The sequence below is a fragment of the Calypte anna genome, chromosome W (assembly GCF_003957555.1).
Source record: "Calypte anna isolate BGI_N300 chromosome W, bCalAnn1_v1.p, whole genome shotgun sequence".
Classification (NCBI taxonomy): Eukaryota; Metazoa; Chordata; class Aves; order Apodiformes; family Trochilidae; genus Calypte; species Calypte anna.
The window spans coordinates 4,300,573-4,372,661 of NC_044276.1; the positions used below are offsets into that span (position 1 = coordinate 4,300,573).

A 72,089-nucleotide genomic window follows, 5' to 3' on the forward strand; every position below is an offset into this window, starting at 1 on the left:
ATTAAACCCTTAGACTGCAGCTGAACAATGAATTAGGCGTTTATGTGGTCTATGGACTTCAGTGTCAGGTATATTAGTGGTCCATGGAGAATGGGTGCTTATAGCCATATTTGCACTCTCTGGAGGCCTCACCAACTGGAAGCAGCCTGATTTACATGGGGAAGTATACAATGAAAGCCACATTAAGAGCTCCAGAAAGGCCTATTATGTTAATTTACATATACATCCATATCACTGCGTTCACTATTCTGTGAAAAATACCAAAACTAGAGAATAATTACATCTCTTCTGTCCTCTTCTGTCACTTCTATTAATGTTAAAAACAGGTAAAAGCTAAATTGTAGCTAAGTGAGTCCAGAAACAATACAGCAAAACCAGAGCAAAATTCCATCACATGCCCATTCTCTAAGCCTTGACACAAAGAACTCTTGTCTAACCCAGGTGTTCAAATGTAGTGGTTTCACATCAGCATTTGCAAAGATGGCAGTACTCCACTGGCCTTACTGTGACTCACTTGACCATCCCCATAGTTCAGTAGACTTTTTCTTTCTCTTAGCATTTCTTTCAGTTTCTTCATCATCTACCATCTATTGCCATAAATGAAAACAAGGTGCCCATTTCCAAATACAAACAAGTGAACTTAGAGCTTTCCCTCTGACAAAAGCAGAACTAGGTAAAGAAGAACTAAAAAGTTCAATTAAGAAAAGCATGGGATATCCACACAATGTGGTGCTTGGAAAATTCAAGAGGCAGTAGGATTTAGAATACCTGAATAAGCCTCTTCTGGGATGAACCTCCTATTATCAAGTAATGTTAAATAATCATAGAATCATAGAATCATAGAACTGGCTGGGTTGGAAGGGACCTCAGAGATCATTGAGTCCAACCCTTTTACCACCGTTGTGGTTGCTAGACTATGGCACTGAGTGCCACATCCAGTCTCTTTTTAAATAGCTCCAGGGACGGAGAATCCACTACTTCCCTGGGCAGCCCATTCCAATGCCGGATCACTCTCTCCGTAAAGAAATTCTTTCTAATATCTAACCTAAGTTTCCCCTGGCACAACTTAAGACCATGCCCTCTTGTCTTGTTGAAAGTTGTCTGGCAAAAGAGACCAACGTCCACCCGGTTACAACCTCCTTTCAGGTAGTTGTAGACAGCGATGAGGTCTCCCCTGAGCCTCCTCTTCTCCAGGCTGAACAGCCCCAGCTCTCTCAGCCTCTCCTCATAGGGTCTGTGCTCGAGTCCCTTCACCAGCCTGGTTGCCCTCCTTTGGACCTGCTCCAGGACCGCGATATCCTTCCTGAACTGGGGGGCCCAGAGCTGGACACAGTACTCGAGGTGTGGCCTCACCAGGGCTGAGTACAGGGGCAGAATCACTTCCTTGGACCTGCTGGCGACGCTGTTCCGGATACAGGCCAGGATGCCATTGGCTTTCTTGGCCACCTGGGCACACTGCTGGCTCATGTTCAGCTTCCTGTCAATCCAGACTCCCAGGTCCCTTTCTGCCTGGCTGCTCTCCAGCCATTCTGTCCCCAGCCTGTAGCGCTGCATGGGGTTTTTGTGGCCAAAGTGCAGGACCCGGCACTTGGCCGTGTTAAACCTCATCCCACTGGAATCAGCCCAACTCTCCAGTCTGTCCAGGTCCCTCTGCAGAGCCCTCCTGCCTTCCAGTTGATCGACACTTCCCCCCAGCTTAGTGTCGTCTGCGAATTTGCTGATGATGGACTCAATCCCCTCATCTAGATCATCAATGAAGATATTGAACAGAACCAGGCCCAACTCTGATCCCTGGGGGACACCACTAGTGACCGGCTGCCAACTGGATGCAGCCCCGTTCAGCACCACTCTCTGGGCCCGGCCCTCCAGCCAGTTCTCAACCCAGCAGAGGGTGCTCCTGTCCAAGCCACGGGCTGATAGTTTTTTCAGGAGGATGCTGTGGGAGACGGTGTCAAAGGCCTTGCTGAAGTCCAGGTAGACCACATCCACCGCCTTCCCCTCATCCACCAGTCGGGTCACCTGATCATAAAAGGAGATCAGGTTGGTCAGACAGGACCTGCCCTTCCTAAACCCGTGCTGGCTGGGTCTGATCCCTTGCCCATCCTGCAGGTGCTGTGTGATTGCACTGAGGATGATCTGTTCCATGACCCTGCCAGGCACTGAGGTCAGGCTGACGGGCCTGTAGTTTCCTGGGTCCTCTTTCCGGCCCTTTTTGTGGATTGGCGTGACATTCGCCAACTTCCAATCATCTGGGATGTCCCCAGTGAGCCAGGACTGTTGGTAGATGATAGAGAGAGGCTTGGCAAGCTCTTCTGCTAGCTCCTTTATTACCCTTGGGTGGATCCCATCTGGTCCCATAGACTTGTGGGGATCCAAGCATCTCAGTAGGTCACTGACTGTGTCCTTCAGGATTACAGGGGGGCTGTTTAGATTCATGTCACTTTCCATGAGCTCCAGAAGCCATCCGTCTTCAGGGTAACCTGTCTTTCAGCTGAAAACTGAGGTAAAGAAGGTGTTAAATACCTCAGCCTTTTCTTCATCTTTGACAACTATATTCCCACCCGTGTCCAGTAAAGGATGGATGTTTTCCTTGCCCCTTCTTTTGCTGCTGATGTATCTGTAGAAGGACTTTTTGTTATCCTTCAGAGAGGTGGCGAGATTCCGTTCACATTGTGCCTTTGTCTCTCTGATTTTCTTTCAACATGACTTAACAATATTCCTTAATTCCTCCTGAGTAGTTAGCCCTTTTTTCCATAATTGGTAGGCCCTCCTCTTAACCCTAATTTATTTCAGAGTCTCCCAATTCAGCCAGGCCGGTCGTCTTCCCCGCCGGCTCGCCTTTCGGCACACTGGGACAGCCTGCTCCTGTGCTTTCAAAACTTGTTCCTTGAAGTACGACCATCCCTCCTGTACCCCTCTGTTTTCAAGGTCTGTTTCCCAGGGTATACTCTGAACAAGTCTTCTGAATAGGCCAAAATCTGCCCTCCGGAAGTCCAGCGTAGAGGTCTTATTGACGACCCTCCTTGTATCCCTGAATATTGAAAACTTTATTATTTCATGGTCGCTAAGTCCCAGGCGTCCACCGACCACCACATCTCCCACCAGCTCCTCTCTGCTTGTGAAAAGAAGGTCAAGCGAGGCTCCATCCCTGGTGGGCTCATTTACTAGCTGGAGCAGGAAATTATCCTCTATACACTCCAGGAATCTCCTAGACTGCTTCCTCTATGTGGTGTGGAGTTCCCAGCAGATGTCTGGTAGATTAAAGTCGCCCACAAGAACAAGGGATGACGATTTGGAGACATCCGCCAGCTGCCTGTAGAATAATTCATCATCCTCATCATCTTGATTGGGTGGTCTGTAACAGACTCCCATCACGATATCAGCCTTGTTGACCTTCCCTTTCATTCTGATCCACAGGCACTCCACCTTATTATTACAGACTTCAATTTCTACACTGTCAAGAGACTCCCTAACATATAGGGCTACCCCTCCGCCTCTCCTACCCTGCCTGTCCCTTCTGAAGAGCCTATAGCCATCCATGGTAGCACTCCAGTCATGGGAGTCATCCCACCACGTTTCCGTGATAGCGACTACATCATAGCTTTCCTGATGCACGATGGCTTCCAGCTCCTATTGTTTGTTGCCCATGCTGCGTGCATTGGTGTACATGCACTTTAGCTGGGCTGCTGGTTTGTCTCGTACCTCGGGTAGACCACCCTTAGGCTCCTTTCTGGAGAGCCCAGTTTCAACCTCATCCCCCTTCAAACCTAGTTTAAAGCCCTCCTTATCAGCCTCTCCAACTTATACGCTAGAGTCCTTTTCCCCTTGTTAGTTAGGTGAAGCCCATCTGTTTTGAGTACACTAGGTAGTACAGAAGTTGTCCCGTGGTCGAAAAACCCAAAGTTCCGCCGGTGGCACCAATCCCTTAGCCACCTATTGATCAGATTAGTTTTCCTAGTTCTCTCCTCATTCAGGTCTTCTATTGCTGGAACTGAGGCGAACACCACCTGTGCTCCTGACCCATCAACTAAACGACCCAGTGCCTTGAAGTCCTTTTTAATCACCTTTGTACTTTGTCCAGCAATGTCATCACTGCCAGCCTGGACTACCAACACTGGATAATAATCTGAGGGCTGAATTAGTTGGGGGAGTCTCCTACTAATATCCCTCACCCGGGCACCGGGAAGGCAGCAGACCTCTCTGTGGGATGGGTCCGGTCGACATATAGGGCCCTCAGTTCCTCTCAGAAGGGAGTCACCAACTACAACTACCCTTCTTCTTTTCTTCGTAGCTGTAGTTGTAACCCGTCTGGTAGAGAGGGGGCGAGCAGGAGACCTTCCCGAGAGATCTTCCTCTTGTCTGGCCTCCGCCTCATTTTCTGAGTCCAGGGCCGCATATGTGTTCTTTAAGGGCACCTGGGGGGATGGTGGGGGTTGGGAGGGGATTCTTTTACCTTTCTGATGGGGTACCTGTTTCCATTCCCCCCTATCCACCTGGTCTGCAACTACTGTTTGATCGGAGGATGGGCAGGGTTTCACTGACACCTTTTGGATTTCTTTTGTAGTCGAAAGGGTGTGACTCCACCAGTCAATTTCCCTTTCACTGTCTCTAATACTCTGCTTTTTTGCAGAGCGGGAGAGCACAGGTGGAAGAAGCAGAACAGTGCTAAAAGGCATACTAATTTTCCTAGCCATTGACAATTTATGAAAGAAGAAAGTGTTTATCTGCCATTTTCAGCTGACAAGAAAACTCAGACTTAAAAAGTATTGGCAACCTGTAGCTGCCAATAATACTGCTTATCTTCTTTTCAGTTACTTAAGACCGCATATAAGACACACCCACATCCATGATATATATGTTATGCAGCATAAAGATTGCAGAAGTCATGTTCAACTACTACCACATTTTAATGAAGCTGAATATTTTTAAAAGCCTTTCAATCAGTGTAGTCAACACTGATAAGCACTACTGAAGGTGGATTCTTTAAGGTGCGTGCATGTCTGTACACAGACATACATACACATTTGGTAGCTTGCATCTCTCAGGGCTTGGCACAAGCAAAATGATCATTTAAGGCCAGATTGTGCCCCTGTAACCTAATCTGACCTCAAAGATAAATAGTAATTGAACTATAAACAGCTATGGTTTCATATAGAAAAAAGTAAGAGAAACACAGAAATGATTTGCAGTTAACTGAAAAATTTTTAGCTAGTGAAATGTAAATTTATGCAACATCAACACAAGGTGCCCAACAGTCATAGTTTTAATGGCTAATGAAATAGCAAATACTCCCCGAAGTAAAATTTGATTTTTGAAAGCCCCAATTATATTACATATTTGTTTTAAAAGAATTTAACAAGTTCATCACTCTTGAGTATTTATGATCAAATGTAATTTATGCCATGGCAAAATATTAAGGCATATTTAAAAAATCAAGTGAACTAATTTCAAATCAGCATGCAAAGGGGAATATTAAAACATTACTGAAATACAAAATAAAGAACATTGTGCAAAACTAATGAAGTAATTAGATCTCCACACTTTTAGGAAATTTTTAATACAGCATAAAAACATCACCAGTCACTGTATCATTAGGTGCGTTCAATGCTCTATCAAACAGCTTGATTTAAAATTGTGCATACTACATAAAACAAAAACGCCTCAGAAAAACATAGTGAAAGAAGTTGTAAAATTTAAAGACGAAAAAAGAGTAAATGTAGTAATTTGGTGTTAAAACCAACATTTTAAATCTCTCCCACACCATTTTAACTTATTTTTGTGTAACTACAATAGATTAATCAGGCTGAGCTCCATGGAACTGTGAAGTGTTTTCACTATCTGTAAACTCAGTGCTGGTAGAATCCTGTAGAGTTGTGATTTATTTAGTTTGTACAAAAATAAATATATATATTGTCCAAAAATCCATGCAGCACATCCCTAGAAATATTCAGGACAGTCTGATACAGAAGCACTACAGTCTTCCAAAATGATTAAATGATTCTGCTGGTTTGTGTCAAGAGAGTTAAGTGCTGCACTAAGGTGCCAAATGATAGTCTCTGCAAAAAAAAACTGTCCAGGAGGATAATAAAGTTCTCCTATAGCAAGTCCATTTTGGGTCTGTAATGTAGCAGTAGAGGCGCTTTCTGCAAGACAGAATGATTAGACAAATTATGGGGCAAAACCAAAATGAATTCATATATATTATAAATAAAATTTACCTGCTTCATCAATTAGAGAGACTATCAGAGTAGCTATATCTAAATACATACTTCACCAAGATACTCCAACTACAGCACCCTCCCCAAAAGAATCCTACTTTTGCCTCAGTAACTGATCATCCTAAGAGTAGCTAACTAAGCTACCTAGAATGGAACCTGTTCCCATCAGGAGTCAATCACAGACCCTTGGGGAAGGACATAAGAACAGGGTAAGTAAATAGCAATAGTCTCCAGAATGCTTCCCAATCACAAACAATTCAGGAGTTTCCTAAGCTAGATGTAGAGCCTTGTATTAATAGTCCTCACCCAATAATTCTTCTGTGAATTTACCCTTTGCTTTTTTAAAGCTATGTAAACTTTTAACATTTACAAAATCCTGCAATACAGAGTTCTATAGATCAAGTTTACACAACATAAAGAATGGTCATAAAAGCCTCTTCTGCGTGAGTTTGTGTGTGAATTGTCTCTTTAGGTACTTATGTGAACAGAAGGAGCAATAGTTACCTGAAAAGAACAGGCTTAAGAGAAGAAAAATACATGCTGAGAATCACAGAATGATTGAAGTTGGAAAGGACCTCTGGAGGTCATCTGGTCCAACCCCTCTGCTGAATCAGTCACCTAGAGCCAATTGCACAGGACTGTATCCAGATGGCTTCTGAATATCTCCAAGGAGGGAGACTCTGCAAAATCCCTAGACCCAAAACCCCTTCCATTGCTTAGTCACCCTCACAGTGAAAAAGTGTTTCCTGATTCTCAGATGGAACCTCTGTGTTTCAGCTTGTGCCCATTGCCTCTTGTCCTGTCACTGGACACCACTGAAAAGAGCCTGGCTCCATCTTGTTTTCACCCTCCCTTCAGGAACTTATATACATTGATGAAATTACTCCCCCACTTCCAGAACCTTCTCTTCTCTAGGCTACATAGTAACCACCTCTCTCAGTTTTTCCTCATAGGAGAGATGCTCCAGTCCCTCTATCATCTTCATGGCCTTTTGTTGGACTCACTCCATTATGTCTGTCTCTCTTGTACTAAGGAGCCCAGAACTAGACACAGGACCCCACGTGTGGCCTCAACAGTGGTGAGTAGAGGGGAAGGATCACATCCCTTGACCTACTAGCAATACCTTGCCTCAGCAGCCCAGGATACTGTTAGCCTTCTTTGCTGCAAGGGCATGTTGCTGGCTCATGTTCAACTTGGTGTCCACCGGGACCCAGATCCTTTTCTGCCAAGTTGCTTTCCAGCTGGGTGGCACCAATCATACATTGGTGCAAGGGGCTGTTCCTCACCAGGGGCAGGACTTAACCTTTCCCCTTGCTAGAATCACAGTCTCCTGTCCTTTCCCAGCAACATCAGGCACCCTGAAGTTCTTCAAGGGGTTCCTAGGAGTCCCCTGATGATCTTGGAAGTTGGTCCTGTTCCCAGAAAATCTAGATGATTTAAAAGCAGAGCCCAGAAACCACTGTGCAAACTGCTGCATCTGTTGGATGCTTCTGTTAGGTGCACTCAGACATTAGGAAGAATTTTTTTACTGAGGGACACTGGAGCAGGTTGCCCAGAAATTGTGATGGAATTGAAGAAATTGAGAAATTGTGGATGCCCTCTCCCTAGAAGTGTTCAAGGCCAGGTTGGATGGGGCCTTGAGCAACCTGGTCTAGTGGAAGGTGTTCCTGCCCATGGCAGAGGGGATGGAACTAGATGATCCAACCCAAACCAGTCTATGAGTATATGATTTCATTTGGGTTTTTCTTGGACCATTACTGTGCTATCTTTATGTCTAACCTCAAAACCTGATTTCTGTTTGATGGCAGTCAACTTATATCACTATTTGATTTATTGTCTTGAATAACTTTCTTGGCACCAATGTCACCTCACTGTTTACCTCTCTTCCAGGTCATTTGTAAACATGTCATAACTGACCATAATATCCTACCTTCTATTTCCCAATCTGAAATTAATTATTTTGTCATGAACAGATAAAAATTGCCTACCTATTCTCATTCATCCCTTATATTTATGCATTGGAAGGTATTCCATCTTTCTATAATAGTATTATCCTAGGAGCTTGTGTTGTGTTGCATGTCCATTATGAACACTAACCCCTCTTCAAGATTATTACTTCCAAGCCACACACATCCTGATTCTCTGGATGTGACTTGTATCCTAGATGTACAACTTGACATTTTATTATTCTTACAGACATTTTATTTGGATGGACATAAATCACCAGTGATAATTTATGCTCAATATGAATCTCCCATCATTTACTAATCAGCTGTAAGTTTTGGTGTGTGGAGTTTTGGTTTTGCTTTCTTTAAAGAAATTGTTATAAATGACTGAGACTCAATATTCTGTTAATGGTTTAATTAATTAATAAAATTGAAATTTTAAAAACTAACATCAGTAGCCTAGAGACCCACTCAACTCAGCCTTGTTTATTCATACTAAATATAGCTATAAGTCTCTTGAACTGAAATGGGAAACAAAGATAATTCATCCCCCTCCTTTAATGAGTATAGAATTGTAAAATCAGCCGGGTTGGAAAGGACCTCTCTGAGTTCATTAAGTCCAACCCTTGATCCTCTACCACCATGGTTACCAGGCCATGGCCCTGAATGCCACACACAGTCTCTTCTTAAAAACCTCCAGGGATGGAGAATCCACCACCTCCCTGGGCATCCCATTCCAATGCCTGATCACCCTCTCTGTAAAGAATTTTTTCCTAATATCTAACCTAAACCTCCCCTGGCAGAGCTTACGACCATGCTCTCTTGTCTTACTGAGCGCTGCCTGGGAGAAGAGACCGACTCCCTCTTGGCTCCAACCTCCTTTCAGGCAGTTGTAGAGAGTGATGAGGTCTCCCCTGAGCCTACTCTTCTCCAGACTAAACAACCCCAGCTCCCTCAGTCATTGATATTCAGCCTCTCTTCCAAACTACAGAATACAAACATACTAAATATTTGTCTTCTGCCTTGTAACTAGTTTCACCTTCTACAAAGAGTAATATTCGTTCTATCTGGCTGACATGGCTGAGAAAAAATGTCCCTCTCAATGGCTTCAGTCTCCTTTGTCACTGAAATTTTAAATTACTATCAAATTGACATCCACTGTCAACTTCCTCTTTTCCTTAGTGGCACATTTTACGTTTTGCCACATTTTTCTCTTTTGAATTAAGAAAAATATCTATTTTTAAAGGTAGTTTATTAGACATTTAGTAGTTTATTAGACATTATTAGACATTTTAAAGTGGGTATGTTAACTATTTAAAGTTAGTGCAGTACAGGCCTGCATGATGTATGCTTTATGAACTTTGTTCTTCAGTCAGCTTATTTACATAGAACATGAAAATTTTGATGAAAAAAAGTTGTGTCATACCTTAAATCTCCATCTAGTAACAACTACAAACTTGAGTGTGTGGTCCTTGCCAAGAATCTCTTCATTGCATAATATATCCAGCTGATGTAAAAATAAGAAATAATTAAATAACTGAGGCGCAGAACATGACTTTGAAACAATACACTTCAGATAAAGCCAAATAAAAAGATCAAAGAAACAGAACTCAATTCTCATGTCAAGACATCTTTGTCCTTTGACATACTAACAAAAATTGTTTACACAGTACCCAGCAAGTAGCTTCCTACTTTGAAAATGCATTTTTAAAAGGCTATCTCCTGCTTATACATCAGTGTTTAGGACTCAGTGTTTTGCAGACACTTTATAGTTCTCTTAACTTTTGGATTCATAAGCAAATATGAGATTATAATTGAATCATAGAATTTTCAGTGTTGGAAGGGCCATTTTCTGTTCCTTTATATGAGGAACTAGTGTGTGCTTCAGTTTTGGCTTTTTTGTTTTTAATCTGGTTGGAAGGAAAGACACTGTTTAGAAAAAAAATCCATAAGACTTTCTTTTGCAAAATAATGCTTAAATATTAAAACATTACCTCATTAAAAGAAGAAAGGTTAAGTTTTTTAGCAATGAACTTCTTTAGATGCAAGACTGTTGCTTGTGCTGAACAGCGGATCCATTTTCGTTTTAATCCACGCAATTTGCTGCTATTGCATTCCAAGCAGATGCTTACCTTCAGGAAAAAGCAAATGCAGTCAGGGCGAGTTGACAGAATTTTCTGCATTCCCTATTATGCATTTCACATGCAGCATTTATCAATCTAACAAAAAGGTAAAAATGTAGAATATCAGTATACTTTAAAGCAAAATGCATACAGTGTCATTAAAAAAAGGTCGTCTAGTATTTTGTCGGCTTACTGTTAAGCGACATTCAACTCAAAAGGGATATGAACAAAAATTCAAGGCAGAACTTTAGGGATGCCTTGTTCCAGAACTTTATTCTAACTGCAGAGGATGCAACTAATTCTAAATAAGCCTAGGCCAAGACCAAAGCGAGATATCTAACATGAAAACCTCTCAGGACCCTGAGCTCATTCCACTCCCCTGGGGGTTTGGTTGCCTGAGCTCAGGGCCAATTTTAATTAAGCAGCTGTATGATCATGAAATTGTTGTTAAGAAAGAGATATTTGAGAAAAAACTTGAAGAATTTTCAGTGTGAGCTCACTCTGCTCCACTTAGCAGCATAATTCAAGATGAAGTTCCTTCCCTTGGTTGGTCCCCCTGCATGAGCTATATTGCAGCCATGCTTATGCCTGGCCTAGACCCCCACCCACAGATTAGACTTCCTGGCATGACCTTGGATCTGTCTCATCACTATGGACTTGGCTTGGTGATCACTGGACTGTATATGACTTCAGTTAAATCATCTCTGGACCTAAATTGGAAGTTGGAAATTGGAAATTTTGGAGACCTTGGAGGTCTCTTCCAACCTAAAACATTTTGTGATTCTGTGATTCTGTCAAATATATAGTCTTTAAATTCAACTTGCCAATTTAACTTTCTGGATTAACCTTGAACCTTCCTCATCACTAAAAATTTAGTTGGTGACCACTGGACTGTGACTGAATCTGGTCACTGCCACCAGAGCTGCTATGCTCTCCTTATTCAGGTATTGAGGGACTGCATCCCTTGTTGGTGAGGTCAGTGCCTTGCCTCCCCTGCTGTCACTCTTGGCTCCTGGCTTGCCTGTCCTATGGAGCAGAAGCTGCTCCCTGACAAAATGATTATTACTTTTTAATGACTGTTTTTAATTTAATCTATGAATCCAGTAACATAGTTTGATATTTAAGATGTTTTAAAGTATTATTTTGAATTTTAAAATTTACTGATGCAGATGATGTAACAAATTTTTGAAGTTCAAAAGATTATATGGGGAAAATAACCCTTTTGATCTCTGTGCTTCATTTCCCTCCTGTTTTCTCAATCATCTAAGCTCTTTAGAATAAGTTTTATTCTGTGCACTTAAACTATCTGGTACAAAGCACAATCCACTGCATTATAATTAAATGGAAAATTAATCCAGATTTAATTTAATTTGGACACAGCAGGGAAACATTAATGTAGTGACTTGTGCATTCCAATAGCAAGTTGCAGACTCAAACAGGTTTTGTGTTTAAAAACTGACATTAAATACCAAGTTAAAAAAGACTTCTCATTCTAATTATTGCAACATATTCAGTCCTGATGCACCAGAGTGTAATGGGAGTAGAATCTCAGATAAATGGCCCAAATTACTTGAAATCTAATTGAGATCAAAGCCAACACAGAGTTTAGCCAATACTGAGGAAACTCAGAAATAGTTATAACTATCAAACCTTAATGAAATTCTGAAAACCAAATTTCTCCACAGCTACCAAAATAAAGAAGATGCAGCTCAAGTTTACACAGAGTCATGGGAGTACACTATATTTTGTTTCTCTCAGAGGGCAAAAAAAGATTATCAAAGAAAAATAATAATTTACAGATAAATTAGAAATACAAAATAAAACTAAGAAATGCCCTATATCAGAAGTCCACCTGTTCATCACTTCGATGATAGTCATTATCTTCTTCCTGCTTTTCTTCAGAAGTGTCTTTGTTTGAATTTTCATCTGGTTTAGTTTCACCTATTAGAAGAAAGCAGAGCATGACAATAATTAAATTAGACATATTAAATGACAAGTAAACCTGAAACAAAGTCAAGACTGTAAGAGCAACTGTGATTTTCTTGTTTGAGGTTTTATTTTTTAAAGTAATTAGCATGATCAACTTCTCTTCTAACCAGTAAAAAAGTTGGAAAGCAGCTTCATTCTTGGTAGCAGAGATATGGACACTACTCCAAAGTTTTCAAAAATAAAATCAGTTCAAGACACCTTGCTACAAATTCTTCAAGGCTCATTCACTATTCTGTAAAACAGATATGCTCTCCTGACAGTTGCAAATTGAGAATTCTTTTGCCCTTGGATAAATATACACACACTAAGTATGACCACCACACCATTTCTATCACAAAATTACACTTAATACCAGAAGTTTCTGAATTAATGCAATTCAGGACTGGGATTAAAGGTAACCTTTTCTTATAATAGAGTTCCCACAGATACTACTGAAGATCTTCCCCAAGAACACATGATGGCCAGATAAAATAATGCATTCTATTAACAAGTGTGATGCAAAACAATATTGCACTTTGATGGTGAGTTCAAAGTGGTGAATTCTTGTAGTCAAATATATAAGCACAAGCAAGCCTTGTACCATATTATACAACAATTCTGAGTGCTAATAAATATTAGCTAGACACCTACCTCTGAGAGATCCTTTCAGCAACTTAATGGCAGTCTGCACCCCTACCCCAAGACAGAATAAATATAATACCATTTACCATTCCGATGTGAATCTAGATGTTGCTTTGCAGAGCATGTCTCCCCTTTGATGTCCCCTGGTACTTCCATACCCATTTTGTGATAGAATTCCCTCTGCTTTTTCATTTCCGCTGTTTAAAATTGTAAATATTAGTTACTTAATAATGTTCTATCACAATATTTATCAAGGTGTTCCAAAACCCTCCTCTGTTCTGTAAAAGAAGCTTGTCAGGCAAGTAGTATTATCACTTTTTGCTACTTCTATACTCTTGCTGCCATAATTGAGTTACTCCAGATCTTATTATTGAGAGGCAGAATGCTACCAAGTCATTTGCAAAGCTATTATTACACCATTCTGTTATTACATATAAAATAAAATTTAAATACTATACCACATTTTGTGGCTTTCCCCTTCAATGTTTCTGTCAAAATATTGGTTTTCAATTTTTATCTGTATTTCTGATCCTGAATACCCTAGAAACAATTTTAAAATAAGCTCTTTACCTAAACTTGCTTATAAATGCCTGATAATGTCCTCACTTGACAACTTAATTGGATTGAAATATTCTACTTAAATAAAAATAGCAACACACCACTGAAACATAATGCTGAATAATTATTATAAATCATAACTTTAGTTGAACAGATTAATTAGTAGATTATAAGGATACAAATAAAAAGGTACCTGCTAACAAAGTATTTATGTACATCTTAAAAGAAAAATTCACTAGAAGTTATGCTACATCAATATTCTACATCTGAGAACTCTGAAATTTAAAAAAAAAAGATGTGAATATGTACACGTCATGTGTGTACACATACACACATGTATGTACACAATATGTACACATGAATGCATGCAAATTGTAGAATAAATGCCAACATGAAAAAGTTGTAGGTTTACATAATTTAGGTTTACATAATGTTACTTTTCCCTGAAATAACACCATCTTTTTCTTTTTGAAGTTCTTCAGTTACACTACTAGTACAAGTCTAAAATTAAAAAAAAGCACTGAAGTATAGAGGAAACGTGGTTCTTTTCAACTATACATGAACATTTTCCTCACTTTCTCTTTTCATTAATGTGAAGGACCTATGTAAATCTAACATTCAGTAGAAATAGGTTGTACCAGAAAACTTACCTTCTTGGAGGCCTGGCACAAGTTTGTAAACAATATCTTGCATTGTTCTATCATGACTAGCAAGGAAAAAAAAGAAAAATTGAAGATTTAAATTAGCTATCTTGATTCAAAACTTTTCTCTTTAAGAGATTCAGTATTAAATCAATTCTACAAACCTCTAAAGTCTTGAAAGAAAAATATTTATCTTTTATAATCAAAATATCAAACATGAGGTAACAGTAACAAAGGAAAGCAGACAAGGTTCAGACTAAGACAAGAACTGACAAAATCTGACAGAAGTTTAACAGAAATGCTAGGAAGGATGGTCTTTATGATGCAAAGGAAGGCATCCTGTGAGAAATGCCATATACCTGCATGTGTATCAGTAACGTAACTCAAAATTCCTTGACAATTTTGACAAAAGCATTTATTTTTATTTTCTGTTTCTAAACGCTAGACTTTCTTATCCCTTTTAAATAATGTCTCATGTTTCTAGGCTGCTTACTTATCTATACTGGACTTGGAAAAAACCCACCAAAAACATGAGGAAAAAGCCTGTCAGGAAAAAAAAGGAGAAACAAAGAAGAGAACAAAGGAAGGAAAATTTGTGTCTGCTCTTATAATCCAGCATTTTACCTGAGAACAACACCATGTAGCTCAGAATTCAATCTAGCTAAAAAGGGTGGAACAAAAAAAAGACATTCTGATCCAACACATAAGGAAGAAAATGGTGGGGAAGCAGGACTGGTCAAGATTATAAACACTGATATCAACCAAAGTTTAACTACAATCTGCCATTTCCTGGATTACTCTAAAAAAGTTGTTTCCTAAACATTACCCTGACTTCCAAGCCATAAATAAAATCCAATACAAGCTAAAATGTCAGCCTCAGCTGCTACTAGGCAAGAGTTTATTATACCAAACAAGTAGGACATAGGCTATCTGCTTTGATCTTTAAGGGGCAGTATTTTGTAACCAGCTCAGGAAAATACTTCTCTAGGAGAAGGCATCTTCATCTTTCAAAGCAGTAGAGCAAAGAACCTAGACTGAAGAAGGGGCAAGTTTTTCAAAAGACATAATACTGTGCATTCAGTATCCACTAACAACTCTCAAATCCACTTCTAACTAATCGATTTGAGATTATGATCTCAAGCCTCTATTACCTTTGAAAACAGGATTCTGAACCAATACACAGATATATTCTTGTAGCTTTACAGAGTATAACCATGTTGTCTTAAGTGCTGTTTGTTTCTTCTTGCCTACTGGCATGGATTTGTCATTACTGTTTGATCATATTTCAAAGTATACTCTAGTACAGTTGCTACATCATTCTCAGAAGGTATAAGAAAAACCTTATTATTATTAAAACATTATTATTATAAAAATCTTATTTCTGACTCCTGAAGGGGACTCATTTTTTATCAATTCAGAAAGTTTTATAGCCACTTCTTCAAAAGCTGCACTAGAATAGAGACATGCGCATTTGAAGCAGTGCCACAAACAGAAAGAAACTTGCATGGATGTAGACAAGAGTCTACACAACATACAGCAGCTATTGTGAACACATTCTCTCAATACATTTCTATCAATGAAAGTTGCTATGGTACGAAACTCTAGAGCAGATCTGGCCAAGTCATGCGATATATACATTTGACTGATAACTTTGAAATTTTTAAAATTTCAGAGGAAACTGTTGTGGTTAAAGCCTAGACGACAACAAAGGACCACGCGGCTGCTCGCTCCCCCTCCCTCCTTTCAGGATTGCAAGGAGGAAATCCACCTAAAAACCTGTGGATCAAGACAAGGACTAGGAGGGTTTCACTCACAAATTATGGTCATGGGCAAAACAGACTCAACTTGGGAAAAAAAATTAATTTATCAATAATCAAATCAAAACAGGGAAAAAAGAAAACACAAACCAGAGCTTAAATACTTTACCCCACCCCTCCCTTCTTCCCAAGCCCAAATTACTTTGTTCTCAATATCTCTACCTCCTCCCCACCAGCAGCACAGGGGGACAGGCAGTAGTGTTTATGGTCCATTGGTCACAGGTTGTTTTTGACCAGTTGTCCCTCCTCAGGAAGGATTCCTCACAATCTTCTCCTACTCTAATGTGTGGTCCCTCCCACAGGAGAGACTCCTTCATGAACCCCTCTAATATGAGTCCCTCCCACAAGGTACAGTCCCTCAAGAGCAAGGTGCTCCAGCACAGGTGGTCCATGGATCCACGGACTACTTCAAGCACAGTCACCTCCCTTGGCATGGGGTCCTCCACTTACCCAACACTTACCCAACATACTGTAATGGATGGCTCTGATGTATAACAATCCGACACGTTGGACAGGTGTTGTTTTCCTCCAAATACTTCACCAAACAGCTTCTACAGACTAATGACAAGAACATTAATAATTAAAAAGAAATAAAACAAGACATAGTGAAGAAACTTGTGAGGTCACTGGGGGTATGAGTGGGTTTCTGACACCCTTAGGTGTCTGCAGAGGGATAAGCCTGCATGCAACAGGTCTTGTGAGAGTTGCAGGCAAGAGCTGGATGGTGCTGGTGGTCCCCATGGTCAGTTCAAAATCCATGAAGCCACATAAAACCAGTCCTTAGGGAGAACTAAAGACCAAGAGTGTGGCATCTGTTGGGAGTGGTGTCACTAGTTTTCATAGAGAGCAGTGTACTCTGTCAGCTGTTGGGCTGCTGCCTGATCCACTCGCCTGCAGGCTTAGGCTGCAGCTCTAATGATCACCCCAACTAACTGGTAGCTGTGCAAGCCCACCCATAAAATTGAGAATTCCAGAGAATTAAAATTAGAGGAATGACATTTTTTTCAAAAGAACTACCATTCCATAAATAAATAATTTTTTTTCACTGAGAAATATGAGATTGTGACTTGTCAAAAGAACATGGTGAAAAGAACATGCCACAGCTGCAAGACTGAGGCTGAAACACTACAGAAGCACTACAGCCTACCTATGCTAATGTCTCCACACAAACAAACCTCCCAAGGACTGAAATAGCTGTCCAGACCTCAGGTTGCATGGAGCTACAGCACCTGGAAGTTCCCCTAGCACTTGAAGGCAGTGACTGATGTCATAGCTGCAAGTGTGCCAAGCTAGAAGTCTTCAAACAAATAGCTGTTCCAATAGGAGCTCAATGGGCAGTACGGTATCCAGAAATGTGAACGGGAGATGAACATGTGCTATTGTGTACTGCCCCAGGCTGAGTGACAGCCGTACTTAAGGCTGTGCAATGGAAGGTAAGGCTGAATTTAACCTCAAGCTGATTGACACAAATAAATCACAAGATGAAGGAGACTGGACCTGCGTCTCCACTCAGGGCAGAAGGAAGAACCTTCCCCTAAAGTGTCCCTGCATAACAGAGATGATGCTCTGGAGTTGGAGAAAAAAAGAGCACATGAGTAACTGACAGGATCCAGGAAAAGCTGACCATGCAAAGTTGATCCACCCATCCACCTGCATTAGAACCAGTGCTACCAGGAAAAGCACACAAAGTATCGGTAAATGTGGGAAAACAGTCTGCGGAGGCTTAAGGATTCCATGTGCACATCAATACGATTGTATGAAATCGTTTATTAACAACTTGCACTCACTTATATAGAGAAGTCTTGTTTACACCATCTTATCATGCAGGTGGCTTTGTATTCCAATCACACATACCATTCTCACGGAAAGATTCTTCTCACATAATTATTTTCCTCTTCTGTTGCCAATTAAGTTATCTCTTTCCCATTAGCTCATTCTCAGAAAGCCTCTAACTAGGCCTCAAAACCATTAACCCAATGTGGCCTAAATTGAAGTAAGTCAGGATTGCTCACAACCTGTATATTTCTGAACTGTTTCCCCAACAGGTAAATGGAGACTCCTTACTGAGAGGCACCCATTTGCCCTAAATTTTTTCTAGAGAAGTTTGCTGCCTACCAGGAGCTCACATTTGCAATGCACTGAGAGGCTGCCGAGCCTGTTAAATCCTACATACTATCAACTCCTGCTATTCCACATAGTGTCCAATGACACTGCGATGAAGCAACTTAAAATCATCAAAAGAGACTATATGTAACTTGTAGCAATGATAAAATGATCTGAAGCACCAGTGGTGTTCTACTTTATTCTCTCAGTCAGAGTAAAGGGTTCAGGAAGGAGAAGCCTGGCTGTGTGGCTGGTTCCAAGGTTTTGGTTTCTATGATCATGGATCTGCCTTTGAGAAGCCAGGTCTGTCAGCACCTCATGGGATTCACCTGTGAGGCAAGAGGGTCTTCACCAACAAGCCAACCAGACTTAGGAGGGCTTTAAATTAGAATTAGCAGGGGAAGGGCTGAGCACTAGAAAAGAGACCGGGGCAGCCAGCATGGGTAACAAGCAGGAATTGTTACTGTTACTGTCACTGATATGTGGTGGTACAAATAGCACAACTGAAGTGCTGCAGTAGACGGCTATAAACTGTTTAGAAGAGACAGGCAAGGAAGGAGGGACAGAGGTGGTTGACCTCTCTATAAAAGAATGGATTGATTGCACAGACCTGTCTTTGAAAAACAGCACTGAGAGGTTGAGAGCTTATGTGTAAAATTCAGGGGCCAAGCCAACAAAGGAAACCTCATGGTTATTGTTTACTACAGACTGCCCAATCAAGAGGAGCCTGTGGAAGAAGCATTCTTAATTCAACCATGGGAAGCATCACAGTCACAGTCCCTTATCCTGCTAGGGGAATTCAATCACTCTGGCATCTGCTGGAAAAGCAGCACAGCAAGATGTAAGCAGTCAAGAAGACTCATGGTGTGTCAAGGAGAGCCCACGTGGGTAGACAGCCTGACTAGAAGGGCTACTGGACCTCTTGCTCACCAACACAGATGAACTAATTAGAGAGGTCAAGATTGGTGGCACCCTGGACTGCAGTGATCATGCAGGAACTACTGATTCCTAAGGGTAATAAATCAGGCAAGGAAGGCAAGACAACAGCATGGCTGCATAAGGACCTCCTGGTGAAATTAAAGTATAAGAAGGAAATCCATAGGCAGTCGAATCAGGGAAAGAATATTCTGGAAATAATATAGGGACACATAGGGATGGGGCAAAGACAGAATCATAGAATTGGCTGGGTTAGAAAGGACCTAAGAGATCATCGAGTCCAACCCTTGAACCACTACACTACTGCTGCAGTTACTAGATCATGGCACTGAGTGCCACATCCAGTCTCTTTTTAAATATCTCCAGAGATGGAGAATCCACTACTTTCTGGGGCAGCCCATTCCAATGCTTAATCACCCTCTCGGTAAAGAAATTCTTTCTAATGTCCAACCTAAACCTCCCCCGGCACAACTTAAGACCATGCCCTCTTGTCTTGCTGAGATTTGCCTGGGAAAAGAGGCCAACCCCCACCTGGCTACAACCTACTTTCAGGTAGTTGTAGAGAGTGATGAGGTCTCCTCTGAGCCTCCTCTTCTCCAGGCTGAACAGCCCCAGCTCCCTCAGCCTCTCCTCATAGGATCTGTGCTTGAGTCCCTTCACCAGCCTAGTTGCCCTCCTTTGGACCTCGATATCCTTCCTGAACTGAGGGGCCCAGAACTGGACACAGTACTAGAGGTGTGGCCTCACCAGCGCTGAGTACAGGGGCAAAATCACTTCCTTGGACCTGCTGGCCATGCTGTTACTGATACAGGCCAGGATGCCATTGACCTTCTTGGCCACCTGGGCACACTGTTGGCTCATGTTCAGCTTCCTGTCAATCCAAACTCCAAGGTCCCTCTCTGTCTGGCTGCTCTCCAACCACTCTGTCCCCAGCCTGTAGCGCTGCATGGGGTTGTTGTGGCCAAAGTGCAGGACCCGGCACTTGGCCTTGTTGAACCTCATCCAGTTGGAATCAGCCCAACTCTCCGGTCTGTCCAGGTCCCTATGCAGAGCCCTCCTGCCTTCCAGTTGATCGACACTTCCCCCCAGCTTAGTGTCATCTGCAAATTTTGCTGACTCAATCCCCTTATCTAAATCATCAATAAAGATATTGAACAGAACTGGGCCCAACACTCATCCCTGGGGGACACCACTAGTGACTGGCCACCAACTGGATGCAGAACCATTCAGCACCACTCTCTGCAGCCGGCCCTCCAGCCAGTTCCTAACCCAGCGTACAGTGCCCCTGTCCAAGCTGTGGGCTGACAGCTTTTTCAGGAGTATGCTGTGGGAGACGGTGTCAAAGGCCTTGCTGAAGTTCAGGTAGACCACATCCACAGCCTTCCCCTCATCCACCAGGCGGGTCACCCGATCATAAAAAGAGATCAGGTTGGTCAGACAGGACCTGCCCTTCCTAAACCCATGCTGGCTGGGTCTAATCCCTTGTCCAACATGCAGGTGCTGTGAGATTACACTGAGGATGATCTGTTCCATAACCCTGCCAGGCACTGTGATCAGGCTGACGGGCCTGTAGTTTCCTGGGTCCTCCTTCCGGCTGTTTTTGTGGATTGGCGTGACAGTCGCCAACTTCCAATCATCTGGGATGACCCCAGTGAGCCAGGACTGTTGGTAGATGATAGAGAGAGGCTTGGCGAGCTCTTCTGCCAGCTCCCTCATCACCTTTGGATGGATCCCATAGACTTGTGGGGATCCAAGCAGTTCAATAGATCACTGACTGTTTCCTTTTGGATTACAGGGGGGCTGTTTAGATTCTTATCACCTTCTATAAGCTCCAGAAGCCAGCTGTCCTCAGGATAACCTGTCTTACTGTTGAAAACTGAGGCAAAGAAGGTGTTAAATACCTCAGCCTTTTCTTCATCTTTGACAACTATATTCCCGCCAGTAAAGAATGGATGTTTTCCTTGCCCCTCCTTTTGCCATTGTTGTATCTGTAGAAGGATTTTTTGTTATCCTTCACAGAGGTGGCAAGATTCAGTTCAAGTTGTGCCTTTGTCTCTCTAATTTTCTTTCTACACAAACTGATTATATTCCTAAATTACTCCTGAAGGCTTGAGCTGCGCAGCCAGTTAGTGCGCAGTACTTACACAGTCAAACCCAAGCAATGCTGAGGCCGTGGGTTCGAGCCTCACCCTAAGGGTGATGAGCTCTAGTGGCGCAACCAAGTTAGTGCAGCGCTGAGACAAAAAGCTCCAGTGGTGCAATCAGGTTACCACAGTGCTCATAGAAGCAGTATAAAGCCAAGCATGCCAAAGTTGTGAGCTCCAGCATGACCTGAGCTTGTGAGTTTGAGCCTTACCTTTTATTGGCCCCCTAATCCTGCTCATGTGCAGTGGGGGCCCACCCTAATCAGGCACAGGTGGGCTTAACACAAGCTCATGCCCAGTACCTGGCAATTAGTGGCACCTGGTTGCCTCATTTCACTACAGGGACCTCCCCAGACTCCCAAGAATTTGGGAGATAATTGAGAGGGGTTCTGCCATAACATCCTATAGCTCCTTCAGTACTCTGGGGTGAATCCCATCAGGCTCCATGGACTTGTGAACATTCAGATGGTGCAGCTGGTCCCTTACAAAGTCAGTGTCCACAAATGGAAAGTCACTGTTCCCGCACTCATGGTCCTCTGACTCAGGGGGCCCAAGCAGCGCAGTTTATCAGTATTATTAAAGAATGAGGGGGGGAAAGACATAAGGGTTTGATGGATGGAATGTTTGGTGAATAAGGAATTAATTAGATGGCCATATCCAAAGAAAAGTCAACAGCACATTGTCTGTGGGAAACAGCTGTCCTGGTTTGGGCCAGGATAAAGGTGGTTTTCTGTTTCTGTACTTTTGCTTTTAGCTAAGTCCCTTGTAAGTAGTTGCATTTGCTGAAATTAACAGCAAGTTTCTCATGCAGTGTGTGTGCTTTTAGGACTGATAACACTTGATGTTTATAGTTACTGCTAGAGACTGGTATGCAGAGCCAAGGACACAGAGGCCCCACCTGAGCCCTCCTTTAGGGAGGAACGGACAAGATAGATGCCAGAATTGACCAAACAGAGTATTCCATCCCATATACGTCACACTCAGTATAAATTTGAGGCATCACGTGGGCCGAGCCAGATCTTTTCCTGCTTCCCTTCCTTCACCCGGCATCCTGGAAGGATCCTGTCCGTTCGTCTGCCTGTGGTCCTAATCCGTGCCAGCCCGACTGCTCTGCCACCTTTCCACCTCCGACGCCTGATTTATCTTCTTGACCACAGTTGCCATCAATTAATCCTCTGCTTCCCCTGTCAACACCATCAGTGCCTGCGATAGAGCAACAACCAAGGAAAGAACTGGGACTCGGAGAAAAGCAACTAAGGGAACTGCTGAAAAAACTGAAAGAACTGGAGACTAAGGATGAGTATACCCCTGAAAAAAAAAACAACCCTAGTTTTTGCTCCAGGGAATATCCCGAACAACCCAGGGGCACTAATCCATTTTTACCCCATGATCCGTTCCCTATTCCTGCTCCTACTTCCCTTAACCCTTTAACACCCACTGCTCCACCTCTTCCAGATCCAACATGGGGAGGGGAGGGTGGTGGTGGGGATAGTGGGGGGGGTGGGAGTGTGTATCCAGTAACTAGATGGAAGGGAATTATTCAAAATGCTATAGTTGAAGGAGAAATGGATCCCAGTATGGGTCCGATGGGTTTTCCAGTGATTGTGGGACCAGGAGGAGGAGGTCAATGGGTTGCATTAGACTGGAAAATGGTAAAAGAAGCCAAAGCTGCCATTGCACGGTACGGTTTGAAATCGGTTTGAGTCATTTACTCAATCTCTTTTGCAGCATCTTTTTACTGCTCAATAGTTGACGCCATATGACACAAAAATGCTCATTAATACTCTGTTAGCTCCTTCTCAACAATTGCAATTTCATCATAAATGGTAAGTGCTGTGTGAAAATGCAGCTGTGATTCCTAGACAGAACACCGATGCATTACACAGAGTGCAAGCAAAAATGTTACTCGGTGCTTGTCCTTTTGTACGTGCAGATTTCCAGGCACAGTTTCAAACTGAAGTGTTACAACTTTCACAAGAATTGGCGTATAAAGCTTTGCAAACTGTTCATGATCCTGCACAAGCAATCCCTTCTTTTACAAATATTAAACAGAGGGAGCAGAGCCATATTCAAAATTTGTAGATCACTTATATTCAGCGATAACATCACATCTGGATTTGTCGGAAGAGATGAAAACAGAATTTTTTTGGTATGTTAGCATATGACAATGCTAATGAAAAAACTAAACATCCATTAGGACTACTCCCAAAAGGTGCTACAGCAGCCCAATTGTTAGAAGCTTCTGAGCGAATGCTAGAAGCAGATAAAGCTGCTTAAGGACCATCATTGCAATATGGTTCTCAATATTGATGTATATTGTGGTGCATGGTGCACTGGTGTTTCATACAGAGATAAAAAACTTGGTTGGTAATTACACTTGCAGTTTAGGTTTGGGAGATTGTACCACTTCATTTTGTTTCAGGCTGACTCCACCAGATTTTAATAGCAATATTATTTCGTTTTTGAACCTTCTAGTGGTTGTTGTTAATTTTTCTTTTATATTGGTGAGGAGTGAGAAAAAAAAAACAAAACAAAAAAACCACAGTTATGAGAATGAGCATGCCTTTTTGGAGGCCGAGAGTTGCTGCGAGGAGTGAGAGCTGCTCCTGGTACAGAGAGCACCCCCACTCATGCCTCCGCAGCCACTTCTCGCCCCCCCGCACACACTGCTGCTGCTCAGAAAATGAGCCCTGCTGCAGACACCACAGCAGAGAAGAAAAAAAAAAGAAAAAAAAAAAAAAAGAAAAAAAAAAGGGGGTGGGGGGTGGGGAGAGTGTGCCTTTGCTGTTTAAAGGCTTGGAATTCTGTCTCTGAACAATTTTATTAGGCCTTTTTGGCCTCAATTTGGCAGCCATGGAAGAAACCAGGACGCCAACGTGCCATGACCCGGGAGGGGTCTGGAGACGCTTTTGGGGCCCCCCGACCAATTTTTGTCGGATAAGCCTCTGTCCTGGTTTGGACCAGGATAAAGGTGATTTTCTGTCTTGTACTTTTGCTTTTAGCTAAGTCTCTTGTAAGTAGTTGCACTTGCTGAAATTAACAGCAAGTTTCTCAGACAGTGTGTGCTTCTAGGATTGATAACACTTGATGTTTATAGTTACTGCTAGAGACTGGTATGCAGAGCCAAGGACACTGCTCAGCTCTGAGGAAAACATTTTACCGTCCAGGAGGATAAAGAGGTCCCACCTGAGGCCTCCTTTGGGGAGGAACAGACAAGATAGATGCCAGAATTGACCAAACAGAGTATTCCATCCCATATACGTCACACTCAGTATAAATTTGAGGCATCACGAGGGCCGAGCCAGATCTTTTCCGGATTTTCCAGATTTCCACACTCCTGGATTTCCTGATTTCCCTGTTTCCCTTCCTTCACCCGGCATCCTGGAAGGATCCCGTCCGTTCGTCTGCCTGTGGTCCTGATCCGTGCCAGCCCATATCTGTGTGTTCCTGCCTCCGGTTCCCGACTGCTGCCGACTCCAGGAGTCCAGCCTGGACTTTCCCAGGGCTGCCCTGCAGCCTCGGTGGTGACGTGAGAGTTATTAGGGGAAAGGAGGGAGGAATGTGGTTTCCATTTTCCTGTATATTTGTATATATTTAGTAATTTTTCCTATTTATCATTACTGTTCATTAAAGTTGTGTAGTTTAGTTTCCAACCCATAAGTCTCTCTCCCTTATTCTCTCCCCTTTCTTTATCAAGGAGAGAGAGATTAATAGAGAGCGTCTGTTATTCGGTTTAATTGCCGGGCCAGTGTTAAACCGCGACAGCCTCCTCTAACCCCTTGGCTCTATGCACCCGGGGACACCTGAGCTTCCTCATACTTTAAAAGGGTATTTAAGTCCTTCCACTGCAGTGTGAAATGTGCTTTTCGTATTGTGTTGTATTGATAACAAGCTTTTGTTAATGTTGTAATTCATGTGATTGTTCATATGTTGACTAGGAGATCCCTCGTCTATATCTTGATTGTGCTATTCTGTTGCACTGCTAAGCAGATGAACTTAATTTTTTGTATTTTAACACAGATGCTAAAAGATGTTGATAGTGTCAGACATGCAGTTTTACAAAGTCGTGCTGCCACTGACTTTTTATTGTTAGCTTTTAGGTTATGTTTGTGAAGACTTGGATGGAGTGTATTTGCATAAATTTATCTGATCATTCAGAGTCAATTCGCAGCCAAAACCGATTGATTAAGATAACATGAAAAAATTAACTGTTGCATATACTGGGTTAAATGAATGGTTAAATCATTTAAGGATATGGGGATAGCTTAGAGATTTAATTAGGCAAGGTTTATCAATTATAATTGTTATTATTGGTTTTGATTATTAGTATGTTATTATTGCTTTTGTATTATTAGTATGTTGTTTATGGCAATGTATCATTAGCATGTTATCTTGCATAATGAAGTAAGTCAGGATTGCTCAAAAACAAAAAGGGGCATATGTTGGGAAACTGTCTGGAAGAAAACAGATGTGAGCAATCCTGACTATTTAGCTTTAGCTAAGAGTAAGCTAAGGGCCTTGAGACCTAGTTACAAGGTTACTGAAAGATGAGCTATGGGAGAAAGATAAGGGAGCTGGCAACAGAAAAAGTAGAATAGCAGAGTAATGATGTAACCAGCAGAAGTTCTGTGAGAATAGAATTTGTGGCCAAGATAAAGCCACCTGCAAGATATCGTTATATAAACACAGGTTCTATATAAAGCGAGTGTGAATTGTTAATAGACGACTTCACTTTAACCATATTGGTGACTACGTGTTGTCCTTAAGCCTCCACAGATTTTTTTTCTACAGTTATTATTGGACCAGCCCTAGTAGTTCTGCCCACTAAGCCCAGATAGAATCATAGAATCATAGAATTGGCTGGGCTGGAAGGGACCTCAGAGATCATCGAGTCCAACCCTTTTACCACCGTTGCGGTTGCTAGACTATGGCACTGAGTGCCACATCCAGTCTCTTTTTAAATAACTCCAGGGACGGAGAATCCACTGCTTCCCTGTGCAGCCCATTCCAATGCCGGATCACTCTCTCCGTAAAGAAATTCTTTCTAATATCTAACCTAAATTTCCCCTGGCACAACTTAAGACCACGCCCTCTTGTCTTGTTGAAAGTCGTCTGGCAGAAGAGACCAATGTCCACCCGGTTACAACCTCCTTTCAGGTAGTTGTAGACAGCGATGAGGTCTCCCCTGAGCCTCTTCTTCTCCAGGCTGAACAGCCCCAGCTCTCTCAGCCTCTCCTCATAGGGTCTGTGCTCGAGTCCCTTCACCAGCCTGGTTGCCCTCCTTTGGATCTGCTCCAGGACCTCGATATCCTTCCTGAACTGGGGGGCCCAGAACTGGACACATTACTCGAGGTGTGGCCTCACCAGCGCTGAGTATAGGGGCAGAATCACTTCCTTGGACCTGCTGGCGACGCTGTTCCGGATACAGGCCAGGATGCCATTGGCTTTCTTGGCCACCTGGGCACACTGCTGGCTCATGTTCAGCTTCCTGTCAATCCAGACGCCCAGGTCCCTTTCTGCCTGGCTGCTCTCCAGCCACTCTGTCCCCAGCCTGTAGCGCTGCATGGGGTTGTTGTGGCCAAAGTGCAGGACCCAGCACTTGGCCGTGTTAAACCTCATCCCACTGGAATCAGCCCAACTCTCCAGTCTGTCCAGGTCCCTCTGCAGAGCCCTCCTGCCTTCCAGTTGATCGACACTTCCCCCCAGCTTAGTGTCGTCTGCGAATTTGCTGATGATGGACTCAATCCCCTCATCTAGATCATCAATGAAGATATTGAACAGAACCGGGCCCAACTCTGATCCCTGGGGGACACCACTAGTGACCGGCTGCCAACTGGATGCAGCCCCATTCAGCACCACTCTCTGGGCCCGGCCCTCCAGCCAGTTCTCAACCCAGCACAGGGTGCTCCTGTCCAAGCCACGGGCTGATAGTTTTTTCAGGAGGATGCTGTGGGAGACGGTGTCAAAGGCCTTGCTGAAGTCCAGGTAGACCACATCCACAGCCTTCCCCTCATCCACCAGTCGGGTCACCTGATCATAAAAGGAGATCAGGTTGGTCAGACAGGACCTGCCCTTCCTAAACCCGTGCTGGCTGGGTCTGATCCCTTGCCCATCCTGCAGGTGCTGTGTGATTGCACTAAGGATGATCTTTTCCATGACCCTGCCAGGCACTGAGGTCAGGCTGACGGGCCTGTAGTTTCCTGGGTCCTCTTTCCGTCCCTTTTTGTGGATTGGCGTGACATTCGCCAACTTCCAGTCATCTGGGATGTCCCCAGTGAGCCAGGACTGTTGGTAGATGATCGAGAGAGGCTTGGCAAGCTCTTCTGCCAGCTCCTTCATTACCCTTGGGTGGATCCCATCTGGTCCCATAGACTTGTGGGGATCCAAGAATCTCAGTAGGTCACTGACTGTGTCCTTCAGGATTACAGGGGGGGTGTTTAGATTCATGTCACTTTCTATGAGCTCCAGAAGACATCCATCTTCAGGGTAACCTGTCTTTCTGCTGAAAACTGAGGTAAAGAAGGTGTTAAATACCTCAGCCTTTTCTTCATCTTTGACAGCTATATTCCCACCCGTGTCCAGTAAAGGATGGATGTTTTCCTAGCCCCTTCTTTTGCTGCTGATGTATCTGTAGAAGGACTTTTTGTTATCCTTCAGAGAGGTGGCGAGATTCCGTTCACATTGTGCCTTTGTCTCTCTGATTTTCTTTCTACATGACTTAGCTATATTCCTTAATTCCTCCTGAGTAGTTAGCCCTTTTTTCCATAATTGGTAGGCCCTCCTCTTAACCCTAATTTCTTTCAGAGTTTCCCAATTCAGCCAGGCCGGTCGTCTTCCCCGCCGGCTCGCCTTTCAGCACACTGGGACAGCCTGCTCCTGTGCTTTCAAAACTTGTTCCTTGAAGTACGACCATCCCTCCTGTACCCCTCTGTTTTCAAGGTCTGTTTCCCAGGGTATACTCTGAACAAGTCTTCTGAATAGGCCAAAATCTGCCCTCCGGAAGTCCAGCGTAGAGGTCTTATTGACGACCCTCCTTGTATCCCTGAATATTGAAAACTTTATTATTTCATGGTCGCTAAGTCCCAGGCGTGCACCGACCACCACATCTCCCACCAGCTCCTCTCTGCTTGTGAAAAGAAGGTCAAGCGAGGCTCCATCCCTGGTGGGCTCATTTACTAGCTGGAGCAGGAAATTATCCTCTATACACTCCAGGAATCTCCTAGACTGCTTCCTCTATGTGGTGTGGAGTTCCCAGCAGATGTCTGGTAGATTAAAGTCGCCCACAAGAACAAGGGATGACGATTTGGAGACATCCGCCAGCTGCCTGTAGAATAATTCATCATCCTCATCATCTTGATTGGGTGGTCTGTAACAGACTCCCATCACGATATCAGCCTTGTTGACCTTCCCTTTCATTCTGATCCACAGGCACTCCACCTTATTATTACAGACTTCAATTTCTACACTGTCAAGAGACTCCCTAACATATAGGGCTACCTCTCCGCCTCTCCTACCCTGCCTGTCCCTTCTGAAGAGCCTATAGCCATCCATGGTAGCACTCCAGTCATGGGAGTCATCCCACCACGTTTCCGTGATAGCGACTACATCATAGCTTTCCTGATGCACGATGGCTTCCAGCTCCTCTTGTTTGTTGCCCATGCTGCGTGCATTGGTGTACATGCACTTTAGCTGGGCTGCTGGTTTGTCTCGTACCTTGGGTAGACCACCCTTAGGCTCCTTTCTGGAGAGCCCAGTTTCAACCTCATCCCCCTTCAAACCTAGTTTAAAGCCCTCCTTATCAGCCTCTCCAACTTATACGCTAGAGTCCTTTTCCCCTTGTTAGTTAGGTGAAGCCCATCTGTTTTGAGTACACTAGGGAGTACGGAAGTTGTCCCGTGGTCGAAAAACCCAAAGTTCCGCCGGTGGCACCAATCCCTTAGCCACCTATTGATCAGATTAGTTTTCCTAGTTCTCTCCTCATTCAGGTCTTCTATTGCTGGAACCGAGGCGAACACCACCTGTGCTCCTGACCCATCAACTAAACGACCCAGTGCCTTGAAGTCCTTTTTAATCACCTTTGTAATTCGTCCAGCAATGTCATCACTGCCAGCCTGGACTACCAACACTGGATAATAATCTGAGGGCTGAATTAGTTGGGGGAGTCTCCTACTAATATATCCCTCACCTGGGCACCGGGAAGGCAGCAGACCTCTCTGTGGGATGGGTCCGGTCGACATATAGGGCCCTCAGTTCCTCTCAGAAGGGAGTCACCAACTACAACTACCCTTCTTCTTTTCTTCGTAGCTGTAGTTGTAACCCGTCTGGTAGAGAGGGGGCGAGCAGGAGACCTTCCCGAGAGATCTTCCTCTTGTCTGGCCTCCGCCTCATTTTCTGAGTCCAGGGCCGCATATGTGTTCTTTAAGGGCACCTGGGGGGATGGTGGGGGTTGGGAGGGGATTCTTTTACCTTTCTGATGGGGTACCTGTTTCCATTCCCCCCTATCCACCTGGTCTGCAACTACTGTTTGATCGGAGGATGGGCAGGGTTTCACTGACACCTTTTGGATTTCTTTTGCAGTCGAAAGGGTGTGACTCCACCAGTCAATTTCCCTTTCACTGTCTCTGATACTTCTTAATCTCTCTACTTCCTCCTTAAGCTCTGCCACCATGCATAGGAGGTCATTCACTTGCTCGCATCTCACGCAGACACTGTCCTCAGATGCTAGTACTAGGCTCAAACACTCTGCGCAGCCAGAGGCTTGAACAGCTGCATCCATCTTAAGGGGTTCCGTCTGTGTGGACACACGTTTTGTTGTAACAGCGAAAGTTTTTCCTCCTTTGGATACCATGGCTCCTTCAAGAGGTGCCGCGTCACCTTCCTGTTTGCCTGCTCCTGTTCGCCGGTGCTCCGGGTCGCTGGCGCTCCCAGAAGCCACTTAAATCCCTCCTGCCGGTCTGGGTGCCGCCCCCTTGCCAGCTGATTGGCCTCGCCGGAGACCCTTCAGTAGAAAGGGTGTGCAGCATGCTGCCGGTAGTCGTAGAACTTGCATTACAGTGCTCCAGTGACACATCCTAGCAGATCTAGTTGCAAGGGTGAAACCATAATGTGTTTGAACCAAGAAAATAGAAGAACCAAACCCTTTTCCTAAAGCCACTAATTTCTCACTTTCTGTCAGTAGGTACTCCAGTTTTGAATAAGGAGAAATCAACCCCTCAAAAAGTAAGCAAAGATTATCTCAGTTTGTGACAAAGGTACAAATGAAGAAACAAAGTGGGAAAACTCACTTTACCTGTAGCTGTTCTTTAAAAATATGCTCCCCACCCATCCACCCATAATATGAGGCTATGTCTCCCCTCAGAATCAGCACCATAAGTCTAAGGATGAAACCAAAAGCAACAAAACATTCTGAAAACATAAATTTATAATAAGGGGCATTCCACAAGATACCCCGTAGATTTACTCTAAAAATCCTGAGAAATGGCATGGCCTGTGTGAACTGAGTACGCTTGCTTGCAGTGCATTTTTCAGGGTTGCAAATAAATAAATATATGTTAAAACAATGAAAAATTGACCTTCTAGCAAGACCAATTTTAATAGTTAGAAAAGTATTACAGAAAACAAAGCAAAAGCCTAGATTAGGGTTCTAAATGCTTTACTCCAAACAGAACACCAAGGAACTTGATATTTGAAGTATATTGAGAAAGGATTCAAGAATGAGATAAAAAAAAAGAATGAGAAGAAAACCAAGAAAAGCAAATACATTTAAGCTGATGAAGAGCATCTAGAAATCAAACATAGTGGAAAAAATTTATGTCTGACAAATCTGAAACATCATATAATCTCTAAAGCATGCCACTTCTAATATTCAGAGGAAAAATTACATTACTAAACATATACATTACCATTTACTATATATGGTTTCAATCTTGTTCTCCTTATTTGTCTCACAAAACAATTTATTTTTGCTGAAAAATTATAAGTGTATAGCAAAGTTTGCATTATTCTGGCTGATACACAGTAAAACTTTAAACTTCAACTAAAACTGTCAAAACATCTAGCACATCAAATAAAAAAAACCATTTTTAGCTTACTCAATGCATTATATTCCTACTTACAGGTATGTAAGCATTCTGTTACAGTAGTGGCATCAATCAGGTATCCGCTGCATAAATGACAGGTTATATGGGCATTAATGTCCCAAAGCTTAATCTTTCTAGTCATCATCTTTGGTATCTGTAAAAGAAAAAAAAAAAAAAAAGTGAAGTGAAGTGACCCACACATTAAATAGCAGCTCAGATGTAATGATGAGGTAAAAGTAGTTTTGGAATAAATTAGTAACTATAATTCACCTTAAAAATATGCTTATGTAGATAGCTTCAAGCTCCTGTATACAGAGAGACATATATTTTGAATAAGTAATAAACTTTTAAAATATTCTAAAAATTAATGGTGTAATAATTTAAATCTACACCATTTTACATGTCAAGGTTTCAGCATGGAAGAGTCCTAGTATGTTATTAACACTGACCAAGTGTGGTGGGTTAACCTTAACTAAATGCCAAACTCCCACCCAGATGCTTGCTCACTCTCCCTCCTCAGCAGAACAAGGAGAAAGCAGGAAGAACAGCAACAAGAAAACTTGGCATTCAAGATAAAAAGAGGGAGAAAGCTTACCAATTACTGTCACAAGCAAAGACTTGGGTAAAATTAACTTAATTTATTGCCAGCTAAAACAAAAATGTAGTTACTAGTCTGGGTAGTGGGAAACAAAAAGCAAACATTAAGCCAACAACTTTCCTCCTCCTCTTTCCCATGTTCAGCTTTACTTCTTTACTCCAGACTCCTCCACTCCCCCTAAAATGGACTGGGGGGACAGGGGCGTTACAGTCAGTACACAATGGTTTCTTTTTGCTGCTCCTTCCTTCTCACACTTTCCTCTGCTCTGTTGTAGGTTCTGCACAAGCAGTAGTTTCTTTAGGAATATCCACCTATTCTGACACGGATCCTATACAGGCTGCAAGGAATATATGCCCCAGTATCATGGAACAACTCCTCCTTTCTCTGACCTTGATATTGCCTCTGTTTCTCACTCTTTTTTTTCCCTCCTCTGTTCAGTGCTTTCTGAATATGTTTTCACAGTGGTTCTCCTTTGGCCTGTGGTGGGTCCATTGCCAAGCCAGCTACATCCAGCACAGGGCAGTACCTCATCTCTTCCCACAGAGGCCACATCCCTGAAGCCTGCTCCCCCTTGCCACTTACATCCAGTATACTAGGGGATGCAGATTTAAGACCAAATCCTATTTTACTTGTGCAAGCAATTTCAAGCTAGTAATTAAGCCATCTGAAAGCAGAGATATGTTCCTCCTGTAACTGGCAAATTGCAAAATCAAAAGAAATAGGTCTAATTTGACAAATCTGGGTTAACCATAATAAGTGTCAGCCTCACGTCTTTACAGTTAAGAGCATCATTTTGAATCCATATTTGATAATGGGAGATAAAAAGCAAAATAAACCAGGTTTTTTAAATGTTAAAAATCGAATGAAATAAACCATGACAAACTAAAGTTCTTGACCAATCAGTAGAGCTATACCCTGTTGCACTAAGAAATATGAAATATAGAGCTCCCCATTCCTTCCCAAAGTAAAGGGTGCTAGAACCACCATGAAAAGGAAGGCACCCCAAATTTACAAATTAAATAGCTGCCTTTTTTTCTTCTTTTCTTTTGACACTGTTTCCCATGGCATTCTTCTACAGAAGCTGGAGGCTCATGGCTTAGACAGGAGTACTCATTGCTGGGTTAAAAACTGACTGCATGGCTGGGCTCAGAGAATTGTAATCAATGGGGTCAAATCCAGTTGATGTCCAGTCACCAGTGATGTTCCTCAGTGCCCAGTTTTGGGACCAGTCTTGTTCAATATCTTCACCAATGATCTAGATGAGGGAATTGAGTGCTTCCTCAGCAAATTTGGAGATGACACCAAGTTGGGTGGGAGTGTTGATCTGTTTGAGGGTAGGAAGACTCTGCAGAGGGACCTGGACAGGTGGGACCAGTGGGCCAAGATCAATAAAATGAGTCTTAACAAGGCCAAGTGCCAGGTCCTGCACTTTGGTTACAACAACCCCATGCAATGATACAGGCTTGGGGAAGATTGGCTGGAAAGCTGCCTGGTGGAAAAGTACCTGGGGGTGTTGGTCAATGCTTGTCTGAATATGAGCCAGCAGTGTGCCCAGGTGGCCAAAGAAGGCCAACAGCATCCTGTCCTGTACCAGGAATAGTGTGGCCACCAGGAGAAGTGATCGTGCCCCTAAACCCAGTGCTGGCGAGACTGCACCTCAAGTACTGTGTTCAGTTCTGGTCCCCTCACTACAAGAAGTACATTGAGTTGCTGGAGCAAGTTTAGAGATGGACAACAACGCTGGTGAAGGGTCTGGAAAACAAGTCCTATGAGGAGAGGCTGAGGGAATTGGGATTGTTTAGTCTGGAAAAGAGGAGGCTGAGAGGAGACCTTATTGCTCTCTACAGCTATCTGAAAGGAGGTTGTAGGGAGGTGGGTGATGGCCTCTTCTCTCAAGTAAATAATGGTGGGACAGAGGAAATGGCCTGAAGTTGCTCCAGGGGAGGTTTAGACTAGATATTAGGAAGAATTTCTTTACTGTTAGAGTAGTCAGGAACTGGAACAGGCTGCCCAGGGAGGTGGTGGAATGACCATCCCTGGAGGTATTTAAAAAACATGTAGATGAGGCACTTCAGGACATGCTCTAGCAGGCATGATGATATAGATCTTTGTAGAAAAAATCCGCGGAGGCTTAAGAACAACACGTAGTCACCAATATGGTTAAAGTGAAGTCGTCTATTAACAATTCACACTCGCTTTATATAGAACCCTTGTTTATATAACGATATCTTGCAGGTGGCTTTATCTTGGCCACAAATTCTATTCTCACAGAACTTCTGCTGGTTACATCATTACTCTGCTATTCTACTTTTTCTGTTGCCAGCTCCCTTATCTTTTTCCCATAGCTCATCTTTCAGTAACCTTGTAACTAGGTCTCAAGGCCCTTAGCTTACTCTTAGCTAAAGCTAAATAGTCAGGATTGCTCACATGCCTGTTTTCTTCCAGACAGTTTCCCAACAGATCTTTAATTTATTTTATTTGGGGGGGATGTTGACAGTTGGACATGGTGATCTTAGAGGTCTTTTCCAACCATGACAATTCTGTGTTTCTCTGACACAGAATTAAAAAACATGGTTAAAAAGGGGTAGACTAATTAAAGCCATTTTTGTCAGAGAAACAGGATAGCAAAGATAATACACACATATAGAGAAACATCAATTTAATAAATGGGAAATAAAAATCGGATATTTCTTGGTAAAGGAAAAACATACATCTAGTAGAATTCCTCGATTACACCTAAGCAGCAAATAAACCTGGTGACAGTTTTATAGCACTTGCAAGAAGTGCACCAGAAAACAGACACTGGAATCTATTAGCAGGAAGTAGTGGTAAATAGGCAACTTGTGAAGTGAACATTGACTTTTTTTTTGTTTAACAATCAGATAAAGGCAACTACATCAAACATGAAATAAAAAAATTAAAATAATTGCAATGAAATGCTAGAAGATAATATTAAAATTAACCATGAGATAAAGGCAGCATCTGCATCCTGCAGATAGCTGGTTGCACAGAAATGGTCACGTGAAATTGGCTGTGTAAAGTTGGCAACAGAGTTGGTCCATTCTGACCATTACGTGTGCTAAGGTCCTGCTTTCCAGGAAGTGTCTGAACATCTGCCTGCTGATGGGCAGTAGCAAATTAATTCCTCTTTTTGCTTTGCTTTTGCACACAGCTTTGGCTTTTCTTATTTAGCTGTCATTATCTTGATCCCTAGAAGGGACAGATTTTCTTCTTGTCCTGTTGGGAGAGGGGAGTGAGCAAGAGTAATTTACATCACATACAATAAAACAGATTTTATAAAATCACCACAAATATATTTTTCCTGTAACCATACACACACTCAGAAGTACACTGCTGTAGGGAAAAAGCTTTTAAATTATGTCTAATTAAAAGATTAGAAGCAAACAGAGAAAATACAAGAATTATGAAGGTATTCATGTTGGAACTATTTTGACACATCATCATAAAGGCATATCAAAAATAACCCCCAAAACTGTAGTGTTAAGCAATCTTGCTTTCACAGTTACAAATACACTCCAAGGCTTGTGTTGCTGCTTGCTGAAAGTTATTTCTATGACACCAATAGTGAATTCAACATTTACTGAGGTCTAAGATTTTACATTCCTATAAATAGTTTACAAATTCTATGTGAAATATTATTAGTTTTGTGATTATCAATAAACTAAACAAAATAGTTAATCCTTCTACTGATGGGTTTCTATAAAAGGATCAAGACAGATTTATGTTTAGATAGTTTCAATTGTCTTTAAAAAGTTTCAGTATCTGTCTTCAGTGCCTAGCTAACAGTCTCAAAGGCAACATTAATCCAGCATTCACATCTATTGCAAAGAATGGAATAAAAGCAGACTTCAAGTAATTCAAAGATCTGCTTGAAAGAATCCCATGGAACATGACCCTGGAAAGAAGAGAGGTCCAGAAGAGCTGGTTTATACTCAAGGATCACATTCTCCATAGTCAAGCTGACAAAGTACAGATTAGATAAGTGGACAGTGAGGTGGACTGAAAACTGGCTGACGTGAATGTCAAGGGTTGTGAGCAGTGGCACAAATTTCAGTTGGTAGCAAGTCAGAAGTTGTCTATGCCAGGGGTCAATGTTAAATACCATTTAACATCTTCACTAATGACCTAGATGCTGGGACACCCTCAGCAACTTTGCAGACAGCACTAAAACTGGGAGGAGTGGCTGACATACCAGAGGGTTCTGATGCCATTCAGAGATACCTTGACAGTTGTCACAGTTTAACACTGGCCCGGCAATGAAACTAAATGACAGATGCTCTCTATTAATCCCCCTCTCCTCCCTGATAAGGAGAGAGAATAAGGGAGAGAGACTTATGGGTTGGAAACTAAACTACACAACTTTAATGAAACAGTAATGATAAATAGGAAAAATTACTAAATATATACAAATATACAGGAAAATTGATACCACGTTCCTCCCCCCTCTCCCCCAATAACTCTCACGTCACCACCGAGGATGCAGGGCAGCCCTGGGAAAGTCCAGGCTGGACTCCTGGAGTCGGCAGCAGTCGGGAACTGCAGGCAGGAACACACAGATATAGGCTGGCACGGATCAGGACCACAGGCAGATGAACGGATGGAACCCTCCCAGGATGCTGAAGCAAACAGGGACAGGCGAAGAAGGGGAAGCAGGAAGGGGTGATCCCTCAAATTTATACTGAGTATGACGTGTATGGGATGGAATACTCTGTTTGGTCAATTTTGGCCATCTATCTTGTCCGTTCCTCCCTAAGGGAGGGTTGCAGGTGTGACCTCTACTCCTTCTCTCCTTCTGGAGGGCAAAATGTTCCTCAGAACTGAGCAGTGTCCTTGGCTCTGCATACCAATCTCTAGCAGTAACTATAAACATCAAGTATTATCAGTCCTAGAAGCAGACACTGTCTGAGAAACTTGCTGTTAATTTTAGCAAGTGCAGCTACTTACAAGAGACTTAGCTGAAAGCAAAATGACAAAATGACAAAATTGAAAGCAAAATTCCCCGGAGCGCGGCGAACAGGAGCAGGCAAACAGGAAGGGACGCGGCAGTTTGCGAGGCAGTTCGCGCAGGCAAAGAAAGCAGGAGTAAGCACGTGGTAGCGCGGAGCAGAGAGCAGAGAGCGGCAGCTAGCTTCCAGAGGGGAGGCACGTGGCTAGACAGGGAGCAACTAGTAGATAGATACATCATGGTCACAACGCGGACAAAAACCACAGTGAAAAAGAATGTGGGGACTCAGACGGAGCTCCCAAGCAGGCATGCAGCAGTGCAAGTCTCTAGCTGCAGTGAATGCCTGTGCCTGGCACTGGTATCAAATGGAACCGGTGACACCGAATGTGTGCGTTGTGAGCAAGTAAATGATCTCCTCAGGCAGGTGGTTAAACTGACAGAAGAGGTTGAGAGACTGAGATCCATTAGAGAATGTGAGAGGGAAATAGACTGGTGGAATCACACCCTGAGGCAGGGGCAGACGGGAGAGGTTGAGGAGATGATGGATCCCCACCCCTCCTGCCACCAGACAGAAGGAGAGGCCTTAAGAGACATGAATGAATGGAAGGAGGTCCGGCCTCGGAAGGGCAAGAAAAAATCCTCCCGACCCCCTCCTCCCTCCCAATTGCCCTTGAAGAATAGGTATGAGGCCTTGGAAATTCAGGGACATGAAAATGTAGTTACAGAGGTAGACTCACCTAGTGAACCACCTAGGACTCGTCAGTCACCCCGTGTCCTTAGGACTTCTTCAATCAAGAAGGAAAGGAGAGTAGTTGTGGTGGGTGACTCCCTTCTGAGGGGGACAGAAGGGCCCATCTGTCGACCGGACCCATCCCACAGGGAGGTCTGCTGCCTCCCTGGGGCTCGGATTAGAGATGTTAAAAGGAAACTCCCTAATCTTGTGGGTCCCTCTGATTACTATCCACTGCTGATTTTTCAGATTGGCAGTGATGAAATTATCACAAGAAATGTAAGGGCAATGAAGAGTGACTTCAGGGCCCTGGGACGGCTAGTTAGGGGGTCTGGAGCACAAGTAGTGTTTGCCTCCATCCCTCCTGTAAGAATGGGTGGGGAGGTATATAGGAAGAGTCTACAGGTCAATGAGTGGCTAAGAGACTGGTGCCAAAGACAGGGTTTTGGTTTTTTTGATCATGGGATGCTATATGAGACACCTGGCCTGGTGGTGACAGGTGGGATGCACCTGTCCCAGAGGGGGAAGAGGCTTTTGGGGCAGGACTTAGCAGGGCTCATTGAGAGAGCTTTAAACTAGATGTGGAGGGGGAAGGGGAGAAAACTGGGTCTGTTAGGGACAAACACAAGAAGAACAAACCAGGGCCCAAAGGCAGTTGGTCTAGGAAGGATTTAGTCCCACCAGTGTGCTCTGTTTGTTTCCTGAAATGTCTGTATGCTAATGCACGCAGCATGGGGAATAAGCAAGAAGAGTTAGAGGTCAGTGTACGGGCTAAGGGTTATGATCTGGTAGCGATAACAGAGACATGGTGGGATAGGTCACATGACTGGAATGTGGCCATGGATGGTTATGTACTTTTTCGGAAAGATAGGGCGGGGAAGCGAGGTGGTGGAGTTGCTCTTTATGTGGGAGAGCAACTAGAATGTGTTGAGTTTTGTGCAGGGGCTGATGAGGGGCAAGTTGAAAGTCTGTGGGTAAGAATTAAGGGGCAGGCTGGTGTGGGTGACACAGTTGTGGGGGTCTACTACAGACCTCCTGATCAAGGCGAAGAGGGTGATGAGGCCTTCTACAGGCAGCTGAAAGCAGCCTCACAACTTCAGTCCCTAGTCCTCATGGGAGATTTTAACTACCCCGATATCTGCTGGTTGACTCACACAGCCAGCCTTTCACAGTCTAGGAGGTTCCTCCAGTGCATTGATGATAACTTCTTAATGCAGATGGTGGACAAGCCGACTAGAAGAGGAGCGCTGCTGGATCTTATACTAACCAACAAGGAGGGCCTTGTCGAAGAAGTGGTGGTCAATGGCAGCCTTGGCTGCAGTGATCATGAGATGGTAGAGTTCAGGATCCTGTGTGGAAGGAACAGAATACCCAGTAGGACCAAAACCCTGGACTTCCACAGGGCAAACTTTGGCCTCCTCAATCAACTGTTAAGAGAAATCCCATGGGACAGGGTGTTAGAAGATAAAGGGGCTCAAGATAGCTGGTCAATATTCAAGGACCACTATTTGCAAGCACAGGATCAGAGCATCCCTATGGTTAGGAAATCTAGTAAGGGAGCTAGGAGACCAGCATGGTTAAAAAAGGAACTGCTGGGAAAACTTAAGTGGAAAAGGAAAATCTACAGATCATGGAAGGGGGGGCTGGTCACTTGGGAGGAATACAGGACTGTCGTCAGAGGATGTAGGGAGGCAATTAGGAAAGCTAAGGCCTCCTTGGAACTTAACCTTGCAAGTCAGGTTAAGGAAAATAGAAAGGGCTTTTTCAAATACATAGCTAGTAAAACTAACGCTAGAGGCAATATTGGCCCACTAAGGGATGAGATGGGAGCCCTGGTGACAGAGGATATAAAGAAGGCAGAGGTGCTGAACGCCTTCTTTGCCTCTGTCTTTACTCCTGCAGGGTTTCCACATGAGCCCCAGATTCATTTAGCCCCAGAAGTAGTCAAGATAGATAAGGAATTTGACGTAGTAGATGAGGATTGGGTTAGGGATCAGCTGAGTAATCTGGACATCCATAAATCGATGGGTCCAGATGGAATGCATCCAAGGGTGCTGAGGGAGCTGGCGGAGGTCATTGCTAGGCCACTCTCCATCATCTTCAGTAAGTCATGGGTAACAGGAGAGGTGCCTGAGGACTGGAGAATAGCAAATGTCACCCCAGTCTACAAGAAGGGCAAGAAGGAGGACCCGGGTAACTATAGACCGGTCAGCCTCACCTCCATCCCTGGAAAGGTGATGGAACAACTTGTTCTTGTCACTATCTCCAGGCATATCAAGGACATGGGGGTCATCAAGAGCAGTCAGCATGGTTTTATCAAGGGTAAATCATGTTTGACTAACCTCATAGCCTTCTATGAGGAAATTACTAGGTGGATAGATGATGGTAGAGCGGTAGATGTGGTTTATCTTGATTTCAGTAAAGCATTTGACACTGTCTCTCACAGCATCCTTGTAGATAAGTTGATCAAGTATGGGTTTGGTGATCAGGTAGTGAGGTGGATCAGGAACTGGTTGAAAGGAAGGAGTCAGAGAGTTGTAGTCAATGGGGCAGAATCTGGTTGGAGGTGTGTGACTAGTGGAGTCCCTCAGGGGTCGGTACTGGGACCGGTGTTGTTCAATATCTTCATCAACGACTTGGATGAGGGTATAGAGTGTACCCTCAGCAAGTTTGCTGATGACACTAAGCTGGGAGGAGTGGCTGACACACCGGAAGGCCGTGCTGCCATTCAGAGAGACTTAGACAGGCTGGAGAGTTGGGCAGAGAGAAACATGATGAAGTTCAACAAGGGGAAGTGTAGAGTTTTGCATTTGGGGAAGAACAACACAATGTCCCAGTATAGGTTGGGGGCTGACCTGCTGGAGAGCAGTGTAGGTGAAAGAGACCTGGGGGTCCTGGTAGACAAGAGGATGACCATGAGCCAGCAATGTGCCCTTGTGGCCAAGAAGGCCAATGGCATCCTGGGGTGCATTAGAAAGGGTGTGGTTAGTAGGTCAAGAGAGGTTCTCCTCCCCCTCTATTCTGCATTGGTGAGGCCGCACCTGGAGTATTGTGTCCAGTTCTGGGCCCCTCAGTTCAAGAAGGACAGGGAAGTGCTTGAAAGAGTCCAGCGCAGAGCTACTAAGATGATTAAGGGAGTGGAACATCTCCCTTATGAGGAAAGGCTGAGGGAGCTGGGTCTCTTTGGAGAAAAGGAGACTGAGGGGTGACCTCATCAATGTTTTCAAATATGTAAGGAGTGAGTGTCAGGGAGATGGAGTTAGGCTTTTCTCAGTGATGACCAGTGATAGGACAAGGGGTAATGGGTGTAAATTGGAGCACAGGAGGTTCAAGTTGAATATTCGAAAAAATTTTTTTACTGTAAGGGTGACAGAGCCCTGGAACAGGCTGCCCAGGGGGGTCGTGGAGTCTCCTTCACTGGAGACATTCAAAACCTGCTTGGACACGTTCCTGCACGATGTACTCTAGGTGGCCCTGCTCTGGCAGGGGGGGTTGGACTAGATGATCTTTCGAGGTCCCTTCCAACCCCAAGGATTCTATGATTCTATGATTCTATGATTCTATGACAAGACAGAAAAGTACCTTTATCCTGGCCCAAACCAGGACAACAGGATGGAGAATTGGGCAGAAAGGAACCTCATGAAGTTCAACAAGGGGAAACGTCCTGCCCCTGGGGAGGAATAACCCCATTCACCAGTACATGCTGTGGGCCAACTGGCTAGGAAGTATCTCTGCAGGGAGTACCTTGGGGTTCTGGTGGACAACAAGCTGACGGTGAGATAACAATGCACTCTTGTGGGAAAGAAGGCCAACAGCATACTGGGATGCTAAGTGCTGCCAACATGTTGAGGGAGGTTATTCTTCCTCTATTCAGTACTGGTGAGGTCACATCTGGAGTCTGGTGTCCAGTTCTAGGCTCCTCAGTATGGGAAAGATATGGATTTACTGGAGCAAGTGCAGTGCAGGACTACAATGATTAAGGCACTGGAACATCTTTCCCATGAGGTCAGCCAAGAGAGCAGGGACTCTTCAGCCTGGAGAAGAGAAACCTCAAAGGGAATTTTATCAATGTGTGTTAATAACTTATGGGAGAGAATGATGAAGAGGAGGAAGCCAGACTCTCAGACTCTTCTCAGTAGTACCCAGTGAGAAGACAAGAAGCAACTGGCACAAATTTAAACACATGATATTCCTACTGAACAGAAGAAAATATTTTTTTTTTTATTTTTTTTTTTTTACCATGGTGATAATTGAACACTGGCACAGATTGCCCAGAAAGGCTGTGGAGCCTCCATCCTTGGAGAAAAAAACCCAAACAAACAAAATCCAAATCCCAACTGGACACAGTCATAGGCAACCTTCTCAAGTTGACCCTGCTTGAGAATTAGATGATTTAATGAGGTCCTTTCCAACCTAAATGATACCATGGAAAACATGATTAACAGCAGCTAATTTTCTCTGGACAATTCCACTTGAAGTAACATTCTTCTGTTCAGACTATCAACATTTCCTTCACAGGTAATTAACCTGGCAGATAAGGACCCCCATTATACAGTAAGCCAATACAAGGTCTAATACAAGGTCTTTGCCCTCTTCAAAGATCTACTTGGAGGTGTCCCATGGGTTAGGGCCCGGGAAGGTAGGGGGGCCCAAGAGAGTTGGTTAATATTCAAGCACTACCTGTTCTAAGCCCAAGATAAGTGCATACCCACAAAAAAAAAAAAAAAAAAAAAAAAAAAAATCCATTAGACAAGGCAGGAGACCTGTGTGGATAAACAGGGAGCTCCTGGAAAAACTTAAATGGTAAAAGGAAGTTCACAATAAGTGGAAAAAGGGTCTAGTCAGTTGGGAGGATTATAGAAACACTGTTAGAATTTGTCGAGATGCAACAAGGAAGGCCAAGGCTCTCCTTAAAATAAACCTGGCTAAAGAAGTGAAAGAAAACAAAAAGGGCTTCTTTAAATATATCAATAGCAAAAGGAAGAATTGGGGAAAAGTGGGTCCACTGTTAAATGAAGTAGGAGATGTTGTATCAGATGATGCAGAGATGGTGGAATTGCTGAATGCCTTCTTTGCCTCCATCTTTACAACTAAGACCAACCTTCAGGAATCCCAGACTCTGGAAGTACAGGAGTAAAAGTGGAGGGAGGATGATTTTCAACTGCTCAGTGAGGTTAGAGGTTAGAGATCACCTAGATAAACTGAATATGTACAAATCCATAGGCCCTGATAGAGTTCATCCATGAGTGCTGAGAGAACTGGATGATGTTGTTGCTGAACCACTCTCTACCATTTTTGAAAACTCATGGAAAACTGGAGAGGTGCCTGAAGACTGGAAGAAAGCTAATGTCACTCCAGTCTTCAAAAAGGGTAAGAAGGCAATTACAGACCAGTCAGCCTCACTTTCATCCCTGGAAAGGTGATGGAGCAGCTCATTCTGGAGGCCATCTCTAACCACTTAGATAAAAGAAAGGTTATAAGGAGTAGCCAGCATGGATTTTTTAAGGGAAAGTCATGCTTAACCAATCTGATAGCCTTTTATGATGGCATAACCAGATGGTTAGATGAGGGGAGGGCAGTTGATGTCATCTACCTTGACCTCAGCAAGGCTTGCGAAACCGTCCTTCACAATATCCTCTCAAGCAAATTTGAGAAATGTGGATTGGATAATTTGGTAGTAAGATGGATTAGGAACTGGTTGAAGGACAGAGCTCAGAGAGTCATAGTCAGTGGGGCTGAGTCAGGCTGGAGATCGGTGACCAGTGGTATCCCTCAGGGGTCGGTGCTGGGTCCAGTCTTATTCAATATATTCGTCAATGACCTGGATGAGGGGATAGAGTGTATCATCCGCAAGTTTGCTGATGATACAAAGCTGGGAGGGGTGGCTGACATAATATTCAGTGATGGCATTTTTCCTTCCAAGGATCTATTACATGCGACAGAGCTCTGCTTTCCTGGAGACAGCTGAACACCTGCCTGACGATGGGAAGGAGTGAATGAATTCCTTGTTTTGCTTTGCTTTCATGCATGGCTTTTGTTTTTCCTATTAAACTGTCTTTATCTCAACCCCTGAGTTTTCTCACTTTTACTCTTCTTATTCTCTGCCCCATCCCACCAGGGGGGGAGTAAGCAAGTGGCTGTGTGGGGCTTAGTTGCAATCTAGAGTTAAATCACAACAATAATAAATACATATTTCAATTTTACATATTTTCAGTATACACAAATTGTAAGGTGACTTGTAACATTCAAACACAACTTATTATGCCTTCCAATAGTTAAAACAAGAATTGTATCTGAGGGAAGTCCTATGGCCATTGTTAAACAAAAGATGTATTTGGAACAAATTATCCCATCCCTCTTGACTCTATAATTCACTAACCTATTGTTCAGATTCTTACCTGAATTGAAGTTTAAATGCATTTTGTTCCAAATAAACAGGAAATGCTCATGTAAAACTCAGTCTATTTAAAATTGAAAAACAAATGAAATCATGTTTTTCACCCCTATTAAGCAGGGAATCAAGTATTAATACACCATGCATTTGTCTATTCAACTGATATGACTGAAAAATTTCTTATCCTTTGGACTGTTTTCAAGCTGCACTGAGTACTTAAAACAATATCTGGACATAATTACATAGAGACAACTCTACTTAATCAAGATAGAATGGTCACAGCATTTAAACTTTATTGCTTTTACAACTAGTAGAAAAAAATATTAGAGGTGAAAATAGCTGTAGCTTTAAGGTACAAGAAGAGAGTATAAGTCTACCTTTGAAATGCATCACCTAGTCTATAGTCTTCTTGGATCACATTCTTATTCTTAATTTAAAAAAAATAAATCATGTCTAAATTCAGAATTCTGGATTAGAAACTGATTTTTAAACTCACTAGAGTACAATGGAGTCAATATGGGAAAAACACACCTATATATCAACTGAAGAAGTTTTTAGCTTGGTTTCCTTCAGAAACAAAGCATATGTTACTAAATGCATAAAAGATGCATGCCCAAGAACTTTTAAATCTTTCATATGTTTGCAGTCAAGTTCACAGGAAGAACTATCATCAATATTTATGTTCTTAAATAAAGGCAAATAGCCATGGAGGAGGGACCAGGACTTGAACATTTTACTCTCTGCTTTTGAATGTCTGTTTTCCTCAACTGAACACAGCAAATCTTCAGCTGCCACCAAACCTCTATCCAAAATTTTCTTTTGTAGTGATTAGTGGAGAGTTACAGAAAAATCTTAGCATACCTTGTTTGAAATGTCAGTCACAGCCAATCAAGACAAATCTGTAGGATACAAAGCTTCATTAGCTCTGCTATTCAGTTACTTGTTTAAAAACAATCTACTACAGCAGAAAGTCTTAAACAGAGAAGTACTGTAAATAACCATCTGAAATTCTTTATGCATAACAGCATTCGATCAGAAACATCTTACTCAACCCAGCCAGTGAGAACCACTGTCATAACACGTCCCCCTACCCTCAAAACAATTAGTGGAAGAGAAGCAGCTGCTCTCCACTCTGATTTCACAGTTTTTAAATGATAAAACTCTTCTCAGATAGATGATACTTCATTAAATTAATTTGTGTTCCAGTTACTGAAAAAGAAATCAGTGAACATGAAATGTGAGAATTTGGCCCTTTGAGGGTTAGATGACTCTTTAGGACCCTAGGAAACAGAACTTAGAAGCCAGCTAAACAAGCAGTTCAGCAGTTATGTGATGAGCTGAGGAGCTGTTTTTAACCCAGAAAAGAAGTACAGAAGTACTTTTCGCTAGTAACTATTCTTTAGACACACTTTGGGTTAGTGTGGCGGGGTTTTGGTAGGGGGGGGGGCATAGGGGTGGTTCCTGTGAGAAGCTGGTGAAAGTTCCCCTGGCTTCAATTCAAGCCCTGCCTCTGGCCAAGGCCAAGAAGATACGGGAAGCCAGAAACACCTCTGCGAGTAACATATTAAAGAAGGGGAAAACAAAACTGCAAAAAGACCTGCAGAGCAGAGGAGAGGAAGAAGGGAGGGCAATGCCAGAGGAGAGATACCAAGGTCAGTGAGGAAGGAGTGGAAGGAGGTGACTGAGCAGAGATTTCCCTGCAGCCCATGGTGAGATGGCAGCTATCCCGATGCAGCCCATGGAGGAGTATGGTGGATCTGTCCATGAAGGATCATAGATCTACAGATGTGGAGGACCCTGCACCAGGGGAGGTGACTGTGCCCAAAGCAAGCCATGACTCTATAGGCAGCCCACGCTGGAGACGTGTGTTCCTGAGGGACTGCACCCAATGGGAAGGACTCTCCCATGAGAGGGACCCCATATTGGAGCAGGGGAAGGCTGTGAGGAGTCCTCCCCTTGAAGAGGAAGGAATGGCAGAAAACAGTGTGTGATGAATTGATCATAAACCCTCCCTCCCTGTCTCCCTGTGCCACTGAGGGGGTGGCAAGAATGAAGTACTTTGGGCCCAGAAAGAAGGGAGGTGGGGTCAAGATATTTAAGATCTGATCATGTTTTCCCTTTCTTGTTTGATTTTTTTCTCCCCAAGATCAGTCTGTCTGTCTTGCCTGTGACCATAATTGGGGAGTGAAAACCTCCCTGTCCTTGTCTCAATTCACGAGCCTTTAGTTGGATTTTCTGCTCCCTATCCCACAGAGGGGTGGGGGGAAGGTGTGAGTGAGCATAAGTGTAGTGAAATGAAGCAACCAGGTGCCACTAATTCCCAGGGAGTGGCATGAGCTTGTGTTAAGCCCACCTGTGCCTAATTAGGGTGGGCCCCCACTGCGCATACACATAGGCTGGTTGTTACTAGGTGGGGCTAAACCATGACAAGACAAACAAAAAAATCCACATTGTGACTACCTTAAAGAAATAGGAGACCTTCTAAAGTTTCAGAGACCTACTGAAGCCTGAAGAGAAGGAACGGGGCTAAGTATTGGGGCCAGTTCTCTTTAATATCAATGATCTTGATGAGGGGATCAAGTGCAACCTCAGTTATTTTGCAGATGACACCAACTTGAGAGGGAGTGTTGATCTGCCTGTGAGTAGGAGGGATTCAACAATACTCTGTGCCTGGTCCTATACTTGGGCCACAACAACCCCATGCCACACTACAGGCTTGGCGAAGAGTGTACATTCTGATGTGTATCAGAAATAGTGTGTCCAGCAGGACTAAGGAAGTGATTGTACCCCTGTACTCGACAATGGTGAGGCCACAACTCAAGTACCGTGTTCAGTTCTGTGCCCCTCACTACAAGAAAAACACTGAGTTACTGAAGCATGTCCAAAGAATGACAACAAAGCTGGTGAAGGGTCTAGAGAACAAGCCTTATGAGGAGCATCTGAGAGAATTAGGATTTTTTAGTGTGGAGAAAAGGAGGCTGAGTGGAGACCTTATCCCTCTCTACAACTACCTGAAAAGAGGTTGTAGCAAGGTGAGTGTCAATCTCTTCTCCCTGATAACAAACAACAGTACAAGAGGAAATTGTCTCAAGTTGTGCCAGGGGAGGTTTAGATTGGCTATCAGGAAAAATTTATTTGAGATTTCACTGAAAAGGTTGTCAAGCAGTGCAACAGGCTGCCCAGAGAAGTGGTGGAGTCACCATCCCTTGAGGTATTCAAAAGATGTGTAGATGTGGTGATTAGGGACGTGGTTTAGCAGTGCGCTAAGTTAAAAGTTGGACTTGATGATCTTAAATGTCATTTCCAACCAAAACAATTCTATTACTCTATGAAAAGTTTTATTTTGAAAAATTAGAAAAACAAGAGTACTAAAAAGACCGAATTAGATCTAGCTTTCTGTAAGGATGTGCAAAAGGCTATTTTTCTAAAATCTGTTCCAAATTGTAAGAAAGGGAACACATTCTCTAGAATTTCTTGAATGAATCCTGAAATTGATAAGGGAAAAGATAGCAAATTTTATTTCTAGGAGAGTGCTTTTGCTAGCAGCTGTAAAGCACTGAATCATTCAGACACTACAGATCAACATTAGAGAGGAATAAAAGAGGCAGATCTCTGAATAGATGGAACATGAAAACCAAAACATAAACCAACAATATCTAAATATCCAGTCAATATGCCAAAATGATTGTTTGAAGAGAGACTGGTATTTCTTCTTTTTGGTTCTAAATAATGTTATGTAATCAGTGGAACAGTATTGGTGCCAGATAGGCCAAGTATTCAACCAAAGGTGGAGTAGAGGAAACTACAGAAATATTTGGAGTATGCTCCCAATTTAAAGAATTAACCACAACAGGACAGGGTGAAAGGGGGTAGACATGTCAGTCAAGTATCCTCATTCATGCTATACTTTGTCTACTAAGGTAATGTCTCGTTAAAATTATCAACCAGAAGGGTAAGCAGTATATTACAGACCACTTCAATAAAGTTAAGCCACTAACAAAAAAGGTTTCAAGAAGCAGCTTGTAGAAATTCCAGAAAAGAATAGTTATTGGAGTAGACTCATAGAGATAGAAGACAAGCAAAAAGACCCTTCCTCAAAGGACTAGTTTTATCTTTAGTATATATGCTAGTCAGGAATATTTTGAGCTACATAAGGCATACCTCTTAAAACAGCATTTTTTTTCAGTCTGCCATCCAGAGACCTGAAAAGACAGAAAAATTATCTTAAAGTTATCATCCAAAACTCCTTAAAATCTAGCCACCATGTAGAAGTCTTAACCTACTAGGCTTACCTAACACTACCTACATGTATTAATTCAAAAAAACTAAAAGGAAAAAGAAACATTCATTTTTAATGAAGAAAAAAAGGGAAACCCTGACAGAATTAGTAGAAAAAGAAATTTAAGGAAAGGACAAGCTTACCACAGTAAAGTAGAAAAAGCCCAAAATTCAAGAAGTCCTGATACCATGTGGTGGTAGAAATACAAAAAAAACCCCCAAAAAACAACAAAACCAAACCAAAACAGTAATCTAATGATCTGCTGTACTGGGTCTGGCTGGGATGGATTTTCTTCATAGCAGCCTGTATGTTGCTAACCACCAGCACAAAGGGGATTGCCCAGCACTTCATCTGGCTGGCAACTGCAATCCGTCAAAAGCCACAGCACATAGACTGGAGTGCACCAGAAGTTGGGAGGCAACACAACCAGAAAGACTTACCAGACCAAAAGAATTTTCCATATAACACCATACAACAGCAATAAAATCAGAGGGGAAGGTTTTGGTTTTGGGAGATTTTCTTTTCTTTCTCTCTTTCTTTCTCTCAGTCTCTCTTTCTTTCTCTTTCTCTCTCTCTTTCTTTCTTTCTTTCTCTTTTTTTTCTCTCTCTTTCTTTCTCTTTCTTTTTCTCTTTTTTTTTCCTTCCTTCCTTCCTTCCTTCCTTCCTTCCTTCCTTCCTTCCTTCCTTCCTTCCTTCCTTCCTTCCTTCCTTCCTTCCTTCCTTCCTTCCTTCCTTCCTTCCTTCCTTCCTTCCTTCCTTCCTTCCTTCCTTCCTTCCTTCCTTCCTTCCTTCCTTCCTTCCTTCCTTCCTTCCTTCCTTCCTTCCTTCCTTCCTTCCTTCCTTCCTTCCTTCCTTCCTTCCTTCCTTCCTTCCTCAAGCACATAGATTTCCATGTAGTGGGGGACCCAAAACTGAACACAGTAATAGAGGTGTGGCCTCACCAGTGCTGAGTATAGGGGATGATCACTTCCCTAGTCCTGCTGGCCATGCTATTTCTGATACAGACCAGGATGCTGTTGCCTTCTTGGCCTCCTGGGGCACAATGCTGGCTCATATTCAGATGTCTGTCAATCGCTGGGTTAGGAACTGGCTGGAGGGCCGGGCCCAGAGAGTGGTGCTGAACGGTGCTTGAGGCAGTACAATCTGCCTGGTGCTGCATCCAATTGGCGGCTGGTCACTAGTGGTGTCCCCCAGGAATCAGTGTTGGGCCCAGTTCTGTTCAATATCTTTATTGATGATTTAGATAAGGGGATTTGTAGAGAAACAAGATAAACCAGGTGCCTCGAATTGCCAGTGAGTGGGTGTGAGTCCACCTGTGCCTGATTAGGACAGGCCCCTATTGGGCATGAGCAAGATCAGGGGACCAATAAAGGTGGGACACACACCCACAGAGGGGACCTCAGCTCACTCTGGTGCGAGGCATGGAGAGGCCAGCAGCTCGTCAAGCCTCTGGAGCAAGAAAGGCTCTTCCCACTACACTTCTACCCTGGAAGCGCTGTGTGGTGGCTGGAGTCCTGGAAGAGACCAGCAGCTCATCGAGCTTCAGGAGCAAGAATGGCTCCTCCCGCTACAGGGATTGAGTCCATCATCAGCAAATTTGCAGATGACACTAAGCTGGGGGGAAGTGTCGATCAGCTGGAAGGCAGGAGGGCTCTGCAGAGGGACCTGGACAGACCGGAGAGTTGGGCTGATTCCAGCAGGATGAGGTTCAACAAGGGACAAGTGCCGGGTCCTGCACTTTGGCCACAACAACCCCATGCAGCACTACAGGCTGGGGACAGAGTGGTTGGAGAGCAGCCAGACAGAGAGGGACCTTGGAGTTTGGATTGACAGGAAGCTGAACATGAGCCAGCAGTGTGCCCAGGTAGCGAAGAAGGCCAATGGCATCCTGGCCTGTATCAGGAACAGCGTGGCCAACAGGTCCAAGGAAGTGATTCTGCCCCTGTACTCAGCGCTGGTGAGGCCACACCTCTAGTACTGTGTCCAGTTCTGGGCCCCTCAGTTCAGGAAGGATATTGAGGTCCTGGAGCGGGTCCAAAGGAGGGCAACTAGGCTGGTGAAGGGACTCAAGCACAGATCCTATGAGGAGAGGCTGAGGGAGCTGGGGCTGTTCAGCCTGGAGAAGAGGAGGCTCAGAGGAGACCTTATCACTCTCTACAACTACCTGAAAGGAGGTTGTAGCCAGGTGGGGGTTGGCCTCTTTTCCCAGGCAAATCTCAGCAAGACAAGAGGGCATGGTCTTAAGTTGTGCCGGGGGAGGTTTAGGTTGGACATTAGAAAGAATTTCTTTACCGAGAGGGTGATCAAGCATTGGAATGGGCTGCCCCAGAAAGTAGTGGATTCTCCATCTCTGGAGATATTTAAAAAGCGACTGGATGTGGCACTCAGTGCCATGATCTAGTAACTGCAGCAGTAGTGGATCAAGGGTTGGACTTGATGATCTCTGAGGTCCCTTCCAACCCAGCCAATTCTATGATTCTATGATCAACACCCCCAGGTCCTTTTCCACCAGGCAGCTTTCCAGACAATCTTCCCCAAGCCTGTAGCGTTGCATGGGGTTGTTGTGACCCAAGTGCAGAACCCAACACTTGTCCTTGGTGAAGCTCATACAATTGGCCTCAGCCCATCAATCTAACATGTCCAGGTACCTCTGCAGAGCCTTCCTACCCTCAAACAGATCAATACTCCCTCCCAATTTGGTGTCCTGCAAAATTACCGAAGGTGCACTCAGTCCCCTCATCCAGACCATTGATAAGGATATTAAACAGCACTGGCCCCAATGCTGAGCCTTGGGGAACACCACTTGTGACTGGCTGCCAGCTGGATTGAACTCCATTCACTACAACTCTTTGGGCCCGGCCCTATGGGCCCCAGCCCATTGGCTGATAGCACTATCCTCACCCATTCCAGTTGCTAGCACTGAGACTCCCGCTTACTCTAATTGATGGCACGACAGGCCCAGGGGTGCGTATACCCCAAGTCTGACTCCAATTACTGGCCCCATATTTACTCATACCCCAATAGCTGGCACACCAGACACATGGTCCTTAGATCCATGGCCCTTCCAACTACTGATATTGCGACTCTCACTCCAGCCACCTAAAAGGAGAATAATAAGTTTAAACTAACTTGGAGCAAGGAAGTTTTGCTGGAATTAATAAAATGCCTCAATAGAGAAAGGATTTTTTTCTTCAAAATAAGGTTTTAAAATATTCAAAGCTTTGACAAAGTTCTTCCTGCTATGTTTAATAAAATAAACTAGCTAGTAACACCTTTACTGTTCAGCAGAAATAAATAGTTCAAATAGTTCAATATTTATATTTGCTTTAAGAAGTGATTAGCAGCATGCATAGTCTCTCTATGAGAGAGTTAAGCTATTTGTGAAGGCATTAGATTTTTCATTATTACAGCCATTTCTCAAATACTTGTATCTGATCAGTACTCTTAAACCATTTTTCCCATATGTGGGAAGCTATCAGCAGAGGGTGCCAAAAACATCACAGAGGAGAAAAACAGTGTAATTAACTAATTTTCATCAAGTGGAAGGAAATACCTACAACAATCTGATCTAAGTAGGAAAGGCCAGACAAAAAAGGGCATAATAAAGTAGCTGTTTTAATAAGACAGAATAAAAGAGGAATACTGAAAGCAAGTAAATCTTATGTCCCTCCAGATGCTGAAAACAGCAGCATGCAGCATTGGACAGACCCCAGATGGATTTTCCCACAGCATGCTGTGCAGGTTCTGTCCATAGAGCAATTCCTGCTCTCTCCCGTGCCATGGTACCTTTTATTTTGTGTAACAAACAGAATTATATATTTTCTCCTGACAGACTGGAATGTTATCTCTTTGATACCTCAAGCATATCAACCACACAGCTTGGTGCTGTCTGCAAACTTGCTGAGGGTTCACTCAATCCCACAGTCCATGTTGCCAACACAGATGTTAAGCAATGCTGGCCCCAATATTGACCAGTGAGGAACCCCACTCATCGCTGATCTCCACTTGGACATCGAGCTGTTGATCACAACATTTTGAGTGCGACCAACCAGCCAAGTGGTCCATTCATCAAGTCCATATCTCTCCAATTTCGAGACAAGGATGTCCTGCAGGACAGTGTCAAATACTTTGCACAAGTCCAGGTAGATGATTTGTGTCCACTTTTGGGTTCCCCAATAGAAGATGATGTTGACACAATGAAGCAAGTAGAAGAAATCTTTCTTTCACAAGAGATATGCAATAAGAATCAAAGGCTCTTGTTTTTCTGTCCTTTCATAATGAATTTCACAGGTAGACAACCTTTTAAAGCCATAATTTACAAAACAAGCATTTATAATAGCAGTATCTAATCGGAGTTTTATTCTTCTTGTTAGCCGATATCCAGCAAAAAGCTTCACTCCCACTATGAAGATAATCTTTGAAATATCTTACCAAACAAAGGAGACATTTCTACCCTGTCGTGGCTTGGACAGATGATTTTTCACCCAACCTCACCCAGGAAGGGGAATAGGGAAAAGGAAAGGGTTAAAATGAAAACAGATTCAATAGAATAATAAAGTAGTATTTACCCTAGTGCTAATATAAGATACAAAGTTATATTCGGCTCCAGACAGCAGTCACACACTTCTAGAAGTGAATGCTGACTGCCTCACACTGCAAGTACAACAGCTCCAGCAAGAATGCAGTGGTCACAGCAAGTGGAGGAGTAGGCCTCAGGTGCGGGAAGACTGACGAGATGGATGGGACTCTCTCAGGAAGGCAGCCATGGTAGAAGCCCCCAAAAGTCTCTACAAATTTCCCGATTTAAAGTGAGGGTGATATTTATGGTATAGAATACTTTGGCCAGCTTGGGTCAGCTGCCCTGGGCTTTTCCCCTCTTATCCCCCTGCATTTTCATGGTTCAAAACTACCCTTATCCTTGGTCACTAAAAAAAACCTGCATACCAGAGCATGTTATCTCTTTTGTTCTCACAGAAATGGACTCTGCAGTCTCTCAAAACAACAGTTTCTCTAAACAGAAAAAGAATTTTATAATTCTGTCCCAGCAAAACCAGGACACACCCACAAAGCACCAAATTCACAGCAACCAGGAGAATTTCTTTGGGTCAGGCCCCCACAATACAAAACAGAATAAGCATAAAGTTTTTTTTCATATTCATGAAAGAAACTGCTCACTAGAAAATGTTCATTTATGAAACTTTATTTTGGATCATCACACTGGAATACTGCATGACAGTTAATCAAATTTTCTTTTTTAGGGCAATTAAAAGCAGTATAAGAACTGAATGACACTCTGCACTTCAATTTTTCTAAAATACTTTTTCCACATGACAGAGGGGCACCTTTCTGGTTTTTCACACATTACAAGCATAGATGAAAGAAAACATGAATTTGTATTGCAACTAGAAAGTACTGAGGGTAGAGAAAGTACTGTGTGTCCACTGATCAAGGATTTTACCTCTACATAGGATAATGATGAAATAAAACCCAAACACTTAATATGGTTTTGTTACCAAGGCTTTTCCAAGCAATGTTAAATATTTGAGAAGGTAGAAAGCTACAAATCTATTCAAAGATTTTACAAAAGAAGAAAACCAACCAGACAACAAAAACAAAACCCCCACTTTCTCCAAAAAGACAATAAAAATGTCATTACAACATAAAAGCAACTTCATGCTATTTAAACAAACAAATCCTAGAACTGAAGGGCATACACAAGAACCAGTAACTGAAAATTTAAGGGCAAATAAGGCAGACAAAATCAGGGCAGACAAATAAGGCAGGAGTTTAGTCATCTAATAATTTCAAATGAGGCTAAAACGTCTTTCTGAAATATTTTTTTTTGCCTGGGATAGAGTTAATTTTCTTCTGACTAGCTAGAATAGTCTTATGTTTTGGATTTAGTATCAGAAGAATCTTTATAATATACTGATGCTTTTAGTTGTTGCTAAGAAATCAAGGACTTTTCAACTTCCTATGCTTTGCTAGTGTGAGGGTATACAAGAAGTTGCCAGGAGAGACCTTAACAGCCTCAAGGGGTGGGCCTATGCAAACTGCATTAAGTTCAATTAGGCCAAGCGCTAGGTCCTGCACATGGGTCAGGATACAAACGCAGGCTGGGCAGGGAATGGATTGAGAGCAGCGCTGAGGAGTAGGACTTGGGGGTGTTGGTCGATGAAAAACTCAACATGAGCCAGCAATGTGCACTTGCCACACAGAAAGCCAACTGTATCCTGGGCTGCACCAAAAGAAGAATGTCCAGCAGGTCGAGGGAGGTGATTCTCCACCTTTACTCCACTCACATGAGACCCCACCTGGAGTACTGTGTCCAGTTCTGGGGCCCCCAGCATAAGAAGGACATGGACCTGTTGGAGTGAGTGCAGAGGAGGGCCACATAGATGATCAGAGGGCTGGAGCACCTCTCCTAGGAAGATAGGCTGAGAAAGTTGGGATTCTTCAGCTTGGAGAAGAGAAGGCTCCAGGGAAACCATATAGCAATCTTCCAGTACCTGAAGGAGGCCTACAGGAATGCTGTGGAGAGACTTTTTACAAGGGCATGTAGCAATGAGGATTGCAAGACACTGGCAAAGGTTGTCCAGGAAGGTTGTTGATGCCCCATATCTGAAAGTGGTCAAGGCCAGGTTGGATGGGGCTTTGACCAACTTGGTCTAGTGGGAGGTGTACCTGCCCATGGCAGGGGAGGTTGGTACTAGATAATCTTGAAGGTCCCTTCCAACCCAAACCAGTCTATAATTCTGAGATACAGCTGACCCCAACTGATCAAAGAGATATTTCATACCATATGATGTCATGCTCAGCATTTAAAGCTAAGGGGAAAAGGAGGTATGGGATGTTAAGAGTGCTGGCATTTTTTCTTCTCAAGTAACCATTATGGTGTTTTCCTTCAAAAATAACCATTACACTTGATGGAGCCCTGCTTTCATGGACATGGTTGAATACCTGCCTGCCCATATGAAAGAGTGAATAAATTGTTTTGTTTGTGTGGCTTTTGTTTTACCTATTAAACTGTCTTTATCTCACTTTTACTCTTCCAAATCTCTCCCCCATCCCAACTGTGGATGGGTGAGTGAGTGGCTGTGTAGGGCTTAGTTGCTGACTGGGATTAAATCACAACAATATTGTTACCATTATATGCTTTATTATACTATTGAAGTTTAATAAGAACTTTTGTTTGGCAATCCTTTAAACCTTTCCACTCCCAAATCCAATCTTCACTATATTTTCTCACAACAAAATCTGACAAAAAAGATACCATTTTAACTTGATATCTGGTTGTCTTGATTATCAAAACTTTGTAATCTGATCGGTGTATTGTTCAAAGAAGATCTTATTTCACATGGAGTCTTACACAAGCAGCACCTACCAACAAGTTTGCTTTAAAGCTTAGGGACACTTCAGGCATGACTCAAGGCAAGAGGCTGGACTATACAATCAGAAGACTTGTAAATTCCCTTTGGCAGCAGCAGCAAGAAATTAGGTTCACTCCACTGTTTGTGAAGCCAGTCTCCAAAATAGTCAAACAAGGTGCATTCCGGCTATCTCTTCAATTGAAATGTATTAGACTGTTCAAACCATCAATTATTTCAGATAGGGTCTTGGCTCATTGCTGAAGAACAGCCTTATTCTCTTTTGGGTGATGAATAATCCCTGCCACACAAGAAAAAGGGAAAACTTTTCTACAAGATTATTTTCGGAGTAAACCAATCTCTGACCAACCAGACTTGGCCCTACTAAACTGTTATCCATTTTTGACAAATTATCACTAGCTCATCTAAACCCCAATATACTTTGTTTTATTCTGTTTCCTCTATTTAGAGCTGAGAAAAGAATTTCATACCTGTATCAAGATGTAATACATCTGCTAAAAAAAATCTGAAGAGGCCTTGAAGTGGCAGCGTTCTATAAATCTTTAGAAATACTATATAAAATACAGGTTGGCCTCAAGGGTAACCTTTTTCATTAATACCACTTTAACATTATCTAAATAAAATCTAGTTCTTTATCACTTAACAAAATGGTAAATAGAGGCAGCAGGCTATTGAAGGAAAAAAATTATTCATTTTTGTGCACTATTCCAAAATCTAGTCTTGACAAAATATTACAGAAAGCATTTGTAAAATACTAGAAGGAGAATGTTACAATGCATTCTTTGTTCAGAATTTAGAGTAAGAAATTAAGTCATTACAAAGGCATTTTGTTTCAATTCACATGTACCTTGAACAGATGGAAAGACCTTTGTATTCCAGTAATTAAAGGTTGGCTAAAGAGAGCCCTCAGCCTCATGAAGAAGAAAGTCCCTTCAAAATCAATTCGGCAATGAGATCCTGCTACATAGATGAGCTACTAAAGTAACACAGGACAACCTTCATCCAAGTCTTATCTTAATCTTCATGAAAACATCTTTTTGCAGTACAGATGAGGGACTCTAGATACCAACTGACTTCTGGCTTTAAAAGCTGTCGGCTAAAAAAAGGTGCACATATGTATAAATGTCTTTCTATGACTTCATGCAAGATAATCAAGGCTCAAAAAGACCCAAAGAAGCCAGAAGCGAAGTGAGGCTGTCATTGACTCCTACAGAACTTAAGTTTTCATTGTTATGCTTGAAGAGATCTTCTTCCTTCCCATCATATACATGTATCAGTCATCTTCCTTCACAGAATATCACACTTCTACATATGTCACAGTTTAGGCCCAGATGGTATTAATCAGGCCTCTGTTCGATTACCCCCCACCCCCATTGTGGGACAAGGAGGAGAAAACCCACCTAAAGGCTTACCAATCGATAGGATAGGAGTTTTCATTCCCCAATTACAATAACAGGCAAAAAACAGACATGTTCAACTTGGGAAGACAAAAAAACTTAATTTAATCTACAAGGAGAAAGAGAAAACATGGCCAGATCTTATTGTAGAGAAACAAGATAAACCAGGTGCCTCGAGTTGCCAAAGAGTGGGTGTGAGTCCACCTGTGCCTGGTTAGGGCAGGCCCCTATTACCAGGGGGCCAATAAAGGTGGGACACACACCCACAGAGAGAAGCTCAGCTCATTCTGATGTGAGGCAATGGAGAAGCCAGCAGCTTGTTGAGCCTCAGGAGCAAGAAAGGCTCTTCCGACTACATCTTATTACTTTCCCTCAAACACACTCCTCCCTTCTTCTTGGGCCTGGATTACTTTACTCCTGCCTCCCCCTCAGCAGCACAGGAGGACAGGCAGTGGGGGTTTAGGGTCAGTTCACCACACATTGTTTCTGCCACTCTTTCCTCCTCAGGGGGAGGACTCCTCACATTCTTCCCCTACTCCAATGCGGGGTCCATCTCATGGGAGAGAGTCTTCACACACTCCTCTGACATGAGTCCCTCCCACCAGGTGCAGTCCCTCAGGCACAGACTGCTCCAGCATGAGCTGCCCACAGAGTCGCAGTTTGCTTTGGGAAAATAGTCACCTCCTCTGACACGGGGTCCTCCATGGTGGCAGATCTACATCTGCTCCTCTCTTCAATCCTGCACAGGCTGCTGCTTCACGTCTGCCCACCTGTGACACTTCAGGGGCTACAAATCCACATTTACATTACCGTGGTCCTTCTAGGAGATGTTCCAGCATGCTTCTTCAGGGACTGTTCCACTGTCCCTCTCCATAGGCTGCAGAGGCACAGATGCCATCTCACCACAGGCTGCTCAGGCATCTTTCCTTCTCCTTCACTGACCTTGGTGTCTTTTTTCTGGCTTTACTCTCCAACCTCCTCCTCTCCTCTGCTCTTCAGGTCTCTCTTTTTTCTATTTTTTGCAGTTTAATTTTCCCTTTCTTGAATATGCTACTTGCAGAGGCGCATCCAGATTCCCATATCTGCTTGGCCTTGGGCAGAAGTGGGGCAGGGATTGTGACCAGGGGAGCTTCCAGAAGCTTCTCACAGGAGCCAGCCCTCCTACACATGTAGGAGAGAAGCAGTGAGCAGGCATTGCCCATAAGGATGTGATTCCTGTTTCCAGATGGATGTATTGAAAATGCATCTCTATTGAGTGTCCTGCATGCTGTTGTGTCATGATATTGAAGACCATGTGGTAAACATAATCTGTGCTTTTTTTAAGTTTGTGTCTCTAGGTGTTAGGATCCGTGTAGGAATGATCATTCCCCTTCATTGATTGCCGTGCTGTTACGTAACATGCTGTCATTCATTGCCTCACAGAGCTCCCAAACCTGCAGCCAGAAGAGCAGGTTGAAGCCAAGTTAAGATTAAAAGGGCAAACTCTGAAGTAGTGATGGTAAAGCACACTTCAAATGTTTATTTGTGGTAATGTAGTTTATCATTTAGATGAAAGCTATGGTGACTGTGAATAGCCCGAGAACACTATAAATACATTAAACTTGAAGGAAGAGTCTGTTGGGATACTGGCTAATTAATTAATATTAAAATAATCAAAAATATATTATCTTTCTGAATATACATAAAATTGAGACCAGTAATGTACCTCAGTTTTATCAAAGATGAATAGAAGGCATTACGTACAGCAACTATGTATGTTTCTGGCCACAAGTGTTAAGCTTGTCTGTACATGAGTAATTTGATAAGATAACCACCACTTAAACTCCTTCGCACACATCTTCAGAGAACAGAAGAGTACACTGCAGTGAGGACAATGCTTGCTCTAAGCAACCTGAGCTTAGCTGTTGTCCACCTGGCTGTGGTAGGCCCTACAGGCTTGTTGACTGTGGTTACTTTCAGCTAGTCCCACGGATACTTGCAACATTGATCTTTACAGAGCCAGGTCACCAAATGGAATCTGAAGAAAGGTCTTCCTTTGCAATCCAAATGCATAAAGAGAGACAAACACCTTGAAGAGGGAGCCCCGGCTGTGCATAGGGCTGTCTGTGTTAGCACGTCAGTAGTTCAGTGCCTGACTCTAGGCTGGAGAGAAAGATGGTCCTATCTTTGCTCAGGATTCCTAGCCATGAACCTTCCTTTGAAGCAAAGTGCCTATGCCAAGTCATTCCTCTTTGTGCTAGAGAGGAGGGAGGGGACAAGTTCCATAACACTATTATACCAAATAGCTCAGTAAGTAGAAAATGCCATCAGTAGCTGAAAGACCAGTTTTCAAGTCCCTATTCTGTAGAGTTTAGAAAGAGACCCTTCTGATAGGAGAAAATTTTTGCTTCTTATCCTGTTGAAGCCGTTCCTTTTTAACAAGCATTTAATTATTTAGACAGAACAAGAACCTAAACCCAGTGCTTCTCAATACTAGGTAACTGCCCTAAGCACCATGCTATGAGTTGTTCTCTCTCCATTGCTCAATTAATATTTAAATATTACTGCAAAATGGAGGAAGTTCAAATGGAGAAGAGATGGAAAAGGAGAAAAGGTAGAGACTTTCCCCAGAGTACCTGAGAGTCTATTGCTGAGGATATTCCTCTCAACTATGACAAGTGTGAATTTAGCTCTTCAGTGAGGTCTTTAATCTCGCAGGTAGCTTCCCTGACTGATAGGCATAAGGGAGCACAATCCTCCAAATAAAGCCTTTTCTAAGGCATACAAGGAGGTATATAATACAGTAGAGAAGCTACAAGAATGTTCTCTGTAGGAGAATAGCAGAAGAGTAGATGCTGCATGGGACAAAGGAGCCTGACGGACTGCTTGATACTGCTTAACCCTGAGGGGAACAGAGTGCTGTAAATATTCTGAGGAATGTGACTCCTGGTCAATGTTATGTCTTGGTACCAGGTGCCTTAGGTGGGAAATGGTTAGGTAAGGATTTATGTTAGTGCATGTTTATATATCAAAATACAATTTTCACAATACTGCTAGACAGAGCACTTTTAGATGTAACCCATAAATCAATTAATACATATCGGAATACTATAAGTGCAGTGAACCGAACAATAAATTATTCTGATTGTTCACTGCTATTGGGGTCCGTGCATTCATGTCCTCTGACATACGGTGCTCCGTGTGAGGAATTCAAGAAGAAACTGAAGAACTCAGAGGAGAATTCTGCAACTACCAGGAGGGCACCCCCAGTGAGCCGAACGGGAAGGTGAGCAAAGACATGTCCGTCCTCAAAGGGAGGTAATCGAGGATTGCAGCTGGGGGAAGAATTAAGATGGGTCAAACAGCTACCCGATCCCAGCAGTTTCATCATGAAGTTTTGCTGCGTATAGCCAAAGAACAGAGCTTCAAAATAAGCCCCCAGAAACTGACTTTATTATTATGGGTACAGCGCAACTGCCTATGGTATCCAGACTCAGGCACTTATGAAGTGTCAGAATGGGAAAGAGTGGGTGATGCATTGACAAAGGCGCAGGTCGCCGGCCAAGACTTTTCACCTGATCATCTGATAACATGGTGAATGTGAATTGCCACTTTACAATCATTATACTCTCAACCACCTCGCTTTCCAATGCTATCTGATTCATGTCCTGTTGCTCAAGAAGCAGGGCAGTCTCAGAACGCTGGCGATAAAGATGGAAAAACATCTCATGTTGTTCACTGCGGAGGGTGTAGGAGCTGCGGCTAAGCTGCTTCTTCATGACGCAGTAATACATACTAGTCTTATTGATATACCAGCTACTACCGATGCATTGCTAACTGATTCTGAAATTCCACATCATAACCTCGCAGTGGAGGATTTTGATTCTTTAGGGGGTGGGAATCCTTTTGATCCTGGGGTAATAGATACTGAAGAGGAGCCAAACTTATACCCCCCCCCCCTTGCCCCTTTAAGAGCTGCCGCTGCCATGGTGACTGCAAAAAACATATTGGCAGCAGCCCGTGAGAAAAGTGAGAGAAGGAGAGGGGCGGAAGCGGAGAGGGGGTCCGAAAGGGGATCCTTACGTTCACCCCTGACACCTACAGCGCCAGTTGCGCTAACCCCCACGGCGCTGGTCGCGCCTGCACCGTTCGCGTTCAGGGAGAGTGCTAATCCTTGGTCTCCTTTTCCTTACAAAACAGTAAAATATTCACGTGAATGAGGCACACCAGTGACTTCTTGAATGAAAATTACAATAACTGACGTAATCGCTGACAGGGCCGAACAAAAAGGAATCAGAACTGATATGCTGCCCTACGTCATGAATCCCGAGGCTTTCCCGGCACAGTATCGGAAAGCGGAACAGAATGACGATAATGGACAACCTGTTTGTGCTCAAGTCCCAGAGCACGAACTATGCTATGTCTTATGATTTCTTGTGAGAATTAAGGAGATTGGTAGTAGAAATGGGCTTACAGTCCCCGTATACAGAAAATCCACTGGAAGCGATACAGGAAGCATATTTAATGGTTCCGCATGATTGGAAGGTTATTATGAAACTTATATTGTCACCTAGTCACTATACCTAGTCACTGGTCTATTGAGTTTAAAGATTTGTGTAGTGTTTATGCAACTAAGGCTACAGAGCAACTTAATCCTGAACAATTGTTGGGGGAGGGACAATTTGCTGATCTGAATTTGTAAGCCCGTTTTCAAACAGCGATTCTTGAAGCGGTGGCTAAATTAGCATTAAAAGCCTTTAAAAAGATTCCTGATCTGAGAAAATCTACCAAGCCATTTAGCGTTATCAAGCAGGCTATCTATAAATTGAACGTAAGGCTCATCATTAGATTACAACGGGCTGTGGAGCGGCAAGCTGATCTTCCCGATGCTGCAGAGGCATTGCTAAAACAGCTAGCTATTGAAAATGCTAATGATGACTGTAAGAGAATCTTGGAAACGTTACAATCTACCAACAGGCAAGCCTCTTGATCTGACTATATTAAAGCCTGTGTACATGTAGGTTCTGATCTGTATCGTCCAAAAATGCAAGCAGAGTTGTTAGCCTCAGCTGTAGCACAGCAATTAGCTGTTAACAAGGCATAGATCAAATGCTTTAATTGCAGTAATGAAGGGCACGTAATACAAAATTGCTCGAGGTCTATAACTGACAAAAAACCTAACAAGCTTTGTCCTAAGTGTGAAAAAGGATATCACTGGGCAAAATTTGTGCTGTTCAAAATTTGATATTGCAGGAAATCCATTAGAGACAGCAAACCCTGCCACACCGGGTCCTGTGCGGGGAAACTTGATACGGGGCGTGAAACCCGGTGCCCCTCAAACCAACAGGGTTCATTACTCACAAGCGCAGGTTCCTGAAAACACATCCAGCCCCGAAACAACTAATGTGGATCTTTTGTCCAAGCCACTCCCGGTAATGCTGTAGTAAACATAAAAAACATTCAAAATATCTCTCTGCAGGATACTAGTGTCCATCTAGTGGATTCTGATGTAAATGGACCACTTGCATTTGGTACTCATGCTTTATTGTTAGGACACTCCTCAGTAACAAAAATGAGACTTTTTATTCTTCCAGGATTAATCGATAAAGATTACCAGGGCACCGTTAAAATAATGATCTGGACCCCGCTGCCGCCCTGTGTTATACCGGCAGGTGAAAGAATTGCCCAGTACAGATTTGCCACAAGATTTGTGGATACAAACTATACGTGATTCTAGATCTATGCTACAGGTCCTTATCTTAGGAAAGCCGTTTAAGGGCTTAATTGACACAGGAGCAGACATCACGATCATTAACTCAGCTGAATGGCATGATTATTGGACGACAGTGCAACCACTAGCTACCATAGAGGGAATAGGGGGTATTCGGGTATCTCATCAGTCCTTAGAGGTATTGCCTGTTGTGAGACCTGATGGGAAATTAGGACATATCAGACCTTTTGTGCTAAAAACTTCATGCAGCCTGTGGGGACAAGATTTAGTGTCCCAGAGGGGTATGACACTGACTACAAATTTTTCTTAGGGGCCATTGATACTCTGAAGCCGAAATTAAAGCTGTCTTGGAAAATAACTGGCCCTGCATGGGTCAATCAATGGCCCTTAACAGAGGTACAGCTGAAAATAGCTCAGAAACTAGTACAGGAACAGTTACAGGCAGGACATATCTGACCCTCGACGGGTCCTTGGAACACTCTGATATTTGTCGTTCCAAAGAAACCTGGAAAATGGAGACTGTTACAAGATTTATGAGCTGTTAATAATGTCATGTATGATATGGGAGCTTTACAACCTGGTATACCATCACCTGTTGCTGTCGGGAAGAGCGCAGTGGACAACACGCAGATTAATATAATCAAATTATTGCCGTTTATTGAGAGTAGCGGTAGCCCTTTTATACACAGGCAGACTGATAACATAAGCTTATTGCTGATTGGTACAACACATTCTTCGTATGCCACGGGGCGCTATCGAACTGGTTAAATACAACTGTTTATGCACTGTCTATGCGATGCTTTCCCATCCTGTTATTCTTCTTTTCTGCTGCCAACTCCCTTATCTTTTGCACATAGCTGATCTTTTAATAACCTTGCAGCTGGGCCTCAAGGCCCTTAGCTCACTCTGGCTAAAGCTAAATAGTCAGGATTGCCCACATGTCCGTTTTCTTCCAAAAACTCTCCAACAATTCCCCCTTTTTGTTTTTGAGCAATCCAGACTTGCTTCATTGCGTGAGATAACGTGCTAATAATACAGTGCCATAAACAACATGCTAATAATACAAAAGCAATAATAACTAATATAATTGATAAGCCTTGTCTAATTAAATCTCTAAGCTATCCCTGTATCCCTAAGCGGTTTAAGCATTCATCTAACCCAATATATGCAACAGTTAATTTCTTCATGTTATCTTAATCAATTGTATTTGGTTGTGAATCGACTCTGAATGATCACACAAGTTCATGCAACACATTCCATCCAAGTCTTCACAAATATGACCTAAAAGCTAACAATAAAAAGTCAGTGGCAGCGCAATTTTGTAAAACCGCATGTCTGACACTATCAGCATCTTTTAGCATCTATGTTAAAATATCAGAAGTTAAGTTCATCTGCTTCGCAGTGCAACAGGCTAGTTTGTGTATTTCATGATTTTTATCAATCATTGCCAAGGGCTTTTCCTTCTGCTACATGTGGTACAAATGAAGCAGCAAGAACCCTTTCTGCTATACCCCAAATTTCAAATTTTTCATTACATTCTGGGCCCAATTGTTGTATTGAGCATTGTGATCGAAAATATTGTTTACGTATTAGTGCTCTCATGAGGTCATGGTCTTTTTTCTTCTCATGAGGGTATATGCTCTCCCCCCCTTTTTTTTTTTCTTTTTTTTTTTTTTCTCTGCTGTAGCGTCTGCAGCAGGGCTCACTTTGTGAGCAGCAGTAGTGTCTGTGGGGACAGAGACAGCAGCTGCAGCTGTAGCAGATACGCTGGCAATGCTCACCGGCTGTATCTGAGTTGTGCCCTTGCATGAGAGGGGTCAAGAAGCGGCTGTGAAGGCAGGAGTGGGGGTGCTCTCTGTACCAGGGGCAGCTCTCACTCTCCGCAGCAGCTCTCGGCCTCCAAAAAGGCATACTCATTCTCATGATTGTGTTTTTTCTCTTACTCCTCACCAATATATGAGAGAAATTAACAACACCCACCAGGAGATTCAAAAATGAAATGTTATTGCTACTAAAACCTGGTGAAGTCAGCCTGAAATAAGATGAAGTGGTACAATCTCCCAAACCAAAACTGCAAGTGTAATTACCAACCAAGTTTTTTATCTCTGTATGAAACACCGGTGCACCATGCACCACAATATAAATCAATATTGAGGACCATATTGCAATGATGGTCCTTAAGCAGCTTTATCTGCTTCTAGCATTCGCTCAGAAGCTTCTAACAAATGAGCTGCTGTAGCACCTTTCGGGAGTAGTCCTAATGCAGGTTTAGTTTTTTCATTAGCATTGTCATATGCTGACATATCAAAAACATTTTGTTTTCATCTCTTCTGACAAATCGGGATGTGATGTTATCGCTGAATATAAGCAATCCACAAATTTTGAATATGGCTCTGCTCCCCCCTGTTTAATATTTGGAAAAGAGGGGGTTGCTTGTGCAGGATCATGCACCGTTTGCAAAGCTTTATATGCCAATTCTTGTGAAAGTTGTAACACTTCAGTTTGAAACTGTGCCTGGAAATCTGCACGTACAAAAGGACCAGCACCGAGTAACATTTGTGCTTGCACTCTGTATAATACATCGGTGTTCTGTCTTGGAATCGCAGTTGCATTTTCACACAGCATTTGCCATTTATGATGAAATTGCAATTGTTGAGAAGGAGTTAACAGAGTATTAATGAGCATTTTTGTGTCAATCTGTCAATATGCTGTGCTCTCAGCCTTGAAACCAGTTCGTTGAAATCATCCTAAGGTTATGATCTCTCATTATATGGATGACATTTTGCTTTGTGCAAGCAATGAAAGTCAAGTCCAAAAATGTTTACCATTACTTACCAAATGTCTGGAAAATTGTGGCTTACAGATAGCTCCTGAAAAAATTCAGTCAGAACTACCCTGGAAATACCTAGGATGGAAATTAACAGAAATCTGGGTTTCCCCACAAAAATTGACAATTAAAAACAGTATCCAAATTCTGAATGATCTGCAAAAATTATTGGGGACAATAAACTGGATAAGAGCTTTGCTCAGTATCTCTACCGAGACACTATCCCCATTATTTAATTTATTAAAGGACGAAAGCAATCTTACATCGCCTAGGCAATTGAATCCTGAGGCATCTCGAGCACTAGAACTTGTGATGACTAAAATTAAAGTCTTTTGCACATTGTTATGATCCAAAAATAGTTTTGTGATAAACAACATTTTCCAGCCATTTGTCATCCTAGGGCAATGGGATGGTGAGAATTTCTGGATACTGGAATGGCAATTTTTATCACATCATTCTGCTAAAACAGTATGGTCCAGATTTGAAATGTTATCTGAGGTGACTGCAAAACTGTGACTACGTGCTAGAAGTATTTTTGCACTAGATCTTGCCATAATACATATCCCTATAGCAAAACAGGATTTTGATACGGCTATTCAAACGTCACTGTCTTTTCAAATTGCCTTAGCAGATTACCTTGGGGAGATATAGTCCAATTTACCCGGTCAGTATTGCAATCTACATGAAATAACAATCCAGCGTTCTTCTATTTTAACAACAGTACCGCTAGAGGGAGCTCCTACTCTGTTCCTAGATGGATCTGCACGCTCGCACAAGGCAGTGGTAGCGTGGCACGATTCTACAGCAGATGAATGGCGTTCCCATGTCGTGCTACAAGAAGGCTCAGCACAGGTGGTAGAATTACGTGCAGCGATAGAAGCCTTTCGATTATTTTCAACGACAGACATTAATATTGTAGTGGATGCTCAGTATGTTTATGGCGTGTTAGTTAGAATAGATGCTTGTTATCTTAAACATATAGATAATAGGCCTATTTTTATGTTGTTTTCAGAATTGTTGCGCTTAGTAAACACTCGAAATCACAATTATTATGTTGTGCATATCCGCTCTCATACACAGCAACCAAGTCCCATCACTAAAGGTAACAGGATCACAGACTCATTAGCATCAATAGTGCAGGTGCCAAATGTATTGCAACAAGCACGCCTGATGCATAATTTTTATCATAATAATTACAGAAGCTTAGTGAAACAATTTGGCATCACAATAAGGCAAGCCAAAGACATTGTTCAAATGTGTCCTGACTGTCAATTACTTACACCAGCTCCCACTTCGCTAACAGCTGTTCCTAGGGGGCTGCAGCATAATGAGGTGTGGCAATCAGATATTACACTCATTCCTGAATTCGGTCATCTTAACTATGTGCATGTATCAATAGATACCTACTCTCATTTCATAGCGGCTACTGCTCATGCAGGTGAAAAGGTGAAGGCTACACACCTACATTTTTTGAAAGCAATTGCTACAATGGGTCTGCCATCTTGTTGTTAAAACTGATAATGGGCCTGCATATATATCTGCTGCTCTGTTGGAATTTTTTAAAGAATGGGGAATTACACACCATGCTGGCATACCTCATTCACCAACTGTGAACACCAACTAGTGGTGTCCCCCAGGGATCAGTATTGGGCCCAGTTCTGTTCAATATCTTTATCGACGACCTAGACGAAGGGATTGAGTCCATCATCAGCAAATTCGCAGATGACACCAAGCTGGGAGGAAGTGTGGACCAACTCGAAGGCAGGAGGGCTCTGCAGAGGGACCTGGACAGACTAGAGAGCTGGGCCGATTCCAACGGGATGAGGTTCAACAAGGCCAAGTGCCGGGTCCTGCACTTTGGCCACAACAACCCCATGCAGCGCTACAGGCTGGGCACAGAGTGGCTGGAGAGCAGCCAGGCAGAAAGGGACCTGGGAGTCTGCATCGACAAGAAACTGAACATGAGCCAGCAGTGTGCCCAGGTGGCCAAGAAGGCCAATGGCATCCTGGCCTGTATCAAAAACAGCGTCACCAGCAGGTCCAGGGAGGTGATTCCTCCCCTGTACTCAGCACTGGTGAGGCCACACCTCGAGTACTGTGTCCAGTTCTGGGCCCCTCAGTTTAAGAAGGATGTAGAGGTCCTGGAACAGGTCCAAAGGAGGGCAACCAGGCTGGTGAAGGGACTCGAGCACAGGCCCTATGAGGAGAGGCTGAGAGAGCTGGGGCTGTTCAGCCTGAAGAAGAGGAGGCTCAGGGGAGACCTCATTGCTGTCTACAACTACCTGAAAGGAGGCTGTAGCGAGGTGGGAACTGGACTCTTTTCACAGACGACCTTCAACAAGACAAGAGGACACAGTCTTAAGTTGTGCCAGGGGAGGTTTAGGTTAGATATTAGAAAGAATTTCTTCACGGAGAGGGTGATTAGGCTATGGAATGGACTGCCCGGAGAGGTGGTAGATTCTCCGTCCCTGGAGACATTTAAAAAAAGACTGGATGTGGCACTCAGTGCCATGGTCTAGCAACTGCTCCGGTGGGTCAAGGGTTGGACTAGATGATCTCTGAGGTCCCTTCCAACCTGGCTAATTCTATGATTCTATGATTCTATGATTCTAACTGGGCAAAGTACAGTGGAAAGGTCCCATCTTACATTGAAGCGCATGCTAAGTAAATTAAAAGGCACATTTAGATCAAATGCTATGCCCCATGAAAAATTAGCAAAGGCAACGTTTATACTCAATTTCTTAAATAGAGGGGATGACAATTACACACCAAATGAAAAAAGGCAGATTATTAAAGCAGAAGTGCATCCTCAAGTCTGGTATAAGGACATCCATTCAGATAAATGGTTGGGTCCGGTACTATTACTGACTTGGGGTCATGGTTATGGCTGTGTTTCTGTTCCTACAGGATCATATTGGCTTCCAGCAAAAGCAGATTTGCCCTCATCATCAACTGCCACCACCTAACAATTAGCAGGGATGAATCCATGGACCATTTGGTCAATGTGGTTAGCGTTTGACAACAATCAAAGCAGATGAAAAAGACAGAACAGTGTACTGGGCTCATCTGCTGAATCCACCACTATTTCAACTGTTGACATGGTGTGATGCATCTCTTCCAATCACCAACAACGATACCACTTGGGTAGGTGGCACCTGGGTACAGCCAACAGTGAGTCAATTGAGAGAAAATGTCACTTTGTACAATGTCTCTTACACAGTAGATAATTGGCCTGTCTGTGTTACTAACGCTAACAATCACACATTCCGTATCACATTTATTCCTCAACAACATATATTTACTGTATGTGTGACTGATAAGATTACTAATTACACTAGTATTGATTTACCAGGTGTTATAGGGCAAGAATATAATCTAACTCATAGAATTCGTTATCCTTATTGTAAAGTTGTTAAGCAAATGAATGCAATCACACATATTACTTGGGAACTATGCATGGGATTATTCCCCAGACGAGTAAATCTGAATTATGCTGAGAAGCATACAGAAATCATAGATTGGGGACCAAATGGAACATTCGTAGGGGTCAATTCTACTGGCTGGAACAACGATGGATATTCTGGACCCATATTGCAAATGTATCGAAACCATTGTGGCAAGCTAATCTATGATGAGCAGCGTTGCCTTTTGTAAACAGAACTAAGGCTCAGCTTACTCGAAACAAAGGCAATAATCCTGTGGTTTTTCATGTTTATGATCACTCTATGGCTACTATCTGTACTACTCATCCTTATGTACTTGGGATTACTAATGTAGACAATTTAAGTATTAGACAGAAGAGTAGTTATTTTGAATTAGCTTTTAAGAGTATCACTTTTAAGACATGTATTCAGCCTGAAGATGTAAGAAATAATTTTTTTAGTTATACCATTCCAACGGAGGTCTGAACTGTGGTTTCCTGTGAACTTGACTAGGAGATGGGAAAGTGAAAATGTATTAGATCATATCATAAGAGTGTTACACAACAATGCAGGAGAGGTTAAGAGAAGGTCCAGGCTAATTTTTAATTAGGATGGCTAGTATTTGCTATCATATCAGCAACTGTCATTATCAGTTCCATGGCTGCTTCGGTCACAGCACTAACGACATCTATTCAAATGCTGCAGGAAGTTAAACATGCGCTGCTAAATGTGACCGAGGATATGAAAATGCAAACAGCAATAGATGAGAAAATTCTGGTGAGACTGGATGCACTGGAGGCTACTGTGATTTGTCTGGGTGAACAACAAGCTGCATTGCAGACACATCTAATGTTACAGTGTGATTGGGAATATCATAAGTGAGATCTGTGTATCACGTTCTTAGAATGGAACAGCTCATTACATGAGTGGGATGTTGTAAAAGCTCATCTGCAAGGAGCTTTTGATGGGTCAGTCAGACACTGTCTACAGACCCTAAGACATCAGTTGGAACAACAAGTGCTACAATTACAGGATATACACACGGACAAGATATGGCAATAGCTGAATAATCATCCGAGTTGTTTGAATCCTAAACAGTGGTTCACAGGATTGAATTTGAGGATCTGGGCACTGGGAGGTCTAATGATTCTGGCAGGAATAATAATTTTAATAATTATTGGATTAATTGCTAAAATGATTCTAAGCACCAGGAGAATGGAAGAAAAGATGGTTCGCTTGGCTCTTTCAAATTTAAAAGCTGGGAATTATAGGAGAATAGCAGAAGAGTAGATGTTGTGTGGTACAAAGGAGCCTGATTGACTGCCTGATACTGCTTGACCCTGAGGGGAACAGAGTGCTGTAAATATCCTGAGGAATGTGCCTCCTGGACAATGTTATGTCTTGGTACCAGGTGCCTTTGGTGGGAAACCATTAGGTAAGGATTTATGTTAGTGCATGTTTATATATCAAAATGTACTATTTTCACAATACTGCTAGACAGAGCACTTTTAGATGTAACCCATAAACCAATCAGTAGATATCAGGATACTATATAAGTGTTGCGAACCACACAATAAACGATTGATTGTTCACTGCAGTTTTGGTCCGTGCATTCATGTCCTCCAACAGTTCTTTATATCTGACACTGTATCAGATGGGGGTAACAGCAAGATTGAGTCTCACTGGGATTCAGGCATGAATAAATTGAGGTTGAGGTTAAAGTGTTCTGGAAGTCCTTGCTAGTACAAATAGTACATACCGTCCTCACTGCTGACCTTGCTTTGTGTAGCATCTGTAGCTTTGGTTGCCATGTTTTCATGATCCATTTTTGGACTCAGAAGAGAAAAAGGCTGCTTGAAATGCCTTCAGTCCACTGCTCAGAAGTGGATGTACAGATGCCTGTGAGATTCATCTTAATCAGAATATCTTGGATTTTGAATGTGTCCACATGTCCCACAGGAAACTGCTCATTCAGAGTGTGTGTGTGGGGGGGGACGAGAACACGGGAAGACAAAAGTAAGAGAGACCTGAGATAACAGCTATTCTGAGGTAAGAAAGAAAGCCTGTCCATCTTTCTTCCTGCAATGAGCTGGACTATGTTCTGGCTTCATGCAAACAGTCCTGTTTTCTGAAGTAGTTTTGCTCTTGCCTATTGGTGAAAGATTTCCTTATTTCAGCTTTCCCATCAGCTCCCTCAAATCCCTGATAAGAAAGGGTTCACCCCTGCTGTAGTTTTTTATCTCTGGATTTTAGGTTAGTTGCTGCAGGCAGAGGTAGAAGTCCCTGCAGCAGTAGATAATGGCTACAGGCATGCCATGTCACATGGTTAGACATAGAATGGGAATTCAGTGCAGACACTGCATCCCATAAATCAAACTTTGAACCATTCTTCAGTTTTGATACTTAATATAGCTGCTATTATGCATCCTAGGCAGCACAGTCCTACCATGTACCTGATGGTATCTTGTTTTGTACATGTCAGTCAGGAGTATCTAATTAGCTCTCTGTTCATGCAGCTGCCACTAGTCTGCTTGACTTCCTAGTCAATGTGTGAAGCAGTATTATTAGCATTAATTGATAACAAACTGTTCTGCATTAGCTAACATAGATCCCAGACTCTGGACTCATGGCTGCATCCAACTTTATTACTGTCATCCAGAAAAACAAAACACGTCTAACAGACAGCTCACCTTGGCCAGACTTCCATCCACACCAACGGCAATTTCTGAAAGTCTTCTGTAAAGTCAGTGCTCAAACAATTCCAGTAATTCACTTAATTTTAAGTTAATACACTGTGGAGTGAACTTAAAATTAATTTTGCACCATAGAAGCTCAGTTTGTTCCGGTCCTAGTACACATATTTTTATAAGCCTTTAATAGCATAAGTGTGTGATAATCAATTTTGTCGGCTTTTTAAAACACCATTTTTTAATTTTCCCTCTGGAAAAAGTAAGACAGTCCAAAACTTATCAGTTGCTTGTCTAAATTTGGACAGATACAGAGTTTAAACTTGCAGAGAAATTAAAAATTCTCCATATGAGAGAGAGCATGTGAGAAGGAACAGAGAGAAAAGATCAACTGCAGCAAGAGAATAGAGATAAAAAGGATCAACAATGGCTTTATATCCATATGGGATCTGATGCAGAAGTGCAACTTCTTTAGCCTTCAGAAAAGGTCTATGGAGAACAGATGTTAGGTTCTGC

General features: G+C 43.0%; 1 protein-coding gene across 1 annotated transcript; it reads right to left on the bottom strand.

The window, feature by feature from the left end:
• Positions 1–6,095: 6,095 nt before the first annotated feature.
• Positions 6,096–31,329, bottom strand: LOC103529495 (polycomb group RING finger protein 3). The gene is made up of 8 exons (XM_008494941.2): positions 31,212–31,329; positions 16,375–16,471; positions 14,106–14,161; positions 12,984–13,094; positions 12,140–12,228; positions 10,159–10,296; positions 9,591–9,671; positions 6,096–6,143 (listed from the first exon to the last, which is right to left on the bottom strand). The coding sequence occupies exons 1-8, from the start codon at positions 31,318–31,320 to the stop codon at positions 6,096–6,098; spliced, it is 729 nt and encodes a 242-aa protein (XP_008493163.1). The 5' UTR covers positions 31,321–31,329.
• Positions 31,330–72,089: the final 40,760 nt, after the last annotated feature.

Coding starts and splice junctions, on each gene's coding strand:
- LOC103529495 (XM_008494941.2), bottom strand. CDS start 31,320: ATGATGACTAGAAAGATTAAGCTTTGGGACATTAATGCCCATATAACC. Junction 10,297..12,139: donor ATCATCGAAGTGATGAACAG/GTGGACTTCTGA, acceptor TTTTTCCTGAAG/GTAAGCATCTGCTTGGAATG. Junction 6,144..9,590: donor TTACTAGATGGAGATTTAAG/GTATGACACAAC, acceptor TCTGTCTTGCAG/AAAGCGCCTCTACTGCTACA.